Below are 72,089 nucleotides of genomic sequence, written 5' to 3' on the forward strand. Positions count from 1 at the left end.
CATTACTCAGTGTAAGCGCACTGCATTGCTCCTTTCCATGACGCTTAGTGACCTCAGTATCACTAGGGAGGATTCCTTGCGGGCGAGAATGTAATGTAGTGGAAATTTGGCCCACTTGGTTATCCAACACATTCAAAGATGAGCTATGACTTTGTAATAAAGTCGCTTGGCTTTTCAACAGAGTTCCTTTGTTCTTGATTGTTGAAGAGTGTTCATGTAGCAGGGCCTTTGTTTAGGCCATGAATTCTTACAATGAAGCTTCAAGGGAGTTAAAATTTGAGGAAGATGCTGAACCCTTGTTAATATTTTGCCAGGGCATTTGTTGATGCTGAAACTTTTGAGATTCAGAAATATTTTGATGTGGCATGTTAAGGTTGCCTGCATGGTTGTTTTTGGTCCCTTGATTACCCCATGAAAAATTTGGATATTATTGCCATCCAGGATTGTAGGTGTTAAAGTAGGGGTTGTTGTTGCTTATAGGAAAAGTTCCCACGAAATTGATAGACTCCTGATTTTCTGGACATTCACTCTCAAGATGGTTGTTGCGGCAAAAAATGCATGCTGAGATGGTTACCTTAACACCCTTCATCTCGCTGGAACGTTGCAAAATTTTCAAAATCTTTGTTATGGAAGAAAGTTGGGCAGTCACTAAATCCTTGGCTTTAAGTTCAAATGCCCCAGACGGTTTCCTTCTAGTTCCAAGCCTTATAGACGGGAATCAATAATCATTTTTGGTTATCCTATCAAGGATATCAAAGGCTTTCTCGGGTGACTTGTCAAGAAGAGTACCATTCTCCGAGGCATCCAAAATTACATGACTGGATGTGTTTACTCTATTTTAGAATATTACAAATTGAGTCCAGACATGGAATCCATGATTGGTGCACTTGCAAAGCAAACTTTTGTATCGGTCCCAGCACTCATACATATACTTTTCATCGCCTTGGCAGAAAGATGCTATGTCATTCCTAAGATGGTTGTTCATATTGGGTGGATTATGCCATAAGAAATTTTTTTTTGCACAAGTCTACCCAGGACCTTATCGAGCCGGAAGGTACTCCATTAAGCCATGCCCTAGCATGATCTTTCAAAGAATATGAAATAACTTCAATTTTAGCACATCTTCATGCACACCTTGTTGTCAAAAGGAGTCACAGACCTCCGATAATGCTCGGACATGTTGCCTTGCATCCTCATGAGGAGCACCACCAAACTGTCCAATCAAGTCCAACATATCGATCATAACTGGTTTAAGCTCGAAGTGGTCTGCCTGAATCTTTGGATCTACAATAGCAGGTTTTAGGTCGTCCAAGGTGGAAGCTAAGTGATCTCTAATAGTTCGTGGTATTGCAATATTCTTTGAATTTTTATTTGTCGAGACATTTAATTCTTCACATTCCTCCACTTGATTTTGAACTTCATATATAGTTCTTTGAGCTCCTTGAACACATCTTCTTTGACATAAAATTTTTTCGATCTCAGGTTCAAAATGAGATAATGGTTCATTGGGACTTTTACGAGTCATGAATAGTACAACACCTGAAAAGGGTAAACAAAAATAGCGAATAAATCCATAAAGAAAAAAAATAATAAAGAAACAAGATAATGCTATAACAAAACTTTTAAAAAACACCAATTGCCAATCCTCGACAAGAGCACTAAAAACTTGATCGCTTGTAAATATATAGTGTTATGGCACGTAAACCTGTGCAAGTATAGACAATCGATGCAAGTAATATAATAATGAGTGAGTATCATCTCCACAGGGATTAGAGGGCTTTTAAAATATTGTTACAACTAGGAATAGGCGTCACTAACTAATCCTAAGTATCTAAGACTAATGATATAAACAAGGGAAATATGCAATGACAAATGGTATGAACAAATGGAAAAAGTTTGTCGAGGCAAGAAAAGTGTAAAGTGAACTAAGTAGATAAATTTTTTCATGGCAAGAAAAAATATGCAATAGTAAACACACAAAAGTTGCTACGACTAAAACATGTCAAAAAATGGAAATAGACTGCCAACTTCACACAATCAGACTTCTAACAGAACACTTGGGTTGAATTTGCTATGTCAAGAAATTATTCTATGTCTAGGATGATCTAAGTACACTACACCTATGTTGCTCGACAGAATTTACTAAAGTGTTCCAAGAGTATATCTAGCACGGAACCTGATAAACTATTGCTACGATAATACTACTCAGCGTGAACTGCAACCTTTGGTTTGTCAAACTGTTGCTATCACAATACTCCTTAGCGTAAACAGTAGCGCTAGCCTATCTACTCAAGCATTAGTTCCCTTGTTCACATAGATGTAACCTAACTCTCTTAATATTAGGTATCAACTCCAAGAAAAACAATAATCTTTCAAAAGCTCTTACAAAGACTAGGAATATTTTGTCAAGACATCAATCAATCTTTGAAAAGCTCTTACAGTGCTAAGGTGAAAGATTAAAATAGTAAACAAAACAACATTTAACAAAAACATACTTGATCACCCATTAACCATAAATATCATCCAATCATTTCCAACACCAAATAAAACAGTTTATGGTGTGGCTAACATCATCCAAAAAATATTCGTTAAGTACAAGCCCTAAAAAAATAAGAAATAAAGAACAAGGGGAAGAAAAAAAATCCCAGTTCAGTGCTCTACCATGACGTTAGACCACAACCAATACTGGTCTAGCACGCTAGCCTCTCTCGAAGGCCTAGCAGTTACTCTGACGATGCCTACCTATGGAGGGCATCAAGGACGAACGAAAGGGGGAACGATGGAAGAGAGGAAGTCGTGGCTACCTTTATCTAAGCTTTTTGGGTAGGTGGTATAGAGTGCCTTAAATGGTGGGCATCATGTCCTATTTATAGTGGGGAATTTTTAGGGTTTAATACCCTTAAAATTCCCCAAATTGCCCTAGAATTCATGCCTAATTTGTGAAAACAAGACAACTAGTAGTGGTCCCAAATTAGCAGCAGGGGTATGGGTTCAAGTGAGGTGCATTGGATAGCTGGCTACGTGAAATCAATAATTTTGTCTCGTATTACGTCAGGCTTGCTAGATAAAAATTATTGTGGAAAAAGTTATTCATCACGGTCATCGTCTTCAGTTTCTTTGGCCCTGGCACAGAATTTGTCTCGACAAATGAATTCTTCCTCGGTCGTTTCTTATCACCTGCATCATCACAGCTAACACACAACCCTTCTAATCAGCAGCATCAATTTAATCAAATAAACTTTGTCGAGGCAAAACTTATCCACCACATGCAGAAATATCCTAAATGCAACTATACGCAACTAAAATGCTATGTCAATTGCATTTAGACAATCAATAACTTGAGTAAAAATACCTAAAATATAGTCTTTTTATGAAGTTATCACCCATAAATCATTTTCAGCAACTTTTTAGTGAAACGTCAACTCATCTCTGAAAATTTTCAGTACTGATATATCACTTCATATCAGGTACAACCTGCATTTCAACATCTATCTAATATAATGCACCATGTCATAAAATTTTCAGTTCACAAACTTTATTTTCCCTATAAATACTTGTATGGTGAAACCTATTTTACCGGTCTAGAACAACTTCAGTTTTTCACTTCCAAATCTTAAGTTTTTTGTGACCATGGAAACTATTCTTTATGATTGCAAATATTTAACCATGTGTTTCAAAAAAATATTCAACTAGACGAGTTGAAGTTCAATATACAAAGAAGAGTTCAATTGGGAAGCAATAGAAGAATATCCTTGTTATATTATAGAATTCCACTATCATGCATGAGGTTTCATCTAAGTGATGATATCGACCTTGTTGGTATGATTGAGACATACTTCAACTCTTCTTTGTTTATTTTCGATTTGTTTGTAGAGTTCAATGATCTCGACCTTGCTCGTACGGTTGAGGATGCTGATTCCAGCTCAAACATCCCAACAACTCAGACAAATAACGAAGCAACAAACATAGATGATGGAGACCCGGAAGAATTGTTCCAATTTGTACGTGAACCACAACAAGAAAAAGCGTGGAGAATTGAAGAACTTGATATTAGTTCTTATGAGTCTACTGATTAGGAAGAGTAGAACATTATAACGAATAATGCAACATACATTTATAAATTTATGATTTGACTTACTGTTTAGTGTGTGTAAGGTTTGTCCTATTTATGTCTATAAGGTAATGTATTAATTGTGTTGTAATTTACTTCTTAATGTGTATTTTTTATGGTTTGTTGTTTTTCTATCCATATATCAGCATTACGACTTTCTTATTTAAATATAATATTAAAGATAAAAATAACCAGGACAAAAACAATGTCTCAACTGTTTTCTTATCCATATCTTGGTAGGGTATAGTACAGAGGGACTCGTCACCCCGAGGTACAAGTTCCCATATACTATAGTAAATACCGTAGATCCCTAATTAAAAACCAATGTTCCCTAAATCCCTAAATTTTATTTTTATCGGTTGTATTAGGCCAAAATCGCCTATTTTTTCTCTTTGTTTTTAAGGTGCATGCCTTAGATTAGATTCCATACAGGGCAAGATTGAATAAGTATTGGCTTCGGCCAGGTAGGTTTCGAATCTCATTGTTAGTGGATCATTCTTGCCTCTTCTTTTTAGCGGCCCAATTGCCCAAATCTGAGTATGACTATTGGAGTCTCCTATATATACATTCTTAAAATTTTACATAAATTACTTTATAATAATAGTATAATTAAAAATATTTTTTTATTAAATCTAAAGGTGATTACAAGGTAGTATCTATTAAAAAAACGCATCTTATTTGAAAATAAACGTTCAATCACCTCTGATATATGATATGTTCGAATCCAAGACCTCTAAGATAATAACCACCCCTTTAACCATTTATATCTTTTATAAATTTTATTCAAATAATATTAATGAACTTATAATATTTTCTTTTGCATGAAGGTACATGTTCAAATTCAAATAAAGCCAATTTACTTTAGCCTTGGACTATTTTAATTCTAAAATTGAAATCCATTTATATCGAAGTAGTTAAATACCCGATTTCAATTAATAATATAATTTTATTGATCATTAAAATGAAATCCATTTTTTTATCGGCGAAATAATTTATTAACTATTAATAAATCTAAATTATGTATCTCATTAAAAATTTCTCTAATCCTAAATAGAGGAAAATAGTATAACACAACGAATTATGAGCCTAATAAAGGCATAATTTTGTTTCTTAAAAAAAGAACTTTTTCACATTTTGAAAACCAAAAGAATTTGAACAAGATAGGCTCTCTAGGTAATTCAACTTGAAAATTGAAATGTCTTTCAGACTTGAAAGCTAAAGATCAATGTCGGGCAAAAAGAAGAAACATTATAGAAAGAATTTATTGGTGGCATGAAGAATACATTTTTACAAGCCAAGAATTACGATTATAGACTCAATTTAAATAATGAGGAATATTGAAGAATTTGGGAATGAAGACTTCCCACACACCTATGCATCATTATCATTCATGAAAGCATGCACTTGCATCATTGACATATTGGCATCTAGCATTCATCATTCATTATTTTCCTCTCATGTGGATATTCTCAATTTTTTAAGATCATTTCTCTCATGAGAATACTTTCAAACTTGTCTTTCTCATGACCATTTCCCCTTTCTAGAATACATCTTTAAATTTTAAAAAAATCTCAACTTTCTTAAGATCATTTTTCTCTCTTGAGGATATCTTTAAAATTCTTCAATAAGACAGTTTCACTTTAAACATAAATTTTGTCTTACATAGGATAATTTTCCCTCAAAATACAAATTTTATCTCACTTGAGATAGTTTACCTAAAAAAATATCGTCTCACTTGAGACAGTTTCTCTCGAAACAAAATTTTATCTCACTAGAGATAGTTTTCCTCAAAAACAATTTTTCGTCTTACTCGAGACAGTTTCTCTCGAAATAAAATTTTATCTCACATATTTTTTCTTGAAATAAATTTCGTTTCATTTAAGACAACCTCCTTGAAACAAAAAATTGTATATCACTTTAGATATTTTCCCTTGAACATTTTTGTCTCACTCAAGATAGTTTCTCTCGAAACAAAAATTTCATTTCACTTGAGATATTTTCTCTTGAAATTTTTCTTCTCACTCGAGACATTTTCTCTCGAAACCAAAATTGCTTCTCACTTATGATATTTTCTCTTGAAAATATCGTCTCGCTGGAGATAGTTTTTTTCGACATGACAGAACTCGCAAAGGGGAGTTGATAGGAGTTTAATATTACATATTTTTATTATTATTTACCTATAATTTATCAATTGGATATTACTGATTTATCTTTGTTTTAGGTTTATTTTGAACGGGAGCCTCATTGGATTAATTAGCCCAAAAACCAACAAATTTTGACGGTCCAGTTATCATCTTCTAGAAGACGAGCATAATTATTTTGAATATTTAATTTGGAATTTACCCAGGACAAGGTTATCCAAAAGATGAAGGAGAATTCAACCATGACTACAAGACTTAAATATCTATTCTTATCTTTTTATGATAAACCTTGTAAATTTAGGATTTTAGTTTGATTATTTTATTATTATTTTTATTTACTTAGGAATTAGTTATTTACTTAAAACTCTCGGTAGGATTTTTAGTTTGATTATATCATTACCTTTTATTTAGGAATAAACTATTTTATTTACTTAAAACTCTCATATTATAAATACTCCTTAGGTTCAATAGTTGAAAACATATTGGAATTTATTTTCCTTGGTTATTTATTGAAGTTCTGTTTTTCTTTCATCTCCATATTTCTTTCATCTCCATATTTCTTTCTTTATTTTCATTCATTATTTTCATTTCACAATGCTATGCATTATCCACTCCATGCTTAGTTAAACTTCCACTTCGACAAAAGTTTTTACGAAACTCAATTCTAATCGTGAGAATTGAGTCTTAATCTTCATAGCTTCATATTGTTTTCTTCGATTCTCAGGAAACTAGAAGTAGCAATCAACCATTCCCTTAAAAGTTATTACATCTTCAATTCAAAAGGTGTGCGTTGATTTGAAGGTTGTTTTGATTGATGTTTGGAAGTCAGATCGGTTGGTCGTAATTAAGCCTTCTTTGAACAAACTTAGTAGTGGTTCGTTAAGGGAAATCAATATCGAATTCAATTCTCGATGAGACGCTATAACTTAAGCCGGTTTTTTCAAAACTTCAAGCAATTTTGGATCTAACGGCTATAAACGTGGTTAGACCAAAAAGGATGAGATTTTAGAGATAGACTTGGAAATTTCGGTTAACCAGAGAGAAGAGTTAGCTATAGGGTTGGGCCTTGTTGTTTGTAACTGACGTACATCACGAAGAGAAAATTTTATTTCGATGATCAATCGAAATTGAGGCAAAGCAAAACTTAAGGCTATATCATCTATATTGAATTCTTATACAATTTTTACTTTATTTTCTCTTTATTTATTATTAAATATTTATTTTTTTTAATTATTTATTTACTTTAATTAATTTTAAAATCCCCCTCTTTTATATTTTCCAGTTGATTAAATCGAAGAAATGATATTATCAAACTTCTTTAGTCCCTGTTGATCAACACTACTTCTCTATACTATATTTATTTATTTGAGAATTATGAATTATTTTTTATTTGAAAAATTTGAAACTCATCAAATTGGCGTCATTGTCGGGGACTTCGATGAACTTAATAATATAATTTGTTTTGATTTTTGACCAAGAAAAATCTAGGAGAAATAGTAGATTATGAACCAAAGATCGAAGCACTTGCTTAGAGAATACACGAACAAACGCTTCGACAAAAGAGATAACAACATTAGCAACAAAATGAAAAACACCAACAATAGTCATATACAGTTCCAAATGCACATTTATACAATGAAACAAACTTTGCATACGAAGAATCGGTTCTAATTGTTGATCAAACAATCCGAGAATTAGTCGGAACTCCCACGGTACAAGAACTATTATGCATCGCTTTCCCTCAGGGAGAAACTATATTCGAACTCAAGATAGGGTTATTTCATCTTCTCCTTACCTTCCACATACTACCAAGTGAAAACCCGCACAAGCATCTCACTGAATTTCACATGGTTTGCTCAATCATGAAACCACATTGAGTATCTGATGATCAGATTAAACTCCGCGCTTTCCCTTTTTCCTTAGCCAGTTTGGTTAAAGATAGGTTATTTTATTTACCGCCAAATTATATTACTATGTGGACTGATATGACCTGAATTTTTCTTGACATGTTCTTTCCTACGGTGAAACCAAGTGAATTAATAAGAATCATCTTAGGAGTTCGCCAGAAAGATATTGAGTCACTCTATGACTATTGAGAATTGTTCAAGAAGCTCTGCACTAGGTACGCACAACAAAAATTAACTAAATAGACTCTTCTCCAATACTTATATGAAGGCTTGCTTCTTATGGAGATGAAGATGATTGACACAACGAGTGGAGGAGCTCTTGTCAACATGACTCTGATTGTGACCATAAATTTGATTTCAACCATGGCTGCAAATTCTCAGCAATTTCCCCCACCTAGTAAACCTACACGACGGGTTCACTAGATAAGTACCCCCTCCTTAGAAGATAAAATTGATAAATTAACTAATGTGGTTCAATCTCTTACCATAGGTAAAACAGGACCCGCTAGATTATGTGGATTTTGCATGATGTTAGAACATCTCACGAACTTTTTTTTTATATTCTTTAAGAAGATACTACAGCCTACGTGGATAATGTGGGAAATTTTTCAAGACCTCCTAGAGACCATACAATCCTCATGCCAACACCTATAATCCAAGGTGGAGAGATCATCTCAATTTCAACTATCGATCGAATTTGAGACCACCTCATCATTAATATCAACCGTAAAAATCATCTTTGGAGTCAATAGTGAAAAGACATGCACTTTCCCAAGAGAAATTCCATTAAAAGACCAAAGAATATTTTCATAAAATTAATAAATAAATTCGTCAACTTATATTAACTGTGAGTCGTATGGAATCTCAAGGAAAATTTTCGTCTCAAACAAAAACAAATCCAAGAAAAAGTGCATGTGCTATCACCCTCCGTAGCAGAGTTGTCATTGAATCTGGATCTCAAAACAATATTGGCACAAATCATAGGAAAGGAAAGAAAGAACCAAAATTGTTGGTGGAACCATCTGTTCCATTGCCATATGTTGTACATCCCTCATTTTTAGGAAGACTCGTCAAACGTGACAATGAGGTTGAAGGAAAATAGATTCTCGACATTTTTTGAAAAGTCACAATTAATGTTCCACTCATTCATGTAATAAAAAAAGTTCCAAGGTATGCGAGACTTCTGAAAGATCTTTGTACTAACAAGAGGAAACTCACTTCGACGAGTAAAATTAGGTGAGAATGTTTCTACAGTTATTCAACAAAAAAATCCACCTAAATACAAAGACCAAGGTATGTTTGCAATTCCTTGCAAAATCGGTAAGATTGGTATTAAAAGGGTCATGTGTGATTTAGGATCTTTGATTAACGCTATGCATTTCTCTATTTTTAAGTTGCTTAACACATTTCCTTTGAAAGAGAAAAGGGTGATGATTCAACTTGCTGATAGATCGGTGGTATATCCAGAAGGAGAGTTGGAAAATGTTCTTGTAAAAATAAATGAATTGGTATTTCTAGCCAATTTCTATGTCATCGATATGGAGGATGATCGATCCAACAATTCTTTCGAAATTCTGCTCGGAAGACCATTTCTAAGTACGCCCCAAACAAAGATCGATGTTCAAAGGGGAATACTTAACATGGAGTTTGATGGTGAAGTAGTGAAGTTTGATGTTTACAAGGCCATGAAATATCTTAATTCTATGGCAAATGTTAGCTTTATCAATATTATTGGAGCATTTATTGAGCATCATATTTCTGGCGAATTGCACATGGACTTGAATGATGAAGCAGATGTGTCAATAGAGTTAGAAAATATTTCCAACATTGATTTAGATTTGTGCTTAAAGTCTTCTCAACTTAAACTTTTTCCATCTATTTTGCAGAAACCAAAATTATAGTTGAAATCATTTCCATAACATCTGAAGTATACATTTTTGGGCAAAGAAGATATATTATCGGTTATTATTTCAATCAAGTTGGAAAAGTTTCGAAAAAATGCCTACGGGGATCGTATAATTTCTCATAAGGAAACTCTCAATTAGAAAAAAACGAATGAAGTGGAGGAAGTATCTCTCACGAAACCTGTAGTCTAACCCAGTTGTCGAGCTAACGACGTTAAACAAAAACGCTCTAATAGGAGGCAACCCATTTTATTACCTATTTATTTATTTAATTTAATTTTTTCTTTTTTGGTTATTTTTTTATGCTTTTAGGTACACCATGTATTTTTTGATCGAGATCTAAATTATAAACACGACATTGATTCGAATAAAAGCCAATGCTCTTGTACCACTTAACAACCCACCGACATTAGACATGAGGAGTATTTCTTCTATCCCTTCTGCTTTATTTATTTTGTATTAGGGCAATACTATTTAAATGATGGGATTGGAATCGAATAAAAAATTTCCTTGTTTATTCATATGTTTCTATTTTGGCATGCTTTAGTTCGAATATGTTGAATTTTCTATTGAATATCTTGAGTTTCATTAAATATCTTAGAATGACATGAGGGTTTTTAACACATTTTTGTTTGGATCGTGATAAATAAAAGTGACTAGTGTTTTTGAAATACTATAATGACATCTCATGAGTTTGTTGGTTGAATATGGACTTGACCTAATTCTAAATACACATTTTGGTAAGATTTGAGCGTTTCGAGCAATTCCTTATATTCTTACTCATTTTCTTAACTTGAGTGTGTCGAACATAGCTTATATATTCTAGAACTTGCTTTTGATTACATGTTGAAACTATAATTTGGACTTAATGCTTCAAAATGATAGGGTCAATTAGAATTAACCCATTTCTCATACCTTAAAAAATTCCTATCTATTTATTTTCGAATAATAGACACTTTGAGTCATTTTTCCTTTTCTTTATTTTACCACACTTTAAACCCAAAGTCTTTGATTTTATCCCTATTTTTCTAACTTTTTCGAGATAAAAGAATAAACTTTTGCACGAAAAAAGGATATTCTAAAAAAGAAATAAAAAAAAAAAGAAAAAAAAAGAAAAGTGTTCGAAAATAAAATAACCGAAGAAAAGAAAAAAAAAGGTTGAAGTTTGGATGTTGAAATTCTTTTGATTGATTGAGTTTTGTTTGATGTTATTTTGTGCATCTGATCTTATAAGCATCTCTTGTCTTTACTATTGAGCCTATATTTTTTTCCTTTTACCATACCCTTACCTAAGCCTCATTACAACCCTTGAAAGATTCTTTGATTTTAGCATTATATTCATATACAATGGTGAAGTTTTGATTCACTTGCAAGCTTATGGTAATATACGAGGGTGTTAGTTCTTGTTGCATTTGAAATTAATGGATAAATGGTATGTTTTGATTTTGCTATAAATTTATCATATTCATGCTCTTCTAATTGATTGTTGTTTTGGTTCAAATATTTAATATTGACTTGACTTTACTGGTATTCTGAAATGTAAAATGAGATGATGGAAAGTAAATGGAGAACTTAATATGTTGAATTAAAGTATGATTGAGGACAAACATTGAATAAGTGAGGGATAATTTGAAAGGAATTTAATATTGCATATTTTTATTATTATTTACCTCCCATTTATTGTTTGGATATTACTGATTTATCTTTATTTTGAGTTTATTTTTGAATAGGAGCCTCATTGGATTAATTAGCCAAAAAGCCAACAGATTTTGACAGTCCAATTATCATCTTCTAAAAGATGAGGGGAATTATTTTGAATATTTTATTTGGAATTTATCTAGAACAAGATTATCCAAAAGATGAAGGAGAATTTAACCAGGACTACAAGACTTAAATATTTATTTATATCTTTTATGATAAACGTTGTAAATTTAGGATTTTAGTTTGATTATTTTATTGTAATTTTTATTTATTTAGGAGTTATTAACTTAGAACTCAGTAAGATTTTTAGTTTGATTATATCATTATCTATTACTTAGGAATTAGCTATTTAATTTGATTACAACTCTCGATTTATAAATACTCCTTAGGTTCAACAGTTGAAAAACATATTGTAATTTATTTTCTTTGTTTATTTATTGAAGTTCTGCTTTTCTTTCATCTTCATATTTATTTCTTTATTTTCTTTCATTATTTTCTTTTCACAATGCTAAGCATGATCCAATCCAAGCTTAGTCATGCTTAGCTAAACTTCCACTTAGCCAAAGGATTTTGCGAAACTCAATTCTAATCATGAGAATTGAGTCTCGATCTTCATACCATCATATTGTATTCTTCGATTCTCTATAAACTAGGTGCGATAATTGGCCATTCCATTAAAAGTTATTACATCTTCAACACAAAAGGTACACGTTGATTTGAAGACTATTTTGCTTGAAGTTTGGAAGTCGGATTATTGGTCATAATTTGGCTTCTTGTGAAAAAACTTGGTGAAAGTTTGTTTAGGGAAATAAAGATCGAGTTTAATTCTCAGTGAGATGCTATAACTCGAGTAAGGTTTTTTCATAACTTAAAGTTAGTTTGGATATAATAGCGATAGACATGGTTAGACCAACAAGGACCAGATTTCAAAGATAGACTTGGAAAGTTTGGTTAACCAGAGAGAATAGTTAGTTGTAGGGGTTGAGTCTTGTTGACTGTAACCGACGTACATCTTGAAGGGAAAAATTTATTTCGATGATTGATCGAAATCGAGGCTAAGCAAAACCTAAGGGTATATCATCTATATTGAATTCTTCTAATTTATTTAATTAATTTATTTTATTTTTATTTTTTTATTATTCATTTATTTCATTAATTTTAAAATCCCCCTCTTTTATTTTTTTCAGTTGATTTAATCCAAGAAACTATATTATCAAACTTCCTAAGTCCATGTGGATCAACCTTACTTCTCTATACTACTTTATTTATTTATTTATTCGAGAATTAGGAATTATTTTTATTTGAAAAATTCGAGGTTTGTCAAGAGTTATCTAAAATTCAATTTAACTCGCAATGAAGGAGTTAGTAGTCCACAACTTAGCTCAACTCGCAAGGAGGAGCTAATTTTCTACATTTTAGGTATGCTTAAGAGCATTACATTAATAGCATTACACACATGTGTACAATTTTGCAGATTTTTTAACCAATTTCAACTTCACAACGAAGAATATTAAGTTTGAAAGATGCCTAGGATCGAATTAATACGCGATGGAGGAGTCATCAACTACATAGCTTAACTCAACAAAGAGAACCTAATTTTCAACCAAGGTCTTCAAGTCAAATTTCAACTTCACAACAAAGGATATTGGACTATAACAAGACCTAAGATCGACTTCAAATTAGATTAATTAAACAACAAGGAGCTACTTCCTAACCCTTATTATGAGTTAGATTTAACCTTCATGTCGAAGGATATTAAACTCAAGTCATACAATACTGATTTAACTCGCAATGGAGGAGTCATCAACAACATAGCTCAACTCAACAACGAGTATCTATTTCCAACTAGTTCTAAGTAATATTTCAACTTCACGATAAAGAATATCCGACTTGAAGAACATTTCACCTAGACTTAACTCAAAATGGATAAGTCATTTGCAATATAGCTTAACTCAACATCGATGAGCTATTTGCATCCAAATTAACTCGTAAAGGGTTCATAAGTGTTTAAATCAAATTTGAAATCCTCAATGGAAGATATTCGACTTAAAGAATATTCATCTAAAACTTTGAGTTAGATCTCAACTTCATAATGAAGGATATCCGACTCAAAGAAAATCCAACTTTAACTCAACTTCACAACCTCGAGAAGAAGAACCAATCAGCTTTATCAACTTTAAATAGTCAAAGACACACTAACCAATGGTTATGTTGACTTTTCAAGATTCAACTAATTTGGGACCAAGATGAACCAGATGGATATTTTCAAACCCATCTATTTGAAGATGTTAAACAACACTTGGAATAAAATAAAAAAGGCCCACTCATTCTTGAAGATGCAAATGTAACCCCTAGACCCAGCCTATACGTTATGATTAGGTTTAGTGAATCACATTACAAATTTCTAAAACATTTTCAAAAAGATAGCTTAAATTTCCAAAACATTTATAGATCCAAAATAATACTATCAAAATCAATTTCAGAAATTTAAAACATAAATTCATAAGTATTGAATATTAAATATCGTATAAACCCATACATTAGGAATAAACATAAGATGCCCTAAAACCTGAATATCAATATATTGGCACATATCACCAAAATAAAGGCAATTTCGAAGATGAAAACATTACAAAAAATACAGTACAAAATGTGTCGATCCTCCAAGTGTCAGATATGGGAATGCCTATGGAAAAGTATATGAAAAGGGAAAAGTTATGAAGTGATCTAGGAAGCTCAGTGTGTTCCAATAAGTGTAATATAAAACACTCTAAAGTGTTCAAAAGAATAGTTCAGTAAAGTACTATAAAAAATATTAGTGTGTTTATTTCGAACATATAACTACCCATCACCCGTACACCAAAAATGTAATTCAACATAAGAGAACAAAAAGGAATTACCAGCTAACTAAACCTCAGAACTCCAAACACCTACCTAGACAATACCCCAATAAACAGTTCAGGCAGTATAAAGAAACTCCAGAATTCCACAAAACAATTATAATTAATTTTCTTAGTAAAATAGATCATCAGAGAGCATGTATCAGACAACACAATGTAATTGGTAAATCAAGAATCATGATATTGATCAGATTAAATATTAATAAATCATATAAGATAAACAATAGTATTTCAAAACAGATAAATCAGTTATATTATAAAAAAAGGTAAAAGAGTCATATATCACACAAGGAACACACCTTGCAAAACGGAATCATAACGGAAAGTCTACTGAGCATCGACCTCACTACGCTCTACATCAGTGTTCGAACCTAAACCATAATGAATTCAGGTTACTCTTGAAGATATATTTAAATTTCTCTATTTATAGGATTTACAAAATTATACGAGTAATCACGGGCTTACGAGGCGGAACGAATCGGGAGGAGCCGGGTCGAGCTGACAAGCGATTGGGCGAGTCTCGAGTACCTTCAATAATTAATAACATAAATTAGTCATTGACTTTAATATAAAAGCACTTGAATAAAATAATTGAATACATGTGTTTTTTTCGGGATTCATTGCTCCATTTGAGGGCTTTTGGGTTAGAATTGGGAAAAACAGACTTCAGATTCAGACTCATGGTAAAAACAATATGACTTTTTTGGAAATTTTGACTTTTTGGTCAAAGTCAAAGTTAATGCTGGTCAAAGTCAACGGGTTAGACCTGTATGAGTTGACTCAGCATGAGTTGAATCATTCCCAAAATAGATCGGTTCAGTCTAAGGTAAAGCGGTTTAATCTTGTCTGGTCTAATTAGATAAATTCTAGAAGGCTTGGGCTGAAAGAGTTGCCCTATGCGCACCGGTGGTGCATGGTAGCACGTGCAAAGGGAAAATTTGATGGGGACAAAGATCGATTACTCCTCGAGCTTTCAATCCTCATTTTTATACCATTACCAGCCAAACAATCAACCAAAACTACGAGAAATAACCAAAAAAGTGATCGAATGCTTAACTAACGATGAAGGCAAACAGACGACAATGAAGCGACAGATCCGGGTGGGTTTTACTTGAAAAGGAACGGTAAATCTAATAATGGTGTCGGTGAGACCAACAGAGCTCAAAATCAGTATAAAATCGTGAAAAACCGTAGTGGTTTGCTATTTTGACAAACAATTTGAATGCCGATTTACAGCGAACGATGGTAGTTTACGATGGGGTAATAGAGGGTTTTTGGTCGCGAGGTCATGGCGATCCTAATGGTTACGACAGTGTCGGTCATGGAAGATAGAGGAAGCAGTGATGGGCGGTGGAACAGACGATGAGAGGGTTTGATAATTTTAAGGATTCAAGTTAAGAAAGGCTCAATTTTTATTTGGGATTTAAAATCCCAATCTATAAAGCTTAAAAATATTTTAAGCTAATCCTGACATGAATAGTGGCCTAGTTCGGATAGTAGGGCATATGCTTCCATGCTTTAGGTCAAGGGTTCAATTCCCCCATCCACACATTTGAAAAAAATCTCACATTTTTTCATTTTTCCTCTACAGACCAACGATGGCCAAATTAGGGAACCAATCCCAAAACTTTTAAGAAATCGTAAAGTTGTCCTAAAACTTTAAAAAATCACAATTTTATCCCAAAAATTAATTAAATAAAGTCAAATTAAAAGTAAATAAATATGTGGTGTTACAACCCCCTAAAGAAATTTCTTCCTTAAAATTTACCTACAGTAAAGATTTGCGGAAAATGGTTCTTCATTGACTCCTATGTCTTCCAGGTAGCTTCTGAAGGACCACATTTACTCCACTAAACTTTCACCATCGGGATATATCTGTTCCTGAGGACTCTCTCATCTTGATACAAAATCTAAATAGGCTCCTCATCATACAATAGATTTGGCCTCAAGTTAACATCCTCAACCCGTATAATATGACTCAGATCTGGACAGTAAAGCCTCAACATGGACACATGGAATATGTCATGAATACAACTAAGCTATGGAGGTAACTCAAACTAATAAGAAACATATGAATCTTTTCAGAATACAATACAGTCCAATAAATTTCAGACTCAACTTACCCTTATGTCCAAACCTCAACATTTTCTTCCATGGAGATACTTTCAGAAAAATCTAATCCCCAACCTGAAATTCAATATCTTTCCTCCTCTTATTAGCATAAGACTTTTGACTGTAAAAATCCTCTTAAGTGATCATGGATCAATCTGAAATTATCATTAGTCCCACAGACCAACTCTAGTCCCAAAGTGTTTCTATCACGCAGCTCTGTCCAATAAATAGGAGTGCGACATCTACACCCATACAAAGTCTCGTATGGTGCCACACAGATACTAGCCTGATAACTGTTATTATAAGTAAACTCGGCTAAAGGAAAGAAATCCTCCCAACTACCATGGAAATATATCACGCAGCTATGTAACATGTCCTCCAAGACCTATATCAACCTTTCAGAGTGACCATCAGTCTGCGGATGGAAAGTACTAAAATTTTGACGAGTACCCATAGCCTCGTATAGAGCCTTCCATAACCTTGATGTAAATCTCAGAACTCGGTAAAAAATGATAGATACAAGAACCCCGTGTAGTTTAAAAATCTTTGTGATATACAACCTAGCCATCTTGTCCAAAGAATAATTAACTCGAACGATAATAAAATAAACTAACGTGGTGAGTCTATCAACTATCACCCAAACATAATCCTTTTTTGAATGAGCCAGAGGAAAACTAGTAACAAAATCCATTGTGATATGCTCCCACTTCCACTCGGCAATCTTGATAGGCTACAGTAAACCAGACGGAAATTGGTGCTCTACTTGACCTGTTGACAAGTCAGGCACCTAGCCACATAATCAGTTATTCATTCCATCCCAACAATATCTCTCTCTTAGGTTACGGTACATCTTATCTCCACCTAGGTGCATAACATACGGACTGTTATGAGACTCACGAAGGATAGAATGTCTCAACGTTGTATCCTCAGACACACAATATCGACCCTTAAAGTATAAAACTCTATCAAGGTCAAAAACAAAATTTGAGGTAGATCACTGCTTAACTTTCTCAATAATGGAAAGTAAAGAGATGTCTCACATCTTCTTGGCCTTGATCTCCTTGGCTAAGGTAGGCTTAACCTATAACTCAACTAACAGAATGCCATCATCATACAATTTTATCATGGCAAATAATGACATCAAATCAGATATCACCTTACGACTCAATACATCAGCTACCACGATAGATTTACTCGGGTGGTAATCAATCTCATAGTCATAATCCTTGACAAGTTTGAGACAACATCACTGGCTCAGATTAAGTTTACTTTGTGTAAAAAGATACTTCAAACTCTTGTGATCAGTATAAAGATATAACATTTCTCTCCATAGAGATAGTGTCTCCAGATCTTCAAGGAAAAAACTACATATGCTAACTCCAAATAATGGTTCGGGTAATTACACTTATACGACCTCAGCTGACGGGATGCATAAGAGACTACCCTTCACTCTTGCATCAGAACACAACCTAGTCCAGAGCGTAAAACATCACTATAGATTGTAAATCTTTCCCTGGCTCAGGTTGAATCAGAACTGGCGTCTGAGTCAAAGTTGTCTTCAATTTCTCAAAGCTCTCCTACTAAGCATCACCCAAAATAAAGGAACATTAATCCTGAGTAGCTTCACCAAAGGGTCAGCAATGATGGAGAAACCCTCAATAAAGTTCCTATAGTACCCAACTAAACCTAAGAAACTGCAGACCTTATAGACATTTTTGGGTTGCTTTCAACTCATGATGGCCTCAATCTTGCTCGGATCAACCTGAATACCACTATAAGACATAATATGCCCTAAAAAGTCACCTCACGAAGCCAAAATTCACATTTTCTCAACTTGGCATACAAATGATTCTCCTTTAGAGTCTGTAAAATAATCCTTAGGTGCTCATCATGTTCTACCTCAGTCTGGGAATAAACTAGAATATCATCAACGAATACTGCCACAAACTTGTCTAAAAATGCTTTGAACACACGGTTCATCAGATCCATGAAAGTTGTTGAAGCATTGGTCAACCCAAATGGAATCACTATAAACTCTTAATGCCCATATTGAGTACGAATAACAGTTTTCACAACATTAGTATCCTTCACCTTTAATTGATAATACCCATATTGAAGATCAATATTTGAGAATACAGTGACTCCCCAAAGCTGATCAAGTAAATCATCAATCCTGCGTAAGGGATATTTGTTCTTAATTGTCAGCTTGTTTAATTTTTTGTAGTCATTACACAGTCTGAGTGAGCCATCCTTATTTTTCACAAATAGAATCTGAGCTCCCCACGATGAAGTATTGTGCCTCATAAAACATCGATCAAGTAACTCTTTCAGCTGAACCTTCAGCTCCTAATGTTCCTTCAGAGCCATATGATATGGTGCCATAGAAACATGGGCAGAACCCGAAAAAGTCTCAATCTCAAACTCTACATCCCTATATGGAGGTAACCTTGGCAACTCCTCATAAAATACCTCAGGAAACTTGCTCACTATATGGATTTCCTCAATCTTGGATAATGAGACTCTAGTATTCAAGATACAAGAAATGAAGTTGTCATAACCCTTGTGAATTATCCGGTCTGCAACTAAGGCTGAAACTATATTGGAGAGGTAACTTCGACGCTCACTCACAGTCTGACCATCAGAAGTCTTTAGAGTAGCCCTCTTGTACTCACAATCTAGGTTGACTTGATGTTCATTAAACCAGTCCATCCCCAGAATCAAATTAAACTTCTCCAAATGAAGTACCATAAGATCTGTCAGAAAGATTTCACCCTGGACCTCTAAAGGACAATAAAAAAATATTTTATTCAGGACAACTGATTGTTCCACTAGGCTCATAATAGTAACTTCACTTTCGGTTTCCTCAATTAGAATCTGAATGTATCGGGATACAAAACTCGAAACATAAGAGTGAGTGGAGTCATTGTCTAGCAATGCAAAGTATGAAACAGAATAAATAGTGAAAGTACATGAGATAACCTCTGGCTCATATTTATCATATTGACGTCTGGTAGTATACACTAGAGTTGGCTGCCTAGCCTCAGATACAACTAACTCTATACTATATTATGATTAAACTCTAGTGTCATTCCTAGAAGCAGATCCAGAAGCTCTCCCCTGGCTACGACTGCTTACTGAAGTACAAAAAAATCTTGTGAGTGTGTAGGGTCTGGGTGAATGCTCGCTTAGAAGAGGCTAGATGCAGAAAATGTCTAAGGAAATGCTCACTAGATTCACATCGATAACAAGTACCCATCTTCTTACGACATTCTCCCTTATGTCGATTTCCATAATACCCATAAATAGGGACATGAGGAAGACCTGAAAATCACATCGACTAATAGTTGAGGGTGGATAAGTTGTGGGCCTAGAACTAGTATTACTCCTTGGGGAGCAACAATATGAGTCCTCTTCTCTGGATGCATAAAAGGCTTGGTCAGGCCATACAACCTCCTAGATCGCTATCGATCTACTCAGTCTCTAACAGGGACCATGACCTCAATCTCCTCAATATATTTAGCTCTACCCACCAAAACATCAAACACCTCATCCTGATGAGTCACCACCTGCCTACTCTTCTAATATTTGAGTCCTTAAGAACAATTATGACACCTATCCCTCTTAGTAAGAATCGTACTAATTCCATACTTTAGTAGCTTTAAGAACTCCATCTCATACTCGGAGACTGTCATATCTCCTTGTACTAGATCTTGAAAATGCTATCGTCTCTCGACCAAATAATTCTCTCCAAGGAAACGGTTCTTGAAACACTTCTTGAAGAAATCCCAAGTCAAACGGTCAGCAGGAACACTACTCATTATAGACTCCCACCAGGTATGGGAATTTTCATCTAGTATTGAAACAACTCTAAAATATCTTTTTTGTGGATCTAAACCTAACTAATCCATACGTCTCATAGTATCATAGAGCCAATAATCAACCTTTTTAAGAGCTCCTCTAATCGAGCCACTAAACGTTTAAACCCCATTAGAAATTAATGTCTGAGTGATGAAAACTCTAGGTGTGGTACTCGCTGCTCTAACTGCACTCTGGCTCAACTGTATAAATCGTTTGCCCAACATCTCATCCAAAATAACTCTAGTAGACTCAATCTCAACAACAGGTGCTCTTGTAAGTGTCGTCACATCAATACCAGGAGCATGCTACGATTCCCTCGAAACTGAAGGGCCAACAGGGGCGGGAGGATCTACTAGCAATAAAAGGTACTCAGTTAAATTAGAGAATCTAACTGGTCGACTTCGAGAACGAGAAAATCAACGTCATTTCCTAGCGCTCATGGTGACAAATCACGAGCTAACTACACAAAGGTAAGAACTTAAGATTAAGTTAGGCACTCAGAGCACCGTGCACAATTAAACTTATAAAACTTGTTGACATGGCCTTTTAATTGATTTTGTAAAATATTTCAAAATCGTATTTTTAGTTTGGACCCATTCACAGTCCGAGGTTTTAAAACCAAAAGCTATGATACCAACCAAATGTAACCCCCTAGAACCAACCTATACGTTACGACTAGGTCTAGCGAATCACATTACGAATTTCTAAAACATTTTCAAAAGGTTGCCTAAATTTTCAAAACATTTATAGATCCAAAAGAATACTATCGAAATCAATTCTAGAAATTTAAAACATAAAGCCATAAGTATTGAATATCAAATATTGTATAAATACATACATTAAGAGTAAACATAATATGCCCTAAAACCATAATATCAATTTATAGGCACATGTCACCAAAATAAAAGCAGTTTAGAATATGGAAACATTACAACAAAATATGGTACAAAATGTGTCAATGCTCCAAGTGTCAGATCCGAGAATGCCTATTGAAAAGTATCTGAAAGATGAAAAGTTGGGGAGTGATATAGGAAGCTCAATGTGTTCTAATAAGTGCAATATAAAACACACTGAAGAGTTTGAAAGAATAGTTCAGTAAAGTACTATAAAAGTATTAGTGTGTTTATTTAGAACAAATAACTACCCTCTACCCATACACCAAAAATACAATTCCCTATAACAGAACATAAAGGAATTACCAACTAGCTGAACCTCAGACTCCAGACACCTACCCAGACAATACATCAATAAACAGTTAAGGCAATATACATAAACTCCAAAATTCCATAAAATAGTTATAATTAATTTTCTTAGCAAAACAAATAATTGGAGAACATGTATCAGACAACACAATGTAATTAGTAAATCAATAATCAAGAAATTGATCAGATAAAATATTCATAAATCAAATCAGATAAACAATCGTCTTTTAGAACAAATAAATGAATTATATTATAAAACATGCAAAAGAGTCATACAGCACAGAAGGGACACAACTCGCAAAACGAAATCAAACTGAAAAGTCTACTGAGCACTATCCTCGTATGCTCTACAATAGTGCTCAAACCTAAACCATAATGAATTCATGTTACTCTTGAAAGAATATTTAAATTTCATTATTTATAGGTTTTACGAAATTATACGAAGAATCATGGGCTCACGAGGCTGAACGGATGGAGAGGAGCTAGGTCGAGCTGACGAATGATCAACCAAGTCTCAAGTACCTTCAATAATTAATAACATAAATCAGTCCTTGACTTTAATTTAAATGCTCTTGAATAAAAAAATTGAATACTTATGCATTTTCAGGATTCAACGCTCGATTTGAAGGACTTCGGGTTAGAATTTGGCAAAATAGACTTCGGATTCGGACTCAGGACTTCGAAAACATAAAATATGACTTTTAAAAAAATTTAACTTTTGGTCAAAGTCAAAGTTAATGTTGGTGAAAGTCAAAGTCAACCCAGGTCAAAGTCAACCGTTCAGATTAGTGTGATTTGACTCAACATGAGTTGGCTCGGTCCAAAAACATACCGATTCGATCTAAGGTAAACCGGTTTGATACCGTTCAGTCTAACTATACTTGTTCTAGAAGGTTTAGGCTGAAAGAGTTTCCCCTTACACACTGACGACGTGTGGAATGGGAAAATTTGATAGGGACGATGGTCGATTACTGCTTGAGCCTTAAATCCTAGTTTTAACACCATTACCAGTCAATCAATCAACTAAGACTACAAGAAATAACCAAAAAAAGTGATTGAATGCTTACCCAATGAAAGATGGTGAACGAACGATGATGAAGTGACATATCCGAATGGAGTTTACTCGAAAAGAGATGAGAAGTCTAACGGCGATGGCTGTGAGACCAATAGAGTTTGAAATCGGCACAAAATCATGAGAAATTGAAGTAGATGATGATTTTGACGAACTCTTTGAACTTCAATTTATGACGAACAACGGCAGTTTACGATGGGGTAGTAGAGGGGTTTTGGTCGCGAGATCACGGCGGTCCTAACGATAAGGGCGGTGTTGGTCATGGACGACAGAGGCAGCAACAATGAGCGGTGGAACGGACGATGAGAGGGTTTGATAATTTTAGGGATTCATGTTGGGAAAGGCTCGATTTTTATTGGGGATTTGTTTTGGGAAATTAAAATTCCAATTTATAAATCTTAAAAATATTTCATGCTAATCTTGACATGAACAATGGCCTAGATTTGATGGTGGAGGCATGGACTTCCATACTTTAGGTCAAGGGTTCAATTTCCCCCAACCACACATTTGAAAAACAAATCTCACCTTTCTCCATATTTGTTTCTCTACAGGCCAACGATGGTTAAATTAGGGAACGAGTCCCATAACCTTTAGGAATCCTAAAGTTGTCCCAAAACTTTGAAAGTTCACAATTTAATACCCAAAATTAATTCAATAAAGTCAAATTAAAAGAAAATAAATTTAGGATGTTACAGCAAAAAACAAGTGGAATAGCATATCAATCAAAGGTTAAAAGAAAGTGATAACACCAAGGAACGAAGCTACATTAATCGAACAAATATTGGTCATTTTTTTATCTTTGCTCTATTCCCGTTACACCCTAATGAGCAAATAGAGGCAACTATAATACCCAAAATTTGTCTAGGCTCCAAACTTATCTGAATGTAAGAGAACCTGTTCACTTTAACTATGGTGAAAAAGGAAATTGTCATCATATCAGAGAATATCCATGAGGAATCTTGCCATATTCAGTGTGATCTCCTAACAATGTAAAAGAATAGGCTAATTGATGTAATTAGATAATATTAGATGTTATTTCCTTAGATGAGAAGCTCTTGATTTAGACACATCTTAGTCGTCAACGTAAATAATCTATACTATTGGATGTTTGGAGGCTCAACTATAAATAGATGTCTTCTCCATCTTTTTTTGGACACACAGAAAAACAAATAAAAAGAAAGTAAAAAGGAGAAGATGGAGAGAAGATAGAAAAAATGAGGAGTCAGGGAAAATTATTGTAAGAATATCGAAAATAAGAGCAATAAAAGAAGAATTTTTGTTTAAAGATTAGACCTAATCTTAATTTAAATCACTAATTTATTTAATCTTTCAGTACTAAACTCTCAAAAGGTAATTAATAAGGACAATTGTTTTAAATTTTAGCCTAAACTTCAATTTTCATGAATTAAGACAACTGGTTTTCAAATGGTACCGAAAGGACAATTCGAGGGTACTCGTCCTTCCTTGATTATAATCAACTTCTGAACTCGACAAATCACTGGTAAGACGTAGACCTAGTAAATAGTAAGTTCAAGGTACCCGATCCACCTAATTCAAAAGAGATCGGTGGCGACTCCATTATTCAATCCAAGTCGAGACACAAACACGGGACTACCCGAATGACTGTTGTGACATTTATTGTAGAACGACTCTTTTAATCTAATTTATGTTGTTCATAATATTATTATTCGAACATTAATATTATTTTGTATATATTTTTTAGAAATTATATTCTTTAATCCTATTAAACTAATTAACAATTAGTGAGAGACATTGTGGATATGACAAAATGACTGCTAATCTTTATTTAGTTTCAGCTCTATTTAGGTTTTTATAAAGAAAATGTAATATTAAAGTCAAGTGTAATCTATTTTCCAAACGGTTCACCTTTTTTTTTCTTTCTATTCTCATGTTTTGCACAACAATTTTTTTAATGCAAAATCCCATAAAACCGTACAGATAATGTAATTTGGTTCTCTAATTAAAGTGAAGTTTTAATAGTAGAGATAATTTCATTAATAATAAACAATAAAATTACAGCAAATTTAACTATGAATGGAATATACGAAAATAACCCTCAGGTCAACAGATGTAGAGGCAAAACCCAGCCGGCAATTTGGGGCATAACCAAAAATATTAGCCGTCCCTAATGGTGGTCAAGCGTCTCGTTAAAGTCGTCACTATTTCGTCGCTAGAAGAGTCTCGTTTTCGTAAGTTGAAACTGAATATTGGAGGGAGCGCATTTTCCAAAAATATTCAAATGGTTTTGAAAAAATTATGAGAAATTATATATTACTAGATTTCATTTCCATTTTTCTCATGGTCGAAACTCATACAGATTCAGGCCATCCAAACTGAGAAACTATGACCCAGATTGCCCCCATTATGGCTAAAAACAGCTTTAGTCTCAGCGTCCAGCGTCGCTTTTTCCTTCTGCGACGGTGCTTTTCTTGTTCTTACGACAGTTCTACACCGTCGGAGATCCTTAACACCACGTCGCCTCCAGCGTGCCATCAGAGCGGCAACCAAGATCATATGGACTCGGATTTGGTTCCGTTGAAGATCAGCCTATTGGGTGATCCTCAGATTGGAAAAACTAGTTTTATGGTTAGTTTCAAAGACAATCTATAAATGTTAATCAACTATTGGTTTTTCTTTATTATTTTTATTGTTAATCAAATGTATATCTTTCCATTGTCTTTTGAAGGCGAAATGAGAAAGATGAACAAGAAGACAATCACGAGAAAGGGTTGAATTTGATGGATAAAACATTTGTTGTAGAGGGAACAATAATATATTAAGTATTTGGGAAGTTGATGGTATGCCATTTTTTTAATTATACATTATGTATATATATATATATATATTAACCATATATATATATATCTTGCTTACTTAACTTTTTAAATTGGAAATGCAGGAGCTGAGAAATCCCAGAACCACATTGCCTTGGCCTGCCAAGATTCTGTAGTAATTCTTTTCATGTTTGATCTAACAAGAATATGTTGTGGAATATGGATATCGGATAGACTAAAATCGCAATTGATAATTTGATAAAATAAAAATGAAGATAAAGAAGACACAAATTTTACATAGAAAACCCCTAAATAATATAGGGTAAAAATCACGGGCAACGGTAAAAGAATTTCACTATAAGAAAATAGGAATTACAACTTCTCTCGATCTAACAATGAGAAAACAATGACAATTCTCTCTTGATAAAAAAGAGAAAATAACTCTCAAGAAAACTCTCTAAATTCTCTAGTTTTGGGAGAAAGCTAGAATGATTTGGGATGGTTTTGAAGCTAAATGGGTTAGGGTATTTATAGTTGAAGCTTAAGGAGTAATCATGTAAATATCCTAAAGTATAGAGACTAATTTTGTAATTTTCCCATGCCAAAAGTCATATAAAATTGCTGCCCAATTTTGACAAATTAGCCGCCCAATTTGAACCAAAACAGTCGACGGCTGCTTTTGATTTTTCAACAATCTCCCACTTGAAGATTTGATAGGAACAATCATATCTTCACTCCATTCTTTCTACCTTGTACCTTTATGTTGCTTACGTTTCTGATAGGACACAAGAGGATCGACACCAAGTAAATTTATCAGCATTGATCGTCTTCTCATGAAATTTGCTATGTTGTCTTTGGTATGGATTTTCTGCATATCTACCGTCCCTTCTTCCACCTTTTCACGAATGAAATGGTACTGAACTCGTATGTGCTTTGTCCTTGAATGAAATGTTGGATTCCTTGCTAAATGCAAACCGCTTTGACTGTCACAAAACAGAGAGACATACTATTGATTGTGCCCAAGCTCCTCCAATATCATCTTCAACCAAATTGCTTCTTTACTGGCTTGTGTAGCTGCTACATATTTTGCCTCTGTTGTGGATGTAGCCACAACTGACTGCAATTTTGAAATCCAGCTTACAGCTCCACCAGCAACTTTGAACATATATCCTGTAGTAGATTTGCTTTTATCCAAATCCCCTGCATAGTCAGAATCGACATACCTATTGATAAGTAAGTTTAATCCTCCGTAACATAGTGCAACATTTGAGGCCCCTTTGATGTATCTCAGGATCCTCTTTACTGTATTCCAATACTCTTTGCCTGGATTAGCCATGTGACGACTAACCACTCCCACTGCTTGTGCAATGTCTGGTCTTGTGCATATCATAGCGAACATTAAACTTCTCATTGTCGATGCATACGACACTCGAGACATCTCCATCCTCTCTTTTTCATTGCTATGACTCTTACTAGAGGATAATTTGAAGTTAATAGGAAGAGGGTTAGAAATTGGCTTACAATCTTGCATGTTGAATCTTGACAAGATCTTCTTCAAGTAATTCTTTTGTGAAAGCCAAATTTTCCTATTACTTCTATCTTTGCATCCCTAGAATCTTGTTTGCTGATCTCAAGTCCTTTATTTCAAATTCCCTAGCCAATTGTGCCTTCAATTCTTCAATATGATCTTTGTTGGGTCCTGCAACCAACATGTCATCCACATACAACAACAATATAAAAAAATCGTTATCACCAAACCTCTTGAAATAAGCACAAGGATCTCCATTAAGTCTGTTGTATCCAAGGCACATAATGAAGGAATCAAATCTCTTATACCAACACATCGGCGTCTGCTTTAGACCGTATAAAGATTTGTTCAACCTGCAAACCAAGTTCTTCTTTTCTTTTTCTTCAAAACCTTCAGGCTGGAGCATAGAAATCTCTTCTTCAAGATCTCCATGAAGAAAAGTTGTTTTAACATCTAGTTACTCTCGATGTAAGTTCAATGTAGCACATATTTCCAAGACTACTCGAATTGTTGTTAGTCGAACCACAGGAGAAAAGATTTCATTGAAATCAATACCTTCTTTTTGAGCATATCCTTTGACCACCAGTCTTGCACGATACCTCTCAACTTGATCGTCACAATTGGGACGTCTTCTCACACGATCTGATTGACGAGTTGTTGGAGCTTCAAAACTCTCTGATTCTTGTTCATCATTTGCTAGTTTTGCTTCAGAAGAATCTCCTTGTTCAAACTCCTTTTCACATGTATATGTGTAGTCTTTGACTTTTCAATGCTATCATCTTCTTCTTTTCTTTATACCTTATCTTCTAAAAAGATAACATCCTTGCTAATGATCACTTTGCGGGCAGTGAGATCCCACAAGCGATACCCCTTTACTCCATCAGCATACCCTAAGAATTTGTATTTCTTGGATTTTGGATTCAACTTTGAAATTTCTTGGGAGTTGTAAATCACGTACACAATACTTCCAAATACATGGAGGTTTGAATAATCAGTTGGTTTACCAGTCCACATCTCCATTAGTGTCTTCAGCTCTATTGCAGTTGATGGAGCTCGATTCACCAAATAACAGGCGGTATTGACTGCTTCAGCCCAAAATGATTTTTCTAGGCCTGTAGCCCTCATCATTGCTCTTGTTCTTTCTAACAATGTTTTGTTCATCCGTTCTGCCACACCATTTTGTTGAGGAGTGTTCCCCACTGTGAACTGTATTTTGATGCATTCTTTCCTGCAAAAGTCATCAAATTCTTCACTTATGCATTCTCTTCCATTATCTATTCTGAAACACTTGATCTTATTTCCATAATCAAGTTCTACCCGCGCTTTGAAGTTTTTGAAACTGAAAAACACGTCTGACTTCTTTTTAATAGGGTACACCCAACATCTCCTGGAGTAGTCATCAATAAATGAGACAAAGTATTTTGCTTCGCCTAGGGATGTAACTGGTGCTCACCATACGTCAGAATGAACCAATTATAGAACACTTTTGCCTCTAGAATTTGACGTGTTGAATTTCAACCAGTGCTTCTTACTTGTTATGTAATGCTCACACAAAGTGATACCTTTGTTAAGTCTGGAAGTAGCTTTTGCTCCACAAAGACTTTCATTCCTTGTTCTGACATGTGTCCATGTTTATGATACCATAGCATTCTAGAATCTGAACCACATGAGGCAACAGAGGCTTCTGCTTCTAGAAAAGTCTCTCCCTTCAACATGTACAAGTTTGTTGCTATCTTTTCACCTTTCATCACCACAAGCGCTCTATGGAACACCTTTATGATTCATTTCCATTTTTTAATATTGCTTGCATTATTATCCAACAATCCGTAGGATAATAAATTTATCTTTCAGTCGCACATCTCGAACAACTTTAATTATTCCATCATACATCTTCAATTTGATGGTTCTCACGCCAACGATCTCTAAGGAATGATAATTGGAACTATACACAGATCCTCCTGAGACAAGTTCATAATGATGGACCATTCTCTTCTTGAGATCATGTGATATGTTGCTCCCGAATCAATGAGCCATATATCTGTAAATCTTTTTCTACTTTTCATGGTGGTTGACGCTTCACAACATAGAGCATCTCCATCATCTGAAGTGTTTGAGGTATTGCCTTACCTTGTGGATTGGAGTTTTTATTTAGACTCCAACAATCCTTCTTCAAGTGACCCTTCTTTCCATAGTTATAGCACTTTAAATTCTTTTGCTTCTCGACTTTGAACTACCATGTTTGTGACTGTTGCTTTGGCCACGTTCTGTTGATCTCTCTCTCATCGTTGTCAATGTTTCTTCTTGTTGCAGGTTTACTTGTTTGTCTTCTATGTTCTTGCACCGATTTCTTCTTGTAGAACAGCAACTGCAACGTCATCGAAGACTAGACTGGTGACATTATAGTTTGTCAAGTTGATGATGAGTTGATCATACGTATTTGGTAGACTTTAAAGTAGAAGTTCAACACATTCTTGTTATCCTATTATACATCTTAAGGATGTAAGCTGAGAAAATAAAGTGTTCAGTGTGTTTAAGTGCTCCGTCACTGAATTAGATTCTGGCATACGGAGAGTGTACAATTTCCTCTTAAGGAAAATTTTATTGTGCAACGATGTGGCCTCGTACAGTTTGGTGAGATGATCACATATCTCCTTAGATGTCTTCTCCTCCTCGATGCTTGACAATACTTCATCTGCTAATGCTAGATGAAATTTTTCCATAGCATTCCCGTTCATTTCGATCCATTTGTTGTCATCTGTGAAATCTACCGGCCTTTCACTGATAGCTGCTAGACACCCGTCTTTCCTCAGGATGGCCTTCATCTTCAATTTCTATAATGAGAAATTTCTCCCATTGAACTTTTCAATATCAAATTTCGTTGACATAGCTTCTATTACAGATAGCTCCCACTATTTCACTATCGTGAATAGTTCTCTAAAACCTTCAACGAATGGGTAATACATTCTTACTTTCTTATGTTGGAGGATCCACCTTTTGGTAGCAACCACAAAGACAATAAGTAGATATTACACACTCTAATATGGCTCTTGATACAAATTGTTGCGAAATAAGGCTATCGGATAGAGCAAAATCACAACTGATAATTTGAGAAAATAAAAATGAAGATAAAGAAGACACAAATTTTACGTGGAAATCCCCTAAATAATTTAGGGTAAAAACCACGGGCAATGGTAGAAGAATTTCACTATGAGAAAATATGAATTACAACTTCTCTCGGTCTAACAAGGAGAAAATAATGACAATTCTCTATTGATAAAAAGGAGAAAACAACTTTCAAGAAAACTCTCTAAATTCTCTAGTATTTGGAGAAAGCTAGAATGATTTGGGATGATTTTGAAGCTAAATGGGCTAGGGTATTTATAATTGAAACTTAAGGAGTAATCTTGTAAATATCCTAAAGTACATGGACTAATTTTACAATTTTTCCATGCCAAAAGTCATCAAAAATTGCTTCCTAATTTTGACAAATTAGCCGCCCAATTTGAACCAAAACAACCGCCAGCTGCTTTTGATTTTTCAACCGAAGATGTACTCTAAACAAGTATGATCATCAACCATTAACTCAAATTACCACTTAAATTGCGATACCATGATTTTATAAATTCACCCCTCCTAAAATTTTAGAAGTTTACCTCCTCCAACATAAAATTCTACGTGCTTGTTGTGGTGAATATTTACATTAAATCTGGGTAGTATTCTAAATTGAAGGAGTCCTTATATTTTGTGGATGCAGTGCCATAAACCGGTATCAAGAAGCAAGGAAATGGAATAGGTTTCTTATATTTTCCTCTACTTTTTATCACTTACCTTTGTTGAAAACTTTATTGGATACTGATACTGCAAAATTTTGATTATGCAGACGGCAATACCGATTTTGATAGGAACCAAATTTGATGATTTCATCCAACTCCCTATTGATTTGCAGTTCACAATAGCTAGTCAGGTAAATTGTTTTTACCATTCTTCTTAAAGCAAACTCCACTTGTTTGATAGAATCATTTTAAAGACATTGAACAGGTTTGGTATTATTGCTTCAAGATCAGATCTTATTAATGTTTTCTCATTGATAATTCGTTTGGTTTTTTTGGTTAGGCAAGAGCATATGCGAAGGCCATAAATGCTACACTATTCTTTTCAAGTGCTGCATACAACATCAACGTGAACAAGATCTTCAAATTCATTACGGCCAAGCTCTTTGATTTGCCATGGACAATTGAACGCAATCTTACGATTGGAGAACCCATCATTGATTTCTAATATTTATCTCTACATAAGCTGCCCATATTTACAAAAGAGATTCCTCCTAAGCCAACCGGTCAACAGATTTGATTTTTTTTTTTATATTGTGGTCTAGTGATGTTTCGAGTTGTTTGATGGAGCAGTACTTTTGTGGAGACCCCATATTCCCTAGAAAAAAATGTAGGGAAAAAAAGATAATTGTGAAGAGGAAAAAAACATGAAATGCTGCATTGGTTGGGCTAACGATTTTTAAGTCCTTGTATTCATGGAAGTATGATTCTAACTTGCCGTGATATAATTATAATTAATTTATTTTCTTGATACATTTTTAGTAAAAAAATAATTTCACTAGTTATTCAGATGATTTCAACTATATTTCTGAATATATTTAAAAAAAATAATTATGAGACAATTAATATTATCTGAATATATATTCTTTGGAAAATGCGATTTTTTTCCGGCTGAACATATATTTCGGCCACTAATGCGAAAACCCTACTAATAGGAAGCCTCTTTGGAAAATGCATCAGGAAGCGTCTTCCACTAATATGACATTCAATCAATAGAGCGATTTTCATAAGGAGCATATTTCACTAATATGACATCCCAATAAGAAGACGTTTACTTATCCAAATAAATAAATAAATAAATAAAAAATAAGAAGATGTTTCCCTTAAAAGCGCATTTTCAACATAAAATAATTATAATCTATAACAATAATAAAATAGTATTATAATATTAATAAAATAAAAATATTTATATCACTAATAAAATAAAATAAAAATCTTTATAACATTAATAAAATATTTAATTTTGATTTAATATGATATTATAAAAAACAATAATAATAATAATAAAACTAAAACTAATGATATTTATATCATTAATAAAATAAAATAAAAATATTTATATCAATAATAAAATATTACATTAAATTGAATACATATTATAAAAATATTAATAATAAATAATAAAAATGAACAAAAGGATATTGTCCAGCAATGCTTTGTTTAGTGATAAATTTTACAGAGCGGTGGTTGTCTGTTTTGCGTGAAATACCTCCGTATAAGTCATTCTTCAACAGGATTGTTATTGTTATTATTTTCATCGTTTTGATGAACATCATCTTTAATATTATGAGTATGAACTTGAACTTGTATTGTCGGCGGATGACAAATAATTTCCGTAGGATAACAAATACATCTCACCATTCAATAAAAATTATAAAAGATGAAGAAAAATAATATCATCGCGATGTTGATGTCAGTGAAGGAGTATCGCCCGTCAAATGCTATCTATGCATATGAGATAAGTATTGGATCTGACATTACGGGTATATATAATGAATATATATTTTTGAACGTACAGATGCGGGCTTTTCTCCATATATTACCCCCTCTAAATTTGTTAACGTAAACCTTATCCGTACATGATTTTAATGGGAAAACAAACACACACTCAGGTATACGAGAAATTATTTAGGAAATTATATTTTTGTAGATATTGTGAATGGAAATTGCAGATCCAAACATATTGTATGCATCCACTTCAATTATCTGAACATTTTAACTTTTAATAGCATAGAAATTATCGGGGCATTGGACGCAATGACACTAGTCTAAAACGCCCGTCGACCATTTCAAACCTTCTAAGTATTTCACAACATTACATAAAAAAACAAAATCCACCATTTTCACTGATTCTTTATTAAAAAAAAAAACAAATTGAATTGAATGAAATGGGAACTCTGTGCAAGATAGTTGACGGGCTGCTATTGGTGGCGTTCACGGCGTCGTTCGTAACGGCATCTCTGATCTGCGCTCAGATGGTTTTGCCGGAGACCGTTTACCTGGAGTCGTTAGTTCGGTTGAAACAAAGCTACGCGGAGGAGTGCCAAGATTATTGATGGTGGAGAAGCCTCATTTCTTTGTGGCGTTGGTATGGATGGAGCTCACTTTCCAATGGCCCTTGGCTTTACTAAACATTTATGGGATTTTAGCATCCAAGCCTTGGTTTAACACCACTTGCCTTATCTATGGCGTCTCTGCAATTACCACCATGGTAAATATTTACAAAATTTACTCTTCATATTAATATATTAATGTATACATAGGTGTATCTATATTGAAATTCACATAATGTAAAAAAAACATCTCTAGTGTTTGATTAGTCACGTTGAACTATTTGTTTTTAATATTTTGGGATAAAAAATATATTTGTAGATGGAAACCATTAGCCAACAAAGGGTTAATACTCCAAAATAAATGTTTTTTTGTTCTAAAATAAAATGTTGTGTGTCAAGTGTCAACACACATTTACGTCCGGGTACAACACTCTCAACAACCTCGATTTAGTGGATTCCGAAAACAAACATAACGTTAGAATTTTATTAGGATTTAAACTCCTAAAAATATGATAGAGTTTTACTATGATTCAAACTCCTAAAAATAGGATAGAGTTCTACTATGATTCAAACTCCTAAAAATAGGATCCACAAGCATTATAAATAGCCATTGTAACTCACTATTATAACACAGGATTTACATACAAAATACAGAGGAAAGTACGAAAAAATACAAAGGCAAAGCTACTGTAAACGATTCGAAAAGGAAATAAAAGGTAGCATCTTTTTTACCTTAATTCGTTCATTTCTCGCATGTACATGTTATTTTTCTTGAGATTTTGTTCGAATAACCCAAAACGTGGGTTGCGTCGATGACCAAAAAGTGGTGGGGTTTCGAAGTTTCGAACCTAGATCTACCCCCGAGGCGTGTTCCTGTTTTTAATTATTTAATTCTCCCCCCTAAATCAATTTTTTTGCTTCGAATTTTGCTCATCGATTTGTTTTTCCTTTTGATTCAGTATCTTACATTTACGTTTTAATTATTATTATTTTATTTATTTAACTTTATTTATACGCATATTTCCTTTATTACTCATTTTATTTAATTGTTTTGTTATTTTCCTTTTCTTTTTTTCATGTAATATTTTTTTACATTTTTTATGCATTTTCTTTTTTACTTTAGTATATATTTTTATTTTTTAGATTACATATATATATATATGTTATATTTTATTATATGTTTTATTAATTTATATATATATATATATATATACTATTTTTTTATGTTTTATTTATTATATATATATATATATTATTTTTACTTTTTTATTATTATTTTATTTATATATTATTTTCTTCTTTTTCTTTATTTTTTAATAATTTTTTACATATTTTTTTTATTTATTTTACTTACTATTTTATTTTTGCTTTCTTTATCTTATCTTTTATTTAATTTATTTTTTTCTTCATTTTAATTCAATTTATTTATTTCTTACCTTTTTATCTAACATGATTTTTTTACCTTCTTAAGGGCACACCTTTAAAACTATTTAAGGTAAGTAATTGGGATCGTATTTTTACCTTTTAATTTTAAATTACAATTTTCTTAATTTTAGACAACTGGAAATTGCGTAGTACCGAAAGGGCAGTTCAAGGGTGTTAACCCTTCCTTGACTGTAACCGACTCTCGAATCTGACACATCTTTGGAAAGACGCAGATCAGGTAAGAAATAGGGTATCCGATCAACCCATTTATTTTAAAATAAATTATCGGTGGCGACTCCAATTCGTTTAATCCAAGTCGAAGCCCAATTCCCGGGCCTAACCGAAAGGCGGCTCCGACAGCTTGGCGACTCTGCTGGGGACATGTAAGTGAGTCAGGCTAAGGTAATTTCTAGTTGTCTTTTTAACGAAAATGGTAAGTTTAAATTTTAAGGTAACATTTTGATACTTATTGCTTACTTTTGATTATATTTTTTGAGTAAATAGTTGTACTAACCGTTTTATAATGATTTCAACCTTCTGAGCTTGTTTTTCACTTAAGGCTCTAAACCCGAGTTCTAAACCCTATTTAAGTGGGGGTGAAAGCGACACCTTCGTGTGAATTTATTCACCGCACAGACCTAGCAATTAGCCTTCGGGATTCATATATCTTATGTCTTCGTGTGAATTTATTCACCGCACAGACATAAGGGAATGTATCCTCTCGAGTTGAACTTAGTCCACACAAGCTTGTAATAGGCTTAGGACTAAGGGTCTTGAAAGCCCAAGGGGCACCAGCAAGGAGAACTCGGGTACCTTGTTAGAACCTAAACCAAAAGAGTACAGGGAATTAGAGCCCACCCCAAAACCTCATTTCAAACCTAGGATGTCTGAGTTCATTTCCAGCTTTATTTTATGTTTAAAGCATGTGAGCTAGAAATTTTTGCGGTTAGGACTTGTTCAAAATCAACTTACAGAATAGAGATCATGTCCGGGTAGGAATAATAAGCATGTTGGGTAGATATCATGTGGGGTAGGACTTTTTATTTTCATTATTTTTATTTTTATTATCCTTGCCTCACTATTTTTTTTCTTCTCATTTCATTTTCCTTTTTTTTATTCTTTTTTATCATGTATGTCATTCAAAAGAGATATTGATCCACTAAAACATGTTTGTTAAACATAAATAATTTGCATTAATGGACAAAGGGGTTGTAATACAAGAGATGAAAATGCAGTGGACAGTCTACAAGGCGACTATGTGTCACATTCAATCCAGAAGACGTGGTGCCCACAATTGAAGAGTATATTACTCTGTTGCATTATAAAGGACTTAGAATGAACCGGGTCTACATCAAGCACAATGAAAGTCTATCTTGGAATGACTGGCTGGCAGAGGTTGCAGGAGCAAGATGAAGGTTACTGATATTAGGAGTCCCTTTAAATACATCAATGGCAAAACGATAGCTGAAATTAGAGACATTGCTGACAAATTCAAGAAACAGACAAATGAACTTCGCATAGTTCCTATCAATTGAAGGCTCTAATGACGTATTCGTTGGGAACAGGTTCAATAGAAGATAAATGCCAGAGATGTAGCCATTCGAGACTTCTTGTGCCAGTATAAAAAACAACTCAACATTTGCACGGTTCATCCAGAGAAGCCGGAGCGATTCGACAGGTTATTCAATCGATGACAGACGAAGGCAGAAGAATAGTCAACATGTCCGAAGCTGTCAGGATATTTTTGTCTCTTAAAAGATAAAACACTTTTGTCCCCAATAAGGATTATTTATATTAACAGACATATTTTTGGATCAATGCCTCGAGCATTTCATGCATTGTTTTCCATCTACATTTCATTTTAAGCATTTTCATAAACATGAAATTTCTTCATAGAGGATTCGATGAAGTGGTCTTAACTACATGACACCACATGGAAGCAAGATTTTAAAATTGAAATCAGTACAGTGGGAGCTTGATCAGCTGATTATAGGACTAAGCCTGCCAGGGTGATCTGAGAAAGGAGTCCCCATATCCTAAGGGCTACTATGTTGAAGTTGTTTGCAATTACCACATAGGAAGCTCCAAGCATTCCTTTGAGAACTATAAGGCACTGAAGAGCAAGATCCAAAACCTGACGGATTCAGGGGGCATGGACAACCGAAGAAGGGGGCATTGCATATACCATTTGCACATAGAGCATTGTTTTGTTTGAACACGTCTTTGATCTTTCATGTTTGCTTAATCTTTTAAACGATTGAATTTATGCTACTTTCTAAGGTGGAATAATTGAACAAATTTTAATCTTTAGTTCTTCGAATATTAAATGAATTAAATATTCTTTTAATTCTTCAAGAATTATAGATTTTTGACATATGGCAAGATCAGACATTTCTTATCCTATCTCAAACCCAAAATAAAATACCTTGATTCTTTACCCAAAATAATTCATGGTCATTACCAAAAGACCAGATTTTGACATTACCACCCTTTGAAACTTTTGAACCTTTCTTTGAGTCAATAAAGTCACACCACTATCTTTTTAGACTCAAAATTGACTTTTGAACATGAGCATTCTTCTAACTCGAGGCATTTCACAGGGAGCCAGAACATTAAGACATGTCGGGACCAAGAAGTAGAAAGAAGAATTCATTCGAAATAATTCTATAATGCATTAATTATATTGTTTTCATATGAATAAAATTAATCCTGAAAATCTATCCCCCTGGGGATACCTCTTATGTGAAGACTTCCATGTATGAAATGATGAACGGCTTCCTTTCTTCATCCATTCACAACAGGAGAAAATATATATCCCTTGTGTCCCCTTTTGAGCCTATAGTATTTTTCTTCTGATTCAACCCTAACCAAGGATCACCCTCCACACTAGGGGAAAGGTGGAAGAAATCTTCTCACGTGAGTGAAGACATCAATCCAAAGGAGATACCAAATGCCAAGTGCGAAGATCCAATCAGAACAAAAAGAAAAAAGAGAAAAAGAGAAGAAAAAAGCAAAGAAAAACAAAAACAAAGGAAAAAGTGAAGAAAAAAGACAAGACGCATATGCAAAGATTCACTCGATTCAAATGATGTGTCGATATTTAAATTATGAGATTGATCAAGTACAATCATTCCAGAATCACTTCACTCGAAGATCATGGAACATCTAGAGAAAATCAAGAGAAACGCATACGAGGAGATTCAAATTGAGCAAAACATGATTAAAGGCATCAAAATGAATTGATCATTGGTTTAATACCTTGAAACACTTGTTTGGGACTATTTATCCTTTTCTTTAATAACCATGAACCATGGCATATATTACGTGCCTTAAAAGTCCCTTCTAATCATACATGGATTTCTAAACAGAAGAGACTATCTTCAGATTTCATCCCACCCGTCAGGATTAATCTTTATTTGCAAAAAGTTTTTTAAAATCTTTAATGCATGATAGAGAAAAATAACAAAGGGGGTTCAATACGTAAATTCTGAATGACGTCTTGAAACCAAAGGAGGATTCGAGTTGAAAACTTGAAAAGGTGGCTCGAATATAAAAATTGTGCAGCTGAGGCGATCGGACAAATTCCTTGATAAGACATCGCACAATCCGAGCGTGACCATGAAAGTTGGGAGTCGAAGAACACTTCCGGTAAAGGAGCATACAAGCTACCCCATTAAACCTTTGAGCATCAAATAAAAAAAATGCCAAACCTTTGACCAAATACAATAACCTGAGACTTTTTTTACCCATTTCCCAAAGATAGCTTTGATCTTGGCACTTGTCAAATAGCTATAATTTATTGAAGGATTAACAATGTAATTAATTCTTTGATATCCAATGAACTCTAGTTTTATGATTCGTCTCAATTGTAAAACCATGAAAGGGGAAATATTTTCAAAACTTCTGATTAAACATTTTTCGAAACTCTTTTAATTTATAATTTTAGAATTTTGAAAATAAAAGAGAAAGAAAAACATTTTTTTTCAAACAAGACAATCTCTCTTTCAAACACAAAACTCATGCTTAGAATCAATGTTGAAGCAAGAAATGAGAAACATTTGGGGAATCTTTGAAGATTCAACATCAAATGTTGGGGCATTTTTGGAGATTCAACATCGAATATTGGGGCATCTTTGGGGATTCAACATCATGATGTGAATTATCAGACCTTTTGAAGGCATTTCCTCCACATGCAGGAATAAGCAGATAAAGCACGAGACTCCATCCAGGAGATAAAATAAAACTAATTCATGTTACATCATCTTAGACATACTTAAGAGCATCGCAATTATCATTTTTTGTATACATAAGTTTTTGCAGCTTTTAGAGTCAAGTTTCAAAGATACTCGATTCAAAAGAACATTCAAAAATTGATGGTGTTTGCTCAACTTCACAGTGAAAGGGCGACTAACTGTCAACAAACAACTTTCCAAGTTTCATTCAGAGCCAATTTCAACTTCACAGCGAAGAACCAACTTACTCAAGATTGGATTTCAACCTCACGACGAGGGATATCCAATTTGAGGCTCAACTTCACAACGAATGGGTCATCCATGATTTTAACTTCACGACGAATGATATCGTGCCCGATGAAGTGATTTAGTGCCACAACAAACATGTCATCCACATATTTGACTTCCTTAAGTCAACGATTAGAGCTTCTGAAAGGATTTCTTTAACATACAGGAACAAGCAGATTATCAATCGTCTTTGAGATTGTTTCTCTCGAAACAAGGGGTCGTATCGCTTGAGACTAATTTACTCAAAACAAAGTTTTGTCTCTCTTTAGATAGTTTCCCTTGAAACAAATTTTGTCTCTCTTGAGACAGTTTCCCTTGAAACAAAATCTTTGAATCTGTTTTCCTTGAAACAAATTTTGTCTCCCTTGAGACAGTTTCTTTTGGAACTAAGTATTGTCTCTCTTGAGACAATTTCTCTTTAAACAAATTTTGTCTCTCTTGAGACAATTTCCCTTGAAACAAAGTTTTGTCTCACTTGAGACAGTTTCTCTTGAAACACCAATCTTTGAATATGTTTCTCTTGAAACAAAATTTTGCCTCCCTTGGGACAGTTTCTCTTGAAACAAAAAAAAAACCTTTGAAATTGTTTCTCTTGAAACACAAAAAAACCTTTGAAATTGTTTCTCTTGAAACACAAAAAACAACCTTTGAAAATGTTTCTCTTGAAACCCAAGACCTTCAAGTTCGATTACACTCAGCTTCGAGGGCACATCATTTGCAGCATAACTCAAGGCAAAAAGGGCTATTTGTAAACAAAATTGTCGAGTTCGATTCCATTCAGCTCGATGACACATCAATCACACCACTTTTTGGTTGCAATCGAGGTTTTCAAGTCGAGAAGAAGGCCTGGATTAGCCATGCCTTAGTGATAAGCAACCATTTTCAAATAGCATAGCTTAAGTCAAGAAAAGATATCTGTCAACGAAGATCTCTGAGTTCGATTCCAATCCAAGAAGAAGACCGAAGGGCAACGAGAAGCCACTGCTGATTCAAATTCCGAACTACGGCTTTAATTCCATATCAAGATGAACTCGACTTCATGACGGAGGAGTCATCCGCAACTCAATTCTACAGGGAGTTATTGAAACATCAGAGTCAATTTTCAACTCCACCGAATGAAAAGTGTGTCTTTTAATCTTTGTCGTATCCTCATTACACGACTATGGACAAAGATGAGCAGCTGTCAACACATCTTTTCGTTCGGGTACAACACTCTCAACAACCCCGATTTAGTGGGATTCAGAAAACAAACATAACGTTAGAATTTTACTAGGATTCAAACTCCTAAAAATAGGATAGAGTTTTACTAGGATTCAAACTCCTAAAAATAGGATAGAGTTCTACTATGATTCAAACTCCTAAAAATAGGATCCACAAGCATTATAAAGCCATTGTAACTCACTATTGTAACACAGGATTTACATATAAAATACAGAGGAAAGCATGAAAAAATACAAAGGCAAAGCTATTGTAAACGATTCGAAAAGAAAATAAAAGGTAACATCCTTTTTACCTTGATTCGATCATTTCTCGCATGTGCATGTTATTTTTCTTGAGATTTGGTTCGAATAACCCAAAATGTGGGTTGCGCCGATGACCAAAAAGTGGTGGGGTTTCAAAGTTTTGAACCTAGATCTACCTCCGAGGCGTGTTCCTGTTTTTAAATATTTAATTCTCCCCCTAAATCAATTTTTTTTTCTTCAAAATTTGCCCATCGATTTGTTTTTCCTTTTGATTCAGTCTCTTACATTTACGTTTTAATTATTGTTATTTTACTTATTTAACTTTATTTATACGCACATTTCCCTTATTACTCATTTTATTTAATTGCTTTGTTATTTTCCTTTTCTTTTTTCATGTAATATTTTTTACATTTTCTTTTTTACTTTAGTATATATTTTTCTTTTTTAGATTATATATATATATATATATATATATTTACTATTTTTTTATTTTTTATTTATTATATATATATATATATATATTATTTTTACTTTTTATTATTATTTTATTTATTTGTTTTATTTATATATTTTTTCTTCTTTTTCTTTATTTTTTATATTTTTTTACATATTTGTTTTTATTTATTTTACTTACTATTTTATCTTTGCTTTCTTTATCTTATCTTTTATTTAATTTGTTTTTTCTTCATTTTAATTCAATTTATTTATTTATTTCTTACTTTTTTATCTAACATGGTTTTCTGACCTTCTTAAGGGCACACCTTTAAAACTATTTAAGGTAAATAATTGGTATCGTATTTTTACCTTTTAATTTTAAATTACAATTTTCTTAATTTAAGACAACTGGAAATTGCGTAGTACCGAAAGGGCAGTTCAAGGGTGCTAACCCTTCATTGACTATAACTGACTCCCGAATCCAAGACATCTTTGGAACGACGCAGATCAGGTAATAAAAATGGTATCCGATCAACCCATTTGTTTTAAAAACAAATGATCGGTGGCGACTCCAATTCGTTTAATCCAAGTTGAAGCCTAATTCCCGGGCCCAACCGAAAGACGGCTCCGACATCAAGATACTAAAATATAGGCTTAATGTCAAAATTATCCCATAATATTTATCAATATGATCATTTTGACCTTTATTTTTTGAGTATTTTGACTCACAACGTTCCATTTTAGGGCAAAACAGTCTCTAACGTTTGACTAAATAGTTATTTTGACCCTTATCCTACTTTTTCCTAAAGCATTTTAGTATTCAACATTTTATTTTAGGATAAAAAGACCCTTATTTTGAGCTTTAACTGTTTGTTAACTAACGACTTCCATCCACAATGGACCTTTTAACTCCAATAGCTACCGTTGGGGTCAAAATGCTACAAAAAATAATAGGTGCCAAAATGATCATTTTAGTAAATGTTGGGAGTTAATTTTGGTATCATGCCAAAAAAATAAATACTAAAATGACTATTTAGTCAAACATTATGTGGTCTTTTTTCCTTAAAATGAAACATTGAATGTAAAAATACTAAAAAAAAGCTATAATGAATATTTAATTAATAAATATTAAAGACATCTTTTTGACATTTATACAATTTAAGTAATATTCTTTTCTTTTGAACGATGGGATTCTAAAGTTCAATGCTTTGATAGTATTTTTATCCCAAATTATTTTAATTAATTTGTTTTAACAATGCATTTCATATTTCCATTAGCATGCATTTGGAGTAATTAGGGTTTAGATAAAATAAAAAGCCAAAAGAGCACAAATAAAAACCTTGAGATTATCAAAACTTTTCAGAGTTCTTGTTGTGGCTCATCAAATATATTATGTAATCTGCTAAGTTTTGGGTAAGTTCAGACAGCAGTATTAGGAGAGCTGATTGGATCGCAGAAGGGATCAGAGAAGTTGGTGCAAACGCATGCAGTGTTCATGGGAGTGGGAGCCTTAGCCATGATTCGAGGTCTGCTTCCTCAATCTTGCAAGGTTCCAACCATTGGCAAAAGACCAGCGGCCAGGAAGAAGAGGGCTTGATCCATTGCAAGGTTTCAACCATCCCACATATCTTCTCCATTCTTTTTTTTTTAATAATAATTTAGTAAAATAAACTAATGATCTCCACCTCATGACCCAACACTTTGTATTTTTATTTAATTATTTCTATAATTTTGTTTTTGATGTTTTATTCTCTAATTTTTTGAAGAAATTACACATTATAAGTTTGATGAAATGTGTAATGCAATACAATAACTTTGATTTAGTGTAGTTATCTATGTGAAACATTGATTTAGTTCAATTGTACAGATGAAACTTTAATTCAATTATACATATTTTTAAACATTAAATGCATTCATTTATTTATATATACAAGTATAATTATTCATATATGCAATGTGCTCGACATTGAAGGCCCCATTGCCCAAATCCTTATAGGAAATAAAACTGAAGTTTTAAAATCCTCAATTGTAACTAGAATGATTTCTTAATTGACGTTTCACATTAAAGACATGAAAATTTTAAAAATCTGAATAAGATAATCAAATAAAATTAGATTTCTACAATTACTTCTTTCTTATTATTATGGAACGAGAATAAAGTAAAGATTAAAAAATAACTAATTTTGTCTGATTAGACTAAACTCCACTTCTTGGCGTAGTCACCCTTTTTCGACTTTTGATTGATCCATTTCTCGACTTTTTCGGATATTGATTTGCTTTATTAATCTAATCCCTATTGTTTCGGAGGTTAGGACTTGCAAAATTAAAAGTGTGCCGAATCAAATTGAACGTGTCGAGGAAAAGCGTCGGCTATATAAATTCATCAGCAATGCGGATTCCCGTGGATTTCTATGATTTTATCATATCGAGTCAGTAGGTTAATGTTCAACTCAAACGACTATCGATTTTTTTAATAAAATAAAATGAGTTTGAAACATATGAATAGTTAAGCGATCATTTTATATATTTAATAATCGAATACTCAATAAATTAGTGACATATAATCAAGAGACCCTTTTATAAATTTTAATAACTATGATACTCACCAAAATAAAATCATATAATTTAAAGATTATTTTTATACTTTATAAAAAAAATTATTGCCACTTAAGCTCGAAAACTTCCCGGTAAATGTCCACAATAAGTTAATTTCGGCATAAAACATTAAATTACCAATAATTTTGAAGAAGTCAAAAATAGGAACTAGAAATCAAAATTGACTGGTTTGAGTATTTTCATTGCAACGGAGACGCCGAAAAAGGAGAAAATGGATTCCCCACATATCTCAATAAGGCACCCAAGCCCCTATGCTTTCAAACAAAAATCAATAACTTTTGTATTAATTTTTTTAATTTGATCTTTTAATTTAGAAGATAAATTTAAAGTGGTTTTTGATTAATATTTTCTATGGTTGACCATTATAATTGTTGATATGACATTTCACGTGTTTATGTGACAATTCACGATACTAACATGACAATTTATTGTGATAAATAATATAATATATGACATGACATATAAATTAAATTAGTTTTTATTTTATTTTGTTCGAGAGTCAAATTAATATTTTAATAAGTTCAATAGATTATTTAATTTAAAAAATATTTTAAATTATAAATATAAAATTATTCAAATATGAATATATATATATATATATAAATACTAAAAATGAAAATTAAATTATTGAAAATTTGAATATAGCTATTAAAAATACTAAAACTATTATAAAAAATTTTAATAATAGAATATATATAATAGATTATAAAATAATCAATTAAAAAAATATAAAATTATTTTTAAAAAATATATTATACATGACATATATACATATTATCAACACTTATCAAAATATTATTATTGGATTAATCAAGAATTACAAAATTTAATTTAATCGAGACTTATAATTTTTATATTAATCGAAACATATTATGTTTTCTAATTATTTTTTGTAAGTCTCGATTATTTTAAAAGATAATTATATAATAAGTTTCGATATAAAATATAATTAGGTAATAAATTTCGACTAATACAAAATTTTTAAGTCTTGAATAATTTAAAATTTGTAAATCTAGATTAATCCAGTAAAATACTTCGTATATTTGTGGATGATGTGCCTATATATTACCGTGTATATACTATGTATAATATATCTTTCTTTTAAAAATTATTTTTTTTATAATTTATAAGTTATAATTTTAAAAACTATGACGTATATTCAGTTTTTTTCTAAATTTTTATAATAATTTTAGTATTTTTAATATGAATATTTAAATTTTTTAATAACTTAAATTTTATTTTTATTTTTTTATTTTTTATATTTTAAATATTTGAATAATTTTATATATAGAATTTAAAATAAATTTTATTTTTTCAAAACTTAAATAAATCCTTGATTTTTTTAAAAAACCCAATTGAGCCCTTGAACAAAATACAAAAAAGTCAAATTAACCCATTTATGTTATTAATAAGAGAAAATAACCTCAGTGACCAAAAATCCCATATAATATACGATTTTAACCAACTTTTTCCGGATTTGTCAAAATGACCAACAAAATCGCAATGCGATCGCTAATTCGCAACGCGATCTCCATTATCGCAAATCAGTTTCCAGATTCGCAACGTGATTATGACTATCGTAATGCGATTTTCCAATTTCGCATTGCGATTTTCCCAATTCGCAATGCGAATAAGTAAATCGCAATGCGAATTTGGAAAATCGCAATGCGATACTGACTATCGCAATGCAATTTTCCTAATTCGCATTGTGATTTACGTATTCGCGTTACGATTTTCATAATTCGCAATGCGAATACGTAAATCGCAACGCAATTAAGTAAATCGCAATGCGAATTAGGAAAATCGCAATGCGAATACGTAAATCGCAATGCGATTTACATAACGCCATTCGTATTAACGCGTATTTTTTTTCAAATTCCAAACACGAATTTTTTCTTAATAAATCGGAAGCTGAACCGTCCACAGTAATTGCAACTCATAACCTCAAACCTAAAATCACAACACTCAGTCCCATCTCCATCTCTCACTCTCTACGGCGAAATCCGTCCCCATCTCCGAAGATTTCCGTCCCCATCGCCGACGAAATCCCTCACAACCATTCACAGTCAGAAATCCCTCACAATCATTCAGAAATGGAAAATCAACCTCCGATGGTTAGTTTTTTTTTGTTTTTTTTTTTTGAAAATTTTGCATTATTTTAGGTTTTTCATATTGAGATTGATGATAAGTTTACTGGTAATTTCAATAATAGATTAACCATTTCACTTAGATTTCTTATTAAATTCATTCGATTGCTGCCAATACTGCTAAACTGTTTAGCTTGTGAAGTTAGTATTTGTCTTTGTTTTGTCTTTTGGTTGAAGTAATGCATAAGAAGAATAGTTTCGAGAATGAAAATCGCAACGCGGAAATAACTATCGCAACGAGAGAATCGCAACACGAAACGAAAATCGTATTGCGATTTTCATTTCGCGTTGCGATTTTCATTTCGCGTTGCGATTTTCATTTCGCGTTGCGATTCTTTCGTTGCGATTTTCATTTCGCGTTGCGATTCTCTCGTTGCGATAGTCATTTCGCGTTGCGATTCTCTCATTACGATAGTCATTTCCGTGTTGCGATTCTCATTATCTCGTTGCGATTTTCATTTCAACCAAAAAACAAAACAGTATTGCAAATTTTAGTTTCAAGAATAAACTACTATTTATGTTTATTGTTTTTGGCATATCTTCACAGTGTAGTTTTTGGTATATCTAACTTGGTATGTTTATTGTTTTTGTAGAAATTGTTTTCGGCTTCATTGACATTAAGGAATAAAGTTAGCCTAGCCACTACAATTGCTTCGAAGCTTTCACCTGCACAAAGAAAATTGTTTGAGGAAACCTGCTTCGGGCCATGGTTGAGAGTACAACATCCGGGTGGAGATGCTAATTTGACCCATTTGTGGCTTCAGACCATGACTAGCGATCTACCCGACAGTATACAACGTGGTGAGGAAGAGATATGGTTTCATTTTCCACCGACGTATACTTGTTTTGGGCTGAAGGAGTTCTGCTTAATCACTGGTCTACGATTCGGACACGATGATGTAGGCCGGTACACTCGTCATATCACCCGCCCATCATGGTTATCCAGGGTTTTTCCTGATGAGTCAATAGAGAAGCCGAACTTACACGTCGACGACATGAAGAAATTGTTTAATAAGAAAGATGGTTTTACTCGGATGAATGACGTCGATGTTGTCCGATTATGCCTTCTACTACTTTTGTATGCCGGCTTTTTAGGCAGAGAGGCCAGAAAACCTATTCCTCATGAGCTAATATTATTGGTAGAGGACCTAAATGCATGGAATCTGTTTCCGTGGGGTTCGTATATATGGAAAGCTACCTGGACTAAGTTGTCGTCTGCCTTTGATGACCGCAAAAGTTTGCGGGGCGATGGGTCGAAATACACTTTGTCAGGCTTTGTTTGGGCCTTTAAGGTAAGAATTTCTATATGTTTTCAAAATTATAATTAATTATTTAACAATTACTAATGTTTGTTATTATATTGTTTGTAGATTTGGATATTCGAGGCCTTTCCCGCCATGAAGACATATGCAATAAAAACTTCAAATGATATTCCCAGGGCTATTTCCTGGAAGAGGAAACGTATGTTGGATTGGGAAGACTTAATACCATATGCGACAATAAATAATGTAAGTTAACACAAATACTATCATATATAAACAAGTTATTAATAGTAGACGTTTAACTTTGTTTGAGTTTTTATATTTTTAGGAGGCCAACATTCCATTAATGAGACTGACACCCACGGAGGCTGAGCTTGCCACTGATTGGTGGCAAGCTAGTCAGCGTTTTCTTGATGGCACGAATGATGAGCAGCCTCCACTTCCTCCACTTCGAGAGCCATCACCTCACCCAGAGCCATCACCTGATCGACCCGACTATACACCTCTACAACGAGAGCCATCACCTATCCCATCACATCATCGAGCCTCTTCTCCACCATCACCTCATGATAGGCGACCGGCAAAGATGCCACGACTTCTATCTCCCTGTTCTCCACCTCCACGGGATGAGTCAAGGCCCAAATAAAGCCTGTCAAAGTGTATTTGGAACCATCGCCATGCAAACTTTTTTGATCATCCAAGGCAGACGATAACTTATTCCATATAGCTTTCCATAAATACGAGCCCCATGGAAACAGGTTCCACGTATTTAGGTCTTCTACCAATTTGATTAGATCATTCGGAATAGGTTGTCTGGCCTCTCTGCCTAAAAAGCCGGCATGCAAAAGTATTAGAAGGCATACTCGGACAACATCGACGATCCATCCGAGTAAAACCATCTTTCTTATTCAATAATATCGTCAGGTCTTCCACGTGTAGATTCGGCCTCTCCAGCTCAGGAAAAACCCGGGATAACCATGATGGGCGGGTAATGTGTCTAGTGTACCGACCTACATCATCGTGTCCGAAGCGTAGACTGGTGATTAAGCAAAACTCCTCCCGCCCAAAACACGTTTACACCGGTGGAAAATCAAACCATATCTCTTCATCACGACGTTGTATAGTATCTGGTAGATCCCTAGTCATGGTTTGAAGAAACAGGTGTGTCAACATCGCATCTCCACCGGGATGTTGTACTTTCAGCCATGGCCCGAAGCAAGTATCCTCAAACATTTTTCTTTGTGCAGGTGAAAGCTTCGACGCAATTGTTTTGGCCAGGCTGACTTTATTTCTTAAGGTCAATTGAGCCGAATAAAAGTTCTACAAAAACAATAAACATACTAAGTTAGATATACCAAAAACTACACTGTGAATATATACCAAAAACAATAATAAACATAAAGAGTAGTAGTTTATTCTTCAAACTTAAATTTGCAACACTGTGAATTTCTTATTGTCTTTGTTTTTGGTTGAAGTAATGCAATTCATTCAAGTTTCAATTTGCAGAAGAAGAATAGTTTCTGAAAATGAAAATCGCAACACGAAAATGAAAATCGCAACGCGAATTTGACTATCGCAACGAGAGAATAAAATCGCGTTGCGATTTTCATTTCGTGTTGCGATTCTCGGTTGATTTAATAAGCAATCTAAGTGAAATGGTTAATCTATTATTGAAATTACCAGTAAACTTCATCAATTTCAATATGAAAAACCTAATAATAATGCAAAAATTTCAAAAAGAAAATAATTAAAAAAACTAACCCTTGGTGGTTGATTTGGTTGATTTTCCATTTCTGATTGTGAGGGTGGCTCTAAGAGATGGAGATAGATGGATTTCGCCGGAGATGGGGACGGATTTCGTCGGAGATGGGCGAGAGAGTGAGAGATGGAGATGAGACTGAGTTGTGATTTTAGGTTTTAGGTTATGAGTTGCGATTACGGGATATACTGTGGACGGTTCAGTGTTCCAATATATTAATATTCGTGTTTGGAATTTGAAAATAAAATATGCTTTGCGATACTAATGGCGCTTTGAAAATCGCATTGCGATTATGTATTATCTCGTTGCGAAAGTCAGTATTGAGTTGCGAAATTAAGTATCGAGTTGCGAAAGTCAGTATCGCGTTGCGATTTTGTATTATCGCGTTGCGATAGTCAGTACCGCGTTGCGATTTTCCAAATTCGCATTGCGATTTACTTATTCGCATTGCGAATTGGGAAAATCGCAACGCGAAATTGGAAAATCGCATTGCGATAGTCATAATCGCGTTGCGAATTTGGAAACTAATTTGCGATAATGGAGATTGCGTTGCGAATTAGCGATCGCATTGCGATTTTGTTGGTCATTTTGGCAAATCCGGAAAAAGTTGGTTAAAATCGTATATTATATGAGATTTTTGGTCACTGAGGTTATTTTCTCTATTAATAATAGTTGACTGTCACGTCAATACTATGAACAATTACGTCAGCACTGAAATAATCAATGATGAAAAACGTAGGTTAAAGAACTACATAGAGTTTATTTTATGAGTTGGAGATCCATATTGAGAGAATATATTAATACGTCACATCCCCCGTAAACTTTGCAGGAGAACCAAGGGGAGACGATCACCATAGGCAGAAAAAAATAAGAAACATGGGATTCATAGGCAAAGTGGTGGATGCGATTTTGTTGCTAACATTCTTGTCGATGTTGTTGGTGCCACCGTTGTTGGACGCCCAATCTCTTTTGCCGGACGTCCACCGTGCCGGACGTCCTGGTTCGTTTGTACAAATGGTATACGATTAAACACCAAGATTATTTGCTGCTGGAGCAGCCTGCTTTTTTCATGGCACACATGAAGCTCGAGCTTGTTTTCACTTGGCCGCTCGCTATCATCAACCTTTATGTGTTGTTGAACTCCAAGCCTTGGTTCAAATCCACCTGTCTCATCTTCGGTTCCGCTCTTCTTACCTCCACGGCAAATTCATCTCTAACTCGGTCTTTGGTTTTTTTAAACCTCAATTCTACTAATTACACTTTGTTCCTCTCTGCTAAAATTTTCACACAGCTATGGTGGGAGACATGCTTGGGTCCCAGAAGCCTATGGCTGATAAACTAGCGTTGATGTACTCGCCTTTCATCGCACTTGGGTTCCTTGCCGTGTTGCGAGGGCTGCTTTTGCCGTCGACCAAGGCTGCCTTTGCCAACGGCCCAGCGTCAGGTTTGAAAAAGAGGACTTGAGGTTAAGAATGGATCTTAGAGGCGGATAAAACCGTCGATCTCTTAATATTTTCAAATTTTAGTCTATTTAAATATTTTCTTTACATCTTTCATTAGTGATATATTTTCGTCTCCTATAATTGTAAATTTTATAAGTTTACATCTTTGACATAAAATCACATATCTATCTCACATAAGATTGAATGGATGTTGAAAAGATAGTAATCTTCTATGGGAGCTGGGATTTTACTATGTTTTTGTCTATGTAAACAAGGCAAGCTCAATAAGGATTGAAATTTCCAAGTGCAAAATTTACATGTGTATCATCAATCTAATGGTATCTGTAAGAGTTTCTTTGTCATGTTTACAAAGTTTTACCTTAAATTGTGTTATTTATGAGGGATAATTAATGCATTGGCATTTTTCTTTTTTCTTTTCTAAATTATAATTATGAACCATTGGTTCTTAATATAATATACTTTCATATAAATAATTTTTTAAATAAATCTAGAGTCAATCTAATTTACACGATAAAAGTAATTTAATTTAAACAAATAAAGTCCAATATTTTTTAAAAAAAACAACTTCCATAAATCTTACATATTTTTATTGAAAATAATTCAATATCGATAGATATATGATATCATCTCAATAAATTGTTTATTATCATAAATAAATGAATATAGGTTTTAAATTTAAATATTTAAAATGGGTTGAATACAAACTCTAAAATTAATTATTTTAATTATTTTTATTGTTAACATCACCCTCTAAACTCCAGACTGGTTAAGGTACCAAGACCAGGAAATAAAAAAAAATGAATTTTGAAAACCATTTTATTTTTCAAAAATAAATTCAATATTCCTTTCGTAAATTTTGGCGGATTTTTCCTGATTAATTTTAGTCATAATCGATCGTTCAGTCTTCACCAATTACTCATCAAATTATCAAATATTAACGAGTAAATTATAAATCTCAGAACTCAACTTTTATCTTATTTATACTTCAGTCACTAAACTTTAAAAGTTTTAATTTAATCATCCAACTTTAATCTCATTACTAATCTTATTCATAAATCGTGTGTTTACGTTTGAATATGTTGAATGAGAGAAGAGACAAACACAATTTCTACAATTTTTCTGCATTTTAATATAGGAAATATTGATATCATTCATTTAATATAAACTTGTGAGGTTATTAAAGTTACTTATGCAGAATTTTACTTGGATAATCAAACAAACACAATGGATGAACCATCATTAAATATATAAAGGAAAAATACTCTCGAAAACAATGGTGTTTCTTGCAGTTCATTAATTATATTACATGGGACAAAACAATGAGATATATCAATGTTATTGGTCGTTGGAAATGTCAACAAAGAAGAAATTAATGAAACCATGAACCAAAAGACATGTAATTAATATTTAGAGAGATGTATTTATGTCGAAAACAACATAAAAATCATGTTTCATTATTTTTATTTGTATGTTTTTGCAGGCAAACAATTGTATGTATCTGAACCCATCTTTGCATTTATGTGTTGGAAACATTACTATTGTGGAATAATAATTATAATACTTGTCGTAACCGGTTTTCGTCCAGGTACAAATTTTTACTTGGCGTTAGATAGGTCAAATACCTGAAAATGATATTTTAAAATAGTTTTGAATAAAACATAATTTAAAAGATAAAATTGATCTGCTTATAACCAAAAATTTTAGTAAAATAGGATTCATGGTCGATTACGTTTAGGGAAGGATTAGCACCCCTAAAACGCCCAAAATCGGTACTTTATCAATTATAAATTGTCTCTATTATCAGAAATTTAAAAATTCAAATATATATTTAATTTATAATATTGTTATTTTAAATTTATAATTTTAAGAAAATATATTAATTTAAATATAAATAAGATATTTATTTATTTAGAAATATCATAAAAGGGCTTCTAGGTGCTTAAAGACATCTCCTTTCTTAATATTAAAAAAATAAATAAATATTAATAAAACATTTATCTAAAAATAATTTAAAAATATTTATTTAAAATATCAGAAAATAGACATCCAGTTGCTTTAAGACTGCCATTTCTTAATATTAAAAAAGGAATTAATATTAAAATATGATTATTTTTCTTAAAAGTAATTTATAAAATTAAATTTATAAATAGGATTTTAATAGAAAACAAATAAAAATAAATAAATAAATATTATTTATTATATATATATATATATATTTATTTATATGACTAAATAATAATAATAATAATTAAATTTATTGAAAATAAACATATAAAATTAAAACAATAACTAAAATAAATGAAAATAAAACTATATAAAAAATAATAATAAAACTAGTAATTAAAATTAATGACTAAATTAGAATATATTAAAATTAAATATCCTAATTCGTAATTAATTATTTAAAATTACAAGGATTAAACGTGCTATTTTACATATTATTTAATTTAGTGACTAAAATAAAGTTATCTTAAATTCAAATATCAAATTAAAATGAATTAAAACATGCTTTTGGGATTAAAAAATTAATTAACAAAATTTTAATGGTTATTTCGGTCATTTTACCTAAAATTTTATATAAGTAAATTAATGACTAAATTATAAGATAAACAAATTAAGAGGCCAAATTAAAACGATTATAAAGTTTATTCTAGTGACTATAATGTACAATTACAAAACTAATGGACTGCGGACGGGATTTAACTTTTAATAAATTACAAACAGACCCCTCCCCAAAACGGCATCGTTCGGGGAGAGGTATTTAAGCCCCAAACCATACGGCCTTAAGGCCATTTTTCTCATTTCCCTCTTTCACTTTCTCTCTCTAACTGAGAGAATAACAAATTCTCTCGCTTCTCTCTAGCTTCCCTCACCGGAGAGAAGCCGGTCATCGGTCGGCAGCCTCGCGCCGCCACCAACCTCTGTCGTCGGCCACCGTATGTGGTGGCCGGAAATCATCAAATACTCCCACGTAATAGATCCGAGTGATCTAAAACTGAATCTAACCCCCATTTACCCTAAAAAGCTTCCTATTTACATAGATCTACAAAAAATACCTTCGGTATTTTGGTTTTCTGACGAGATTTGGAGGCTTCGGTGACTGACTCTTTGGTAATGTTTATTTCTATTTTTTTTCATAGTTTTGTTGTTGTTTTGGGTTCATTGTTCTCTGGCTCTCTTGGTTGCTTGCTGTGTCTCTGTCTCTGCTCGCTGTGTCTTCCTCCTTTTTATTTTGCAGGTTCAGTGGCTTTATAGCCACCACCGAGTCTCTCCTTGAACCGGTCACAAGGGATGACCCTCGATGAGTCACCAAACTATGGTGGTGACTCACCATAGGGTAACAACGTGGATGGCGTTTTTGAGTCTTCTGGAGGCTTCAACTAGGCGTGGCAGTAGCAGCGGCGTCAACGTGGGACGGTCGACCATCAGCAGTAGCTGGTTTGACCATATGGCTTGGGATTCTTCGGCAGAGACGGCGGCTGGCCTTCTGAAAGCATCAAAGGCGGCTGGGTGATGAGACCCTAGTAGAAACCCTGAATGGGTTTAGGGTTTATACTGGCCAACTGTAAACGGGCTTAGGTTCATGGGCCTCTGATGTATTTGTAATTTATTTATTAATAATATAATAATATAATAATAATAATAATAAAAAAATGAAATGAAAAAACTAGTGTTTACAGCTGCCCCTCTTTGCTCATTTTTATGTTAACAAGAATAGAGCAAAGACGAAAAAACAATAATTTTTTCATTTGGCTTCTTTTGAGTAGGATGGAAATGTTGAAAACATCATGCACTGAAGGACTTACAGATGACCCGAATGTTTTGAAAACATCATGCACTGAAGGGCTTACAGATGACCTGAAGGTTTTTGAAAACATCATGCATTGAAGGGCTTACAGATGACCTAAGGTTTTTGAAAACATCATGCACTGAAAGACTTACAGATGACCCGAAGGTTTTGAAAACATCATGCATTGAAGGACTTACAGACGTAGGAAATAGTTTACTAAGTAAGAAATTATGGAAATCATTTTCTTATTATTCAACAATTTCATTTTTAGAAAATATTAAATGAGAAACTTTGGAAAGCGTTTTCTCATTGAAATAATTTGTTGATTGGGGAACATGCCCCAAAATAAAGATAATGTTTCATCTGTGGATTACGTCCATCTATTCTTCAGATGTTTGCCTCTCCTGATGTGATTTGAATTCTACCTTCTTCTTGTAAGGTATTTTTCATCATGAATCTTCTTGTTCATACGAAGATCTGTAAAATTTCATGTTTGAATGCACTCAGATGTATCAATGTAATGCATTGTCTAATGTGTAAATGATGTTCTTATGAATGCATAAATGTTGATGCAGTCTTCATTTGACTTCAAAGTGGTGAACTTGGTCTTCCTTCATTTGATCTTTTATTGCCAGGGTTACCTTTGGATATCAGTATAGCAACCCATGCCATAAAGCTGAAGAATCATCTGAACAATCTTGTATCTTTGTATCTTCTTTTCTTGCATTAAAATCTCAGAAGAAATGTTTCATTTATAGAAATCTTATCGTAATCAGAATTATGACCTTGATGCCCCATTTTTGTCTTTGATAACATCGGCTTTCTTTGCTTGGACTTGTGTAGAAATCCAATAAAGCTTTCATCTTTGAAAAGAGAATCTATCATCTTTGAGAAAATCTATCATCTTTGAGGAATGTAGATGTAGATATGCCTGACTCAGCAGGGATTAATTAGGAGATCAGTGTCTGTTTTGATTTGACTCTTGTAACACATTATAAGGAGGATGTATCCTAATTATTTTCATGTCTCCACATCTAATCAGATCTCGAACAACAACATGTCATTCAACTTTAGTTGGCTCCACTAGTTTCTTGTTGTTAAAAATTTTAGCTTCCCTTCTGTGGAAAGAAATCTTCATCACATCTCACTTCTAACCTTGAGGTTGAAGAAGACAAACTTCATCTTGGCTCAATAAATGGAAACACCATATGATAGCAACATTGGTTCAGCACCATAATCACTGGTTCGTAAAATACATGACCATATATTCATCCTTTCTTGTGGCTTCTACCCAGATTTTCGTAAAGCTTTTGATAACACATTCATCCATTCCTGTGACTTCTGTACAGATGTTCATAAAGCATTTGACAACACATTTATCTTTTCTTTTGGTTTCTGGACAAATATTTGTAAAATATTTAACAATACATTCATCCAGTTGTGGCTTCTGCACAGATTTCTGGTTAATGAAGCTCTTTGCACAGTATTCAAAGCTTTTGTATGATGTCACAAGACCACTTTAGAACAAAACTTAGTGGGAATAGAAGTGAGATGTCGGTGTGTTTCATAATAAAAATGTTTGTAAAATTCACAAAATATGATGGTGCTGAATTGAATATGAAATACCAACTGATCTTGATATTATCTCGGGCAAGGGTCAGTATGATACTGATCACGTTTTCTTCCATAATGAGTGTTGTAGGAAATAGAAACACATCAATTATAGGAGCCATGTACAGAATGATATCCATGGAATTCTTGCCGTTGGGGATGAAACACACATGATAAAACCAAAATAGATGAAAACTCAGTTCACCCTGGCTGGCAATGATAACCCCAGTAACAACGGGAATAAGAATAACACAAGTTGAGCCTCTTTATTCAATGTCATCAAGTAAACAAAAATTGATGTGAAAAATAGCTTCGTAATCTCAATAGTATGGTTGAAACTAACTGCCAGAAACCTCAAAGAAATATGTCCAATCATTACTGATACACAAAAGACCAATACTAATGTAGCTTACAAAGAACATGCTGTCATGTGACACATGGTCAAAAAGATTACGTATTTGAAATCATACTTGCTGAGTAGATATTTGTTTAACAATATGATCCCCATGTAACTGCCTGATGAACGAAGCGATTATGTATAGTCAGCTCTACTGTCACTACTTTACCATTTTCATTCTTCATTCCTTTCTGTCTTATTGGAAATATTTTCTCAAAATTAATAATCTTTCTGCAAGAAGATATGGGTTTTCAGCATGCTCCAGCATTTATTGATGTGAACGTTCAAAATGCATCAGCATTCCTGATTCTGATTGAGATGGATTTCCAGTATGCCCCAACATTTTCTTCTTGTTGATGTGAGTTTTCAAAATGTCCCATATGGATCTGTCTGAAGTGACCTTTAAAGTGCCCCAACATTTGCTGATTCAGATGTCAAAAGTGTGCTCAACATTACTTCTTGCTGAGATGAACCTCCAATAATGCCCAAATATTCATATTTCTATGAGCCTTCAAAATACCCCACCATTTTATTTCTAGTTGAAATGGGCTTTCAAGATATCCCGCATGGATCTGTCTGAATTGGGCCTTCAAAATGCCCCCAATCTTCTAAACTGTAAGGCTTACTTTCAATTTTTGTTTGATTTCAATATCATGATTCCCACGAGGTCCAGTTTTGACAATGTATTGTTGTGGGTACTCGTGGCTCTATCCGTGCCCGAAATCTGTTAATCTTGAATGCTCTCATTCCATGCAACATGTTGATTCTGATAACTACTCATCTGATTATGAAGCAACCTTTCAGGATGATTTCACAGATATTGATAGTTCTTCTGATACCGAGGAAATCCTGAATTTTGACTCTGATGAGGAGAATAAACTGTTATACTTGACAAAAATGAAGTACTCAGATGATGAGTCTTCAATAGTCATAGAGAGATGTAGTCCGGATTCAACAATTGCAGAGTTGACAGTTTTTATATGTGCTGCCCAAATAGCTAAGGCTGCTGGCGCACTTCTTTCGGTAGAAGATAGGAAGCCATTATGCAATGACCCCAATTTCAAGAAAAAGCAAAATTCGAACTATGATTTTTGGAAAAGGAAGAAGTAGAGGAAGCTTGAAAAGAAGCTTCTTAATGAAGACGATCATGCAGTTTATCTTCCAAATCTAATGATTGGTTTTAGGGTTTTTACCAAACCAGAACAAATAACTCAAAGATCACTTCCAGAAGATACTATTGGGTCTCCTTATTTCTACTACGAGAACGTGGCACTTGCTCCAGTTGTGTTTGGACCAAAATGTCACGGTACTTATACTGTAACACCCTCAACCCGTACCTGACTCGGATACGAGTCCGAGGTGTCACACTGACTTTTCAAACTTTGACTATTGACGAAAAAAATCAAGGAAATTTAAAACTTTCATTAAAATAACATTGTTACTTTACACAAGTTAATCAAAACAAGACAAAACTGATCAGAGCATTTGTAACAGACACTTTTCTTACATGCCAACCATATACACGACAAAAGACATACTTTATCCGTTACTTCTAATCTGATCTTCTAGCAGTGATGTTGTTCTTGCAACCCTATTTCCACTCTTCCTAATTCTTGGTACCTACGTGTAAATCACTTACACGCTAAGTTATAGACTTAGTGAGACATATAAATATAACAATAATGCATTCAGTATGAATATGAACATGCAATCTATCCATTCAGTCCTGTCGTATACAATTCAATGTAAATAATAATCATATGATAACATATAACTATAACAATGTAATTACCTTTGATAACCTTTTATAGGCCCATGTACATTTTTTAGAACTCAAGGTATTCGAGTACATTGAGGTTGTGCATTATGCTGTCACCACAGCTCGTATGGGTCCCACTAGGGGCTATAAAATTTGTCTCGAAGGACCTATGACTATATTTGTCCCAAAGGACCACTCCTTAAGAACCATATACATATTCCAGTGGATCAAATCTATCTCAAAAGACACTGTAAATGTTCCAAAGGATACATATACGTCCTGAAAGACCACGTAGACCCTCGACTCTTGGCATGCCAACTATACCTATAGCTCTCATATCGTATACCATGGGCATTATTCTTATATTTCATGTGTTCATGTCATTTCTCTTGTAATCACATAGCTCATATCACTTATCATATCACATGTGCATTTGGGTCTTTTCACATATATCATTTATCAAATCATATGAACATATATACTTTATGCATGTATCATAATAATTATCATGTATGCATGTTCATAACTATTTTTCTATGAAAATCAACATAGGAATTAGACTTATAACAAGTCTTATTCCATTGTACCATACTTCTAATATGTACTCACCTTAGCCTGGCTTGACTCAATTCTAATCCTTCAATTATTCCGGAACGAGATCACGTTCTAAATCTACATATTAATACATTGATACATATCACTATACTAATTGATATATTCTAAACTATCATTCCTTAGGCTAATAAGAAAGCTATTTTTATCTTTTAATGAAGGCATGCATCGATGCACTACACTATGCATCGATGCACTACACTATGCATCGATGTACCCCTTGACAGGTGCATCGATGCACTATTCATGCATCGGTGCATAAATCCTATTCGATGTTTGTATTTTAAGCAGGTGCATCGATGCACTGATTGCATTCGATGTTCATTTATTTGAGAGTGCATCGATGCACACTGAAGATGCATCGATGCACACAACCCAGAATTTACATTTAAAACACGAATTCACTCTCTTTCAGCTTAATTCTTCAACTATTCACCTCCTTTAATATTCCTAACTTTCATATACATACTTAAACTCACTTCTACTCCATAATCAATTCTTTAAACTCAAAATTCTATCTTCCATATGAAATCCAAGAATCATACTAAATTTTCTACTTGTTCTAAATTCAATTCTATCACTTCATATCCCTTAATTAAGTGGATGACAAGTCAAATTTGTTTTCCAATATAAGTAATGAACTCTATTCCAAGATTTCATTCAAGAACTCAAAATCTTTAATCTCTCATATATCTTTCATCTTGTTGTTTAAGAACAAATTATACTTTCCTTAAGCTTAATTATCATCTAGTGATCATAACCCAACCTTTAAATCAATAAATAATCAAGAAATCACAAACTTACCTTTGAGCTTGGAGATACAGGAGGAAGAAGAAGAAAAAGAGAGTTTCCCAGATAACTCTTTCTTTTCCCCACTTGTTTCATTATTATAAAAGGGGGAAAATATATTTCTTATAAAATGACCAATTTGCCCTTTAATTCATTCAATAATTACCAAACAACCTTCAACTATATTCCAATAAGTCATTAAACTATTAAACTATTTATTTTTATCACCAATTTCAAAAATTCTCATTTTAGTCACTGACTCGGATTTCGAGATGTTACAAATCTCCCCTCCTTTAAAGAAAATTCGTCCTCGAATTTTCACTGAACATATTATACGAATATATCTTTTAATGTTCTCATGCTGCTGTCTCCACTTTATTCCTTACGCAATTGCAACTAATGATTTGCCTTCAATTTCCAAGTAACTCAATCCATTTCGATCTTTTCTCTTCTTTGGTTATACACCTACTTTTGATAGTTGAAAATCAATTTCCAACCAATGACTTACTTTTGCCTACATTCTCATCACTTTATATCATAAATCAATCTATTTCTTCATTAATCTCTAATTACCTTATAACAATAACTCAAACTCTTATTCCATCATCATTTGACCAAAGCACAACCTTAACTCTTCTTCAAATTTGATTAAACATGCATTTTACATAATCAAACAATCTTTTCATAACACCGTCTACCATTTCCTTACTTTCATATCCACTTATAATTCACACTTATCCATAATACAATTTCCTTGGTTTGCATTCAACCATTCCATTTACCTTTGTCTTATAAACTTATTACTGATGCACATATTTTCCAATTTTCCAAAAATAATAGTATCCATCACTTATTCTTTTAATATTCCCCTAATAACACCCATTCCTTCTACCTTATCTTGTCACTGAAGTAAAGAAACTACTTTATTTCAGAACGATAAAGATCCTCTAATTCTACAGTTTCCAATCTTACTTCAAATCATTTGAATAGTAATTCCATCAAATAGCAGGGAATTCAATTCTCTAAATTCTAATGGAACATTCTTAACATATCTTATTTATCCCAACACTGTACCTTATTAAATTTGTCACTTCCACATCACTATAAATAACTTCTAATTGAATTCTCCATTCTCACATCAATTCACTACTAATATATAAATATACAAGTTCAGATCAATCAATATCACAACATATCTATTACATAATAAAAAGTACCTGTTATAATCTCTGTATCATTAAAATCTTCATTAGTATTCATATTATACACTCGAGCAATGGAGCGTATTTCCTGTTTAGTAGAGGATTCAGGTTGACTTCTACCTCTTCCTCTACCTATTCTCCTTTGAGACATCGAAGCAGATCGCTCCGACTGTACTGGTTCTCCTGTCCCCAATTGATAATCTCTCATAAAATGTCCCACTTCACCACATCGGAAACAAGCTCCAGTAACTACCCTACACGTTCCGCTATGGCTTCTTCCACAAATTTCACATTGTCTAATTTGACTCTGATGTGCTCGTTTATCACCAGACCCTACAGATTGAGTCTGTCGAGCTCTCATTTGATTTGATTCCCTTGCAACGGATGCCATCGACTCTGATTGTGCTTGAGATCAAAAATCAAAATCTCTACTTCTCTTAGGTGGTGCAAAACTTGATGAAGACCTAGTTCTTTTAGATGGTTGGGTTCTTTGATTCCCAAACCTTTTATTTTGAGCTCTCTCTAAGGCTTTAGCACGATTTACTACCTCTTGAAACGAGGATAAGTTCAACACTATCAGCATCTCTTTTAAACTTGGGCCTAAGCCCTCAACAAACCACTCACAAGCATCTTTCTCTGTAGGCACTAACTCTACTGCAAAGTGACTTAATTTATTAAATTCGCACTCATACTCATATACAGTGCGGTCCAATTTCTTCAAGTTCAAAAATTCCTGTTTCATTTGCCTGATAAACTGGTCTCCTATATATTTGTTTTTGAACTCTTTTAAAAACAAGGACCATGTCACTTCATCACTTGTCATTCTCAGGGTGACGTTTTTTCACCAGACTCTCGCTTGCCCACGAAGCAAGAAGATCACTCCTTCTAACTTCTCTACATTAGAACAGTGGAGACCATCTAACATAATTTTTACATCATTAAGCCAAAGGTCTGCAATAACAGGACCTTCCTCAGCTTCGCCTTTAAACTCTGGATCTCCTAAACCCTTCAACTCCTTTGCAACATTCATTCTCGGAGTTGAAGTAGCAGGAAGTTGGAAACGTGTCAATACTGCATCTAATGTTCTAAAGAACACTTCTTGATCAGTTACAGGCACTCGAGAAGGTGCATGTTTTTCACCTTGCCTGGCCAGGGCAGGTGAATTACTACTTTCAGTGGGCCTATCATCTCCCGCTTCAATTCTAGAGCGACCATGTCCGGACATCCATAAGAACATAACCATATCGTTCTATTAGCAAAACAACATACTTACTATTATATCATATCAGAAAATTTCACTATTTTGTTGGCATGAATATTTTATAAGACACTCTAGACTCTGGTTTATGCCGAGAATCGACTAAACCGTAGCTCTGATACCATTAAATGTAACACCCTCAACCCGTACCCGACCCGGAAACGAGTCCGAGGTGTCACATTAACTTTTCAAACTTTGACTATTGACGAAAAAAATTAAGGAAATTTAAAACTTTCAGTAAAATAACATTGTTACTTTACACAAATTAACCAAAACAAGACAAAACTGATCAGAGCATTTGTAACAGACACTTTTCTTACATGCCAACCATATACACAATAAAAGACATACTTTATTTGTTACTTCTGATCTGATATTCTAGCAGTGCTGCTGTTCTTACAACCCTATTTCCACTCTTCATGATTCTTAGTACCTACGTGTAAATCACTTACACGCTAAGTCATAGACTTAGTGAGACATATAAATATAACAATAATGCATTCAATATGAATATGAACATGCAATCTATCCATTCAATCCTGTTGTATACAATTCAATGTAAACAATAATCATATGATAACATATAACTATAACAATGTAATTACCTTTGATAACCTTTTATAGGCCCATGTACATTTTTGAGAACTCAAGTTATTCGAGTACATTGAGGTTGTGCACTATGTTGTCACCACAGCTTGTATGGGTCCCACTAGGGGCTATGAAATTTTTCCCGAAGGACCTATGACTGTATTTGTCCCGAAGGACCACTCCTTAAGAACCATATACATATTCCAGTGGATCAAATCTGTCTTAAAAGACACTGTAAATGTTCCAAATGATACATATACGTCCCGAAGGACCACGTAGACCCTCGACTCTTGGCATACCAACTATAATTATAGCTCTCATATCGTATACCATGGGCATTATTCTTATATTTCATGTGTTCATGTGTTAATGTCATTTCTCTTGTAATCACATAGCTCATATCACTTATCATATCACATGTGCATTTGGGTCTTTTCACATATATCATTTATCAAATCATATGAACATATATACTTTATGCATGTATCATAATAATTATCATGTATGCATGTTCATAACTATTGTGCTATGAAAATCAACATAGGAATTAGACTTATCACAAGTCTTATTCCATTGTACCATACTTCTAATATGTACTCACCTTAGCCTGGCTTGACTCTATTCTAATCCTTCAATTGTTCCGGAACGAGATCACGTTCTAAATCTACATATTAATACATTGATGCATATCAGTGTACTAATTGATATATTCTAACCTATCATTCCTTAGGCTAATAAGAAAGCTATTTTTATCTTTTAATGAAGGCATGCATTGATGCACTATACCATGCATCGATGCACCCCTTGACAGGTGCATCGATGCACTATTCATGCATCGGTGCATAAATCCTATTCGATGTTTGTATTTTAAGAAGGTGCGTCGATGCACTCCTTATGCATCGATGCACTGATTGCATTCGATGTTCATTTATTTGAGAGTGCATCAATGCACATTGAAGATGCATCGATGCACACAACCCAGAATTTACATTTAAAACACGAATTCACTCTCTTTCAGCTTAATTCTTCATCTTTCACCTCTTTTAATATTCATAACTTTCATATACATACTCAAACTCACTTCTACTCCATAATCACTTCTTTAAAATCAAAATTCTATCTTCCATATGAAATCCAAGAATCATACTAAATTTTCTACTTGTTCTAAATTCAATTCTATCACTTCATATCCCTTAATTAAGTGGATGACAAGTCAAATTTGTCTTCCAATATGAGTAATGAACTCTATTCCAAGATTTCATTCAAGAACTCAAAATCTTTAATCTCTCATATATCTTCATCTTGTTGTTAAGAACAAATTAAACTTTCCTTAAGCTTAATTATCATCTAGTGATCATAACCCAACCTTTAAATCAACAAATAATCAAGAAATCACAAACTTACCTTTGAGTTTGGAGATACGGGAGGAAGAAGAAGAAGTAGAGAGTTTCCCAAATAACTCTTTCTTTTCCCCCACGTGTTTCATTATTATAAAAGGGGAAAAATATATTTCTTATAAAATGACCAATTTGCCCTTTAGTTCATTCAATAATTACCAAACAACCTTCAACTATATTCCAATAAGTCATTAAACTATTAAACTATTTTACTTTTATCACCAATTTCAAAAATTCTCATTTTAGTCACTGACTCAGATTTCGAGATGTTACATATACGATGTGGAGCCAGAATTTGTAGATTCGAAGTATTTTTGTACTGCTGCACGGAAAATGACTATATTCATAATCTGCCAATTGAGAACATATTTCCTCTTATTTTGTTTCTTCCACATGTACAGGAAGTGCCAAATTGACAGAAAGAATCCATAAGGCTCTTAAAGCTTATGATGATGAGCCACCTTCGAATGTCCAGAAATATGTTCTTGATGAGTGCCAAAAATGGAATGTGGTATGGGTTGGAAGGAATAAAGTTGTTCCACTTGAATATGATGAGGTGGAAATGCTTCTTGGTTTCCCTAAAAACCATACATGAGGAGCTGCTAGAGACATGTTCCTCGGTGGTATCAATGTTCTGTCTCTTTTTTCTGGGATCAGTGATGCAGAGGTTGTCCTTTACCGGCTCAGCATACCTTTGAAAGCAAATGTGCAAGAACTGAATGGTGATCAATTGGAGCAAGTGATGAGTATATTTGTCGAATTCGACCTTGTTGTCGGTGGCATTCCGTGTAACAACCTTACTGGAAGACATAAACATTATCGGGATGAACTTGAAGATTTTTGTTGGTGCATTTTCTTACAATAACTGATATAGTGACTGGCTTTTCTACTACTTCAAGATAGACACCTCCATATTCCATTCTTCCCAAACTATGTAAATATTTAGTTGAAATGGGCTTTCAGTATGTCCTTTTAGTACCAGGTAATCATTCTTGATGAATTGCTGATAATGTCACAAAAGAGGGCATTACAAGTTCAATTCTCCAAACTTTCTGGCTTCTTGGACCACTTTCTTTCAAGAATGTGAAATGCTTCATCTTTTTGGCATCACTTAGAACAGGCAACTTGCTTCAAGGACCTTCCTCATTTGAGACTGTCATGCTTGAAAATGTTTTTTCTCCTTTCTTTATCGAAAAATGAAAGAATTTTGTAAAACATTGCCTATTATAGGTTCACAATATAATCAAATCATAAGACATGGAATTAATGAATATCAAATAAATCAACTACTCTTTTAAATCATTCAAAAATCATAGTCTTATGGCAAGTGTCAAAAATATTGATTGATTTAAGGTATAGGTTGATTCTGGTAAAGTAAGGTCTCTCGGGTTAGTCCAGCATACGTGTCTCTTTGGGTTTCCATTAACTTGAAGAAATGATCGTTATGTTTATCTGGTAGAGATACTTCTCGTTGTTATGCTCATCTCTTAGAGATACTTATTGTTTTCAGACTCTTAGGAACATCTTTGGGATGCGTGGTGCTTCATTAAGAGATTTAAGATCGTCTCTTATGTCGTTGTTGCACCATCTAATATTCGAGCCGCCTTTTCAGGTTTTCAACTCGAATCCTCCTTTGGTTTCAAGATGTTATTCAAAATTTACATCTTGAACCCCCCTTTCATCATTTTTCATATCATGCATTAAAGATTTTAAAAACCAATTTTTGCAAATAAAAATCAATCTTAAGAGGTGGAATGAATTCTGAAGATATTCTCTTTTAATTAGATGCCTTAAATCTTGCTTTGCTTGACTTGGATCTGCTTTGCTGGAGATTTTTCCATGATTTATTCATTTCCAGTATTTCTTGCGCTTCTTGTTGAACATGAATATTTGAACTAATTGTACTTGATCAATCTTGTAACTTGAGGCTCCATGAGTCACTCATCTTGGTTCAATTTTTTCCTTCTTTCCCTTTTTTTCCTTTTTTCCTTTTTTTCCTTTTTTTTTTTTTTTTTTTTTTTTTTTTTTTTTTTTTTGTTTTTTTTTTTTTTTTTTTTTTTTTTTTTTTTTTTTTTTTTTTTTTTTTTTTTTTTTTTTTTTTTTTTTTTTTTTTCCTTTTTTTTTTTTTTTTTTCCTTTTTTTCAAGTATAATATTTCTTGACAGAATCTGAGTTTATTTGGTTTCTCAGAACTTTCCCATTCATTTATGTCAAAATCAATGCTCATCCGGAAAAGGCCCATTTTTTTACAACATATGACCCTTCCCAATTAGGCATCCATTTCCCACGGAAATCTTTATGTATAGGCAAGATATTTTTCAGCACTAGATCACACTCTTGGAATTCTCTCGGATGTACTTTCTTGTTGTGATCTTTCATCATCCACTTCTGATGCATCTACCCATGGTAAATAGCTTTTAATCTCTTCTCATCAATAAGGTTTAATTGATCAAATCGAGCTTGGATCCCTTCAGCCTCCCCTTATTTTAGCTCCTTCAAGATACAAAGTGATGAGATCTCAAATTGGTAAGACTGAACAGTAAGGTGTTGCCCCAATGATGTACGAACAGTATTTCGATATGCATATAAGGAAAAAGGTAGCTTCTCGTGCCAATCCTTGTAAGTTTCAGTGATCTTTGTAATGATCCTCTTAATGTTCTTATTTGCTCCTTCAACTGCCTCATTCATATTTGGGCAATATGTCAATGAGTTTGCATGCTTGAGTGTGCACAAAGTTCAGTCATCTCATACATAGAAGTCTTTGTGAAAGGATGTATCTCCAGGGGGATGAATATTCAAGATTAACTTTCATTTACATGAAAACAATGTAATTAATGCATGATATATTTATTTAAATCAATCCCTTTTTTCTCTTCTTTGAGTATACCCCAATCACTCGAAATTATCTTCGATAAGTTGGTCCATAATGCCTCATCTCGTCTCTTCTTACAGGAAGATTCAAAGATAATTGAAAGTTTGGTTCTTTTGAGGTCATTTGGTTTATGATGGTTTTGTATTTGGAATGACAAATGTGTGACTTATGAAGTCGTGTATATAGTGGAAGGTAATATCATAAACCAAAAAACATCTGGAGTTGATCTCACAAAAATAGGTAGAGACATTTTTTCAGAGTCTCAGATAATTGTAGTGTCAGGATTTGGTTTTTTTAAGGGTCAAGTAATTGGCGTTGGATGGGATATGGAAGATATAATTTTACCACTTGCCAAAGATCTATAACTCTTGAAAAAAATTAAAGAATATTTAATCTACTTGATATTCAAGAATTTCAAGATTAAAACTTAATTCCTTGCTTATAACCATAAAAACAACACAAATTTATTTATTGCACAAAAGCAGAGAAAGGAACAGAAAACAAGTTCAAACAAGATGTTGAAAATGAAAGGTACTACAGTGGTAGAAAACACTTCCACTTGTTTATTTATCATGCCTTATTACTTCTATAATATTGGGTGCATAATAGGACTAAGGTTTTTGTCTTCATTTACCCCCCATTTCTTGATCATCTTTTGTGTTAACTTCTTTGGATAAACCCTCAAATCCATAAATCTTTGTTTTTTCCTGATCAGTCTCTATCATCATCTTTTTCTTCCCCGAGTAGAAATTGGGCTCAATTTTATATCCAGAACAGCTTCCTTTGGTGATGACAGTTTTGTTCTGATTCTGAATGCATCTTACAGCTGTGATTTGAGTAGTATTCACCAGACTCTTTACATTGCTCACTGCTTCACTTGTCCTCAGAAAATCTGATACAAATGTTTAAGGTTTCTTCAGAGTTACATTTTTCCCATTCATTCTTAAACCGGTGGGCCAGTCTCAAATTTCTTTCTCATTCTTTAGCATCAGAGAAGTATCAGGAGTTGAATCTGTCATACATACTTCATATTCCTCAATTTTGCCTTTTTTCTTTTCAATATCTTCTGCTGTATGATCTTCTTTTTCCTTGACCATGTTAACTTCATTTTGGGGTTTAAATCCCGATTATTTGATCAAAATGGATTGACTGTTAACATCCACTCTTATGATTTTATGAACCAAAAGGTCTTGAACTTGTCTTTTGAAGTTACCTCTCAATGGAGTGTCCTTGAATTCCAGCATGATATTCACAAAAGACTTTATCATTATACCATCTCGGGTAAGGAGGAAATAAAGTCTTAGCCTGACATGGGCCAATAAGATGGGCTTTGAGTAACTCAGGATATAACTCGCTGCATGAAACTGAAGGAAACTTGGGTAAAATTTCCCCTGACATCACTGTCACATTACAATTGTTTTCTTTGCTTTCTTGAAGACCTTGTGACTGACGATATAGATGTTTGTTTTGTTTAGCTTTCTTCAATGGTACTGAAACTTCTTCCATGCTTCTCTTCAATTTGATCTTTGTCTCATCTTCTGGGGTCATACCCGATTTTTGGAGATTTATCGAATTTCCACATTCTCTGGCAAAGTTCTGGTCATTTGTTTCCATTGTATCAGCTACATCATTCATAATCCCATTCAAATATTTCACAACCGGATCCTCTAAGGGTTTCCCTCCATGGATTACAATATTCATCAGGTCCATCAATTTGGTCAGTTGTTCCTTTGAACCATCCTGGAACTTTTTTACTTGATCAGTCAACTTTTGTTGTGTCTCGATAAATTGCTATTGCAGCTTCTCGATTCTACCAACCCTTGCTAAAATCTCTCATTCATGGTTATTATCCTTCTTTAGGAATACCAAGTTAACTCCACTTTGATTTCAAAGATTCTGTCATGGAATTATCCACGAATTATTCCACGTTGTAATAGTTAAATGCATGTAAAATAGTTTGAAATAATTATGCAAATATGCAAATGTAAAAATGAAAATGTAAATAAAACGTAAATATGTGAATGTAACAATGAGAATGCAAATTGTACAATACAAAAGCAAACATAAAAGTATAAATGAAAATGCAAAGATGCAAAATGTAAATGCATGTATGAAAATGTGTTACTCAAGAGTGATCATCTTAGAACAGATTTCATTGAACACAAAAGTTTCCGTGTATCAAACAAAACTTTACATATAGGGGACAACTTTAAATCCTAACTTCAACAAAACTTTACATATAGGAGATAACTTTCCCATTTTCTTCTTGAAAGCCAAGTTAGTTTATCAGCTTATGGGCCATATTGCTTGTCTGGACTGCAGCTTCTTCCATGACATTTTGGTGTTTCTTCATCTTCTGTGTCATTTCTCGTAATTTCTCATTTTCCCTTGTAAGAGAACCTTTCTGTCCAAGAAGTTCTTGGATTAGATCTTCATATATGTTACAGTTCTTTTTTAGTTTGGTAACCCCTGTTATCCATTTTTCTGGAGTGTTTTCTATGCCAGCTTTTTGAAAGGGTTGACTGATCTTTTGGAAATCTTTATGCATGGTTTCCACTTCTGTACTCAATTTCTTGTTTTAGTCATTCAAATCCTTCAAATAACATGCTTGAGCTTCATAAAAACCTCCTCTACTCTGAATGCCCTGACTGATGCTCTTACCATAGACTGCTTTTGGTATCAATCTAGCAGGATCTTTATGGAAAAACTTTTGGTATTAATATAACAGGATCTCTGTGTGCATTGCTCGTTTTTACCCTCAGAGTTTCCTCAGGATGTCTTTCCTTGGCTGCATCATATTTTGTTTGATCATAAAACTTTTTGTCCATTTATGAAGTCTTTCTAATTTGATGAACAGTCTTTCAAGTCAACACCTTTTTAATTATGCCATGATCATGCAATGCAAACACAATAAATTAATATAAAAATGAGAAAGAAAAAAATAAATTGGTTAGTACCAAGAAAAGATCCTAGGTATAAATCCTAACCTCATACTTTCTAGTTCCATGCTTTGTTTGGAAAAATTAACCTAACTACATGATTTCTAGTTCGCATGCATTTATTCAGAGAGAAAAATAATAAATTAAATAAATTAAAAGCTAGAGCTTATTTCTCCTTTGTGTACACCTATGGACAGGGTTTCAGTACTTCTTAGATCAGGTGAAGTGCTAGGGTTTATTATATGCAGGGTTTCAGTTCTAGGAGTAAAGGTACTCGAATTGTCCTTGTTAGTGCCCCCTTGAGCTACTAACCCTCAATCCTAGTCCATCACAGACTAAAGTGGATCGAGTTCAATTCGAGGGGATACACTTCTCTATGCTTGACACGGAGAATAAATTCTCATGAAGACATATAACATATGAACCCTGAAAGCTACTTGTTAGATCTAACACGGAGAATAAATTCTCACGAAGACGTCGCTTTCACTCTCACTTAAAAGGGACAAACTTATTTATAAAGCTTATGTTATGCAATGCAATGCAATGTGTTGTGTGTGAGGAGAAATGTCCAAACCTCTGACAAACAAATAAACAATAAAATTTAATAATTGAAAATAAAATAAAAACAATTAATAAAAATAATATACGCATAAATATTATGAAAATAATAAGTATATATAAAAATTTCAAAAATAAAGGATTATAAATTAAATATATTAATTTTTTATTTTTAATTAATAGAGACAATTTATAATTGATTTTAAAGTTTGACCAATCCCCAGTAGAGTCGTCAAGTTGTCGTAACCGGTTTTCATCCGGGTACAAATTTTTACTTGGCAGGGAAAAATTTAAAATGAATAAATAAATGATTTAAAAAAATATATTTTTGGGAGTCACCATTGACCCTTTTTGGGTTAGGTAGGTCAAATACCTAAATATGATCTTTTAAAATAGTTATGAATAAAACATAATTTAAAAGATAAAACTGATCTGCTTATAACTAAAAATTTTAGTAAAATAGGATTCGTGGTCGATTATGTTTAGGGAAGGATTAGCACCCCTAAAACGCCCAAAATCGGTACTTTATCAATTATAAATTGTCTTTATTATCAGAAATTTAAAAAATCAAATATATATTTAATTTATAATATTGTTATTTTAAATTTATAATTTTATGAAAATATATTAATTTAAATATAATAAGATATTTATTTATTTAAATATCAGAAAAGGTCTTCTATGTGCTTTAAGACAGCTCTTTTCTTAATATTAAAAATAAATAAATATAAATTAAACATTTATCTAAAAATAATTAAAATATAATTTAAAAATATTTATTTAAAATATCTGAAAATGGACATCCAGTTGCTTTAAGACTTCCCTTTCTTAATATTAAAAAGAAATTAATATTAAAATATGATTATTTTTCTTAAAAGTAATTTATAAAATTAAATTTATAAATAGGATTTTCATAGAAAACAAATATAAATAAATAATAATAATAATATTATTTATTATAATATATATAAGACTAAATAATAATAATAATTAAATATTGAAAATAAACATATAAAATTAAACCAATAACTAAAATAAATGAAAATAAAACTATATAAAAAATAATAATAAAACTAGTAATTAAAATTAATGACTAAATTAGAATATATTAAAATTAAATATCCTAATTCGTAATTAATTATTTAAAACTACAAGGATTAAACGTGCTATTTTATATATTATTTAATTTATTGACTAAAATAAAGTTATCTTAAATTCAAATATCAAATTAAAATGAATTAAAACATGCTTTCGGGATTAAAAAATTAATTAACAAAATTATAATGGTTATTTCGGTCATTTTACCTAAATTATATATAATAAATTAATGACTAAATTATAAGATAAACAAATTAAGAGGCCAAATTAAAACGATTATAAAGTTGATTCTAGTGACTATAATGTAAAATTACAAAACTAATGGACTGCGGACGGGGTTTAACTTTTAATAAATTACAAATAGACACCTCCCCAAAACGGCGTCATTCGGGGAGGGGTATTTAAGCCCCAAATCATACGGCCTTAAGGCCGTTTTTCTCATTTCCCTCTTTCACTTTCTCTCTCTAACTAAGAGAATAACAAATTCTCTCGCTTCTCTCTAGCTTCCCTCACCGAAGGGAAGCCGGTCATCGGTCGGCAGCCTCGCGCCGCCGCCAACCTTTGCCGTCGGCCACCGTACGTGGTGGCCGAAAATCATCAAATACTCCCACGTAATAGATCTGAGTGATCTAAAACCGAATCTAACCCCTGTTTACCCTAAAAAGCTTCCTATTTACATAGATCTACAAAAAATACCTTCGGTATTTTGGTTTTCTGATGAGAGGCTCCGGTGACT

The 72,089-nt window shown here is 33.3% G+C and overlaps 2 protein-coding genes and 1 pseudogene across 2 annotated transcripts; 2 read left to right on the plus strand and 1 right to left on the minus strand.

Annotated features, from left to right (window-relative positions):
- Positions 1 to 19,122: 19,122 nt before the first annotated feature.
- LOC120187424 lies at positions 19,123 to 19,524 on the minus strand. Its single transcript, XM_039191141.1, has one exon. The coding sequence runs from the start codon at positions 19,522 to 19,524 to the stop codon at positions 19,123 to 19,125; it is 402 nt and encodes a 133-aa protein (XP_039047072.1).
- A 5,748-nt stretch (positions 19,525 to 25,272) lies between these two features.
- LOC120187425 lies at positions 25,273 to 31,590 on the plus strand (annotated as a pseudogene).
- A 1,665-nt stretch (positions 31,591 to 33,255) lies between these two features.
- Positions 33,256 to 42,834, plus strand: LOC120187426 (the record flags this gene model as incomplete). The annotated part of the gene is made up of 2 exons (XM_039191142.1): positions 33,256 to 33,552; positions 42,661 to 42,834. Coding segments are annotated over 2 exons (471 nt in total), but the record flags the coding sequence as incomplete, so codon positions are not given.
- Between the last annotated feature and the right edge of the window lie 29,255 nt (positions 42,835 to 72,089).

Source organism: Hibiscus syriacus, unplaced genomic scaffold, assembly GCF_006381635.1.
Source record: "Hibiscus syriacus cultivar Baekdansim isolate YM2019G1 unplaced genomic scaffold, ASM638163v2 tig00113725_pilon, whole genome shotgun sequence".
NCBI lineage: Eukaryota > Viridiplantae > Streptophyta > Magnoliopsida > Malvales > Malvaceae > Hibiscus > Hibiscus syriacus.

Coding starts and splice junctions, on each gene's coding strand:
- LOC120187424 (XM_039191141.1), bottom strand. CDS start 19,524: ATGGTACTTCATTTGGAGAAGTTTAATTTGATTCTGGGGATGGACTGG.